The sequence below is a fragment of the Hypanus sabinus genome, chromosome 17 (assembly GCF_030144855.1).
Source record: "Hypanus sabinus isolate sHypSab1 chromosome 17, sHypSab1.hap1, whole genome shotgun sequence".
Classification (NCBI taxonomy): Eukaryota; Metazoa; Chordata; class Chondrichthyes; order Myliobatiformes; family Dasyatidae; genus Hypanus; species Hypanus sabinus.
This window is the reverse complement of record NC_082722.1, coordinates 2,384,537-2,456,625: the sequence shown is the minus strand read 5'-3', so window position 1 is coordinate 2,456,625 and position 72,089 is coordinate 2,384,537. Positions and strand designations below refer to the sequence as shown.

The 72,089-nt window shown below is 44.2% G+C and overlaps 1 protein-coding gene across 1 annotated transcript; it reads right to left on the bottom strand.

Moving 5' to 3' along the window:
* Positions 1 to 32,903: 32,903 nt before the first annotated feature.
* Positions 32,904 to 47,325, bottom strand: LOC132407135 (natural cytotoxicity triggering receptor 3 ligand 1-like). The gene is made up of 4 exons (XM_059993431.1): positions 47,210 to 47,325; positions 46,655 to 46,966; positions 45,493 to 45,798; positions 32,904 to 33,460 (listed from the first exon to the last, which is right to left on the bottom strand). The coding sequence occupies exons 1-4, from the start codon at positions 47,262 to 47,264 to the stop codon at positions 33,357 to 33,359; spliced, it is 777 nt and encodes a 258-aa protein (XP_059849414.1). The 5' UTR covers positions 47,265 to 47,325; the 3' UTR covers positions 32,904 to 33,356.
* Positions 47,326 to 72,089: the final 24,764 nt, after the last annotated feature.

Sequence of the window (72,089 nt, the reverse complement as noted above, 5' to 3'; positions counted from 1 at the left end):
CTATGTGTGGAACCGAAGGAGATGGGAGAGATTTTGAATGATTTCTTCTCTTCGGTATTCACTAAGGAGAAGGATATTGAATTGTCTAAGGTGTGGGAAACAAGTAAGGAAGTTATGGAACCTATGACAATTAAAGAGGTGGAGGTACTGGCGCTTTTAAGAAATTTAAAAGTGGATAAATCTCCGGGTCCTGACAGGATATTCCCCAGGACCTTGAGGGAAGTTTGTGTAGAAATAGCAGGAGCTCTGATGGAGATCTTTAATATGTCATTAGAAACGGGGATTGTGCTGGAGGATTGGTGTATTGCTCATGTGGTTCCATTGTTTAAAAAGGGTTCTAGAAGGAAGCCTAGCAATTATAGACCTGTCAGTTTGAAATCAGTGGTGGGTAAATTAATGGAAGGTATTCTTAGAGATAGTATTTATAATTATCTGGATAGACGGGATCTGATTAGAAGTAGCCAGCATGGATTTGTGCGTGGAAGGTCATGTTTGACAAACCTTATTGAATTTTTTGAAGAAGTTACGAGGAATGTTGACGAGGGTAAGGCAGTGGATGTAGTCTATATGGACTTCAGCAAAGCCTTTGAAAAGTTCCACATGGAAGGTTAGTTAAGAAGGTTCAGTCGTTAGGTATTAATGCTGGAGTAATAAAATGGATTCAACAGTGGCTAGATGGGAGATTCCAGAGAGTAGTGGTGGATAATTGTTTATCGGGATGGAGGCCGGTGACTAGCGGGGTGCCTCAGGGATCTGTTTTGGGCCCAATGTTGTTTGTAATATACATAAATGATCTGGATGATGGGGTGGTAAATTGGATTAGTAAGTATGCCGATGATACTAAGGTAGGAGGTGTTGTGGATAATGAGGTGGGTTTTCAAAGCTTGCAGGGAGATTTATGCCAGTTAGAAGAATGGGCTGAACATTGGCAGATGGAGTTTAATGCTGAGAAGTGTGAGGTTCTACATTTTGGCAGGAATAATCCAAATAGAACATACAGAGTAAATGGTAGGGCATTGAGGAATGCAGAGGAACAGAGAGATCTAGGAATAACTGTGCATAGTTCCCTGAAAGTGGAGTCTCATGCAGATAGGGTGGTGAAGAAGGCTTTTGGAATGCTGGCCTTTATAAATCAAAGCACTGAGTACAGAAGTTGGGATGTAATGCTAAAGTTGTACAAGGCATTGGTAAGGCCAAATTTGGAATATTGTGTGCAGTTCTGGTCACCGAATTATAGAAAAGATATCAATAAATTAGAGAGAGTGCAGAGACGATTTACTAGGATGTTACCTGGGTTTCAGCAATTAAGTTACAGAGAAAGGTTGAACAAGTTAGGTCTCTATTCATTGGAGCGTAGAAGGTTGAGGGGGGATTTGATCGAGGTATTTAAAATTTTGAGAGGGATAGATAGAGTTGACGTGAACAGGCTGTTTCCATTGAGAGTAGGGGAGATTCAAACTAGAGGACATGATTTGAGAGTTAGGGGGCAGAAGTTTAAGGGAAACACGAGGGGGTATTTCTTTACTCAGAGAGTGATAGCTGTGTGGAATGAGCTTCCTGTAGAAGTAGTAGAGGCCAGTTCAGTTGTGTCATTTAAGGTAAAATTGGATAGGTATATGGACAGGAAAGGAGTGGAGGGTTATGGGCTGAGTGCGGGTAGGTGGGACTAGGTGAGATTAAGGGTTCGGCACGGACAAGGAGGGCCGAGATGGCCTGTTTCCGTGCTGTGATTGTTATATGGTTATATGGTTAAAATCTGCAGATACTGGAAGTCCAAGCAACAGCATAGAAGCAGCATTCACATGAAAAGCAAACATATATTAAGCATAAATTATACACAATTTTTGCAAGAAAGAACATAATAAGAATAGAACAACATCCATTTTACTGCAAACCGATCAAAGTGGTCATAGTTTTGCTAAGCTATAATGATTCAGGTTTTCCCTGTTGGTTCACAAAACAAAATAATTGAAGAGAAATAGTTGTTTTTGAAACTGTTGGTGGGGGACCTCCTAGCTGATGGTAGTTGTAGAAGACTGCATGGCTCAGATAGTAGGGATGACAGACATTGCCTTTATTACCTCCCGTAGATACCACCAGTGGTGGGGAGGGATGTTTCTGAAGTCCAACGCTCTCTGCACCTTTCATTCGAATTGCCATGCTTTCAAGAATACATCTGTAATGTTTGGTGACAACATGCATCTCCTTAATCTCGTAAGGAAGCAAAGCTGTGCACTGCAGGATTCCTAGTTTCTGACTTGATCTTGTCATCATTTGAGTATATGGTTCTGCTTCTGGAGTGATTGGGTCATAGAGTCATAGAGCGCTACAGCAGGTCCCTCAGCCTATCTAGTCCATCAATCCAATCACACCTGGACCATAGCCTTCTTTACCACTCCCATCCAAGTACATTCACATTTCTTTTAAACGTGGCGATTGAACTGGTGTCCACCACCTCTGCTGACAGCTTATTCCTCACTCTCACCACCTTCTGAGTGAAGAAGTTCTCCCTCAGGTTCTCCTTAAATATTCTGCTTTAAACATTTATTTGTCTTTCAACTGAGCTTTCACAGTACTGTGCTGTACAACAGCTTTGATATCTGTTTCCAGTTGTGACAGCAAAAGCCTTAAGTGCCCACACAGAACAATGTCCAAGCAGTTTCTGCTTTTTTTTTGAGTATGTGGCTCACTCCACTGAAGCCTCTTTCAGCAAGGTAGGAGGATGAAACTGCAATGAGGAGCAGTCTGGCTCTTCTCCAAAGATCAGGAGAATTCGTACGACACCTACCACAAAAATTGACATTTTTGAAAAGCATTTTCACTGGTTCATCATTCTGAATTTCAATAATTTCTCTCATGTTATTCACACTTATTGGGTATTACATGAGGTGTAGATCAGAAATATTAAAATGACTCTATACCTAATTCTAGAATAGGTGAACATCCAACCCAAGAACAGACATTACAGGTTAAGACTTTATACCTCTCATCGCTGTGAGTTACCAGCATGGAACTTACTGTGCAAGTACCTTGCCCAGTTATAATCCATATCATAAGAGATTCTACAAATGTCTTCAGTAGGAATGGTCCTGCTGAGCCATGCACGAAGGCCAGCAGCTGGACTTGGTTGTCAGAATCCATTGAGAGCATCAAATAGTTAGTGGGAGTTTATCCCCACTACCAATCCCAGCTATAATAACCTTAAAGATCCAACCCCAATTAACCCTGACCTAATCACAAGACAATTTACAATGACCAATTAACCTACTTGGTATGTCTTTGGACTGCAGGAGGAAACCAGAGCACCCAGGGAAAACCCATGTATTCCACAGGGAGGACACACAGAGAATCCTTACAGAATAGTGCTAGAATTGAATTTCAAACTCCACAGTGCCCCATGCTGTAATTGCATTGCACTAACTGCTATGCTACCGTAGTGCCCTTGTCTTGAGCAACTTTCACAAAATACTGGAGGAGCTCATAATGAAGTGCAGCTCAGCCCAAAACATTTCTTTTCTTTCATGTGCCTGACCTGTTCAACTTCTTCAGATTTTATGAGTGTCCCTGCTACCTCCAGCTTATAATGCATAATTTTAGATTACCAGACCTGTAATCTTATACACTCCGAATAATTGCAGCACACTTCAGTGGCAGGTCTGAATGAACATTGGAGCTGCAGTGTGTATTTCATTGAGGAAATGACAGATAACACTCTCTGAGCTCTTTTTAGGAGGAGGTCTTCAGAGTGTAGTGAATCACTGGAGGACAAGCACTTACAGTAAGAGGGGGAATGCTTCACAGAGACATGGAAGGCATGTGTTCCTCATGTAGAATGTTGATGCCTGGAATATACTGTCAGTGGTGGTAGTGGAGGCAGATGTGACTGGGATTTAAGGGATGATAGATAGACACTGAAAATACTTAATTTAATTAAACATCATACTTGAGCAAACTTCATGGGTTGAGTACGGGAGTTGGGAAGTTCTGTTGAAATGAGTATTATGTGCAGTTCTGGTCACCTACATACAGGAAGGATTGAAATGGTACAGAGAATATTAACAAGGTTTTGCTGGGACGTGAGTTATAGGGAAAGGTTGAAAAGGTTGGGAGAATGGTTATCAATGGGCAGTACTGCTCTCCAAGGGTGCAGTTACATGTCCTAAGGAGGAATTAAGGGAAAAAGAAGTCATCAAGATTCTTTAGGGGGGACAGTAAGTGACACCCTACCTTGAGACAATTTAGCAGAGCAGGCACTTCCAAAAACAAAGGATGAGACACAGGAACACAGGAAGAATCACAGCTCTGCAGGTGCTCAGCACTCACCATCACAATGTGTCTGAAACTGGCAATTCTGTGCGACCTTAGCGACCAAACAGACATTATTGGGGATACATAAATTAACAACCAGGGTGCCCAACAGTTCCTCTTGTCTCACGGCATGAAACAAACTCATGCAATTTAACATTTGATATGTTAAGTACACTCTCTCAATTTTATCTACGGATCTATGGAAAACAGGTCGTATAATGATACAGTGCTGGCTGGAAACAAATGGTGAAATAGAGTCTAAAGTGAACCTGAGATTGCTCTTGAGGTGGTCAGAGCGACCATATGTGCAGTCAAGAAACATCTTTGGAGATTATAAGACTTTATGTGCTTAGTCAATTGCACTAACTGGAATATTATAAAGGTAGCTTGCTGAATGCCAGCCTTATCCTGACTAACATATTCCAAACAGAATCTTAGTCAACATAATTTCCGCTGTTGTGAACATCATCTTCGTCTTTGCTTCGCTGTTCTATTGTGTGCTGCTACCATTGTTCCATCCATCAACTTGTTTCTGTCATCAATATCTCATAGGCATTCCCAGTTCGTGTTAATTTTTTTAATCTTAATTTAGCCCCATTAATGATGGATAAATACATAGAGCACAATTTCTATGAGTCTGAAGGTAGTGAAGTCTTGAATTTTAATCCTGCTAAGAAACAGAAACCACAGAAAGTGCATCAATACATGGGTATGGTTTTATTCCACTACCATCAGATCAGCGGCACCCCTTTGTAATACCGTACTGTCTAATGAAGCCATGAAACCATCAAGATTGCAGGAACACCTGTAAAAAAACACCCTGAAAAGGTTACTTACAGTTTTACTCAGTTCCAGAAGATGAAAGGAGCATTTGAAAAGTGTTGCATGCTTGGCACATATGCCAAGGAGCCTAAAAATGACCTTGATAGTGGTCCCAATACTTCTTAAAAACATTCCCAAAGAGTGGAAAATCTCAAGTAAGTGGTGAAAGGTTAATGATGCCTGTTATGTTGGAAGCGCTCATCACTGTCCTCGAAATGGACATCAGTATTTAAAAATCAGTTCCTCTGAGTGACACCTCTGGAGCTCATCTTATTGATGCAATGAGTGAAGAGGAGAGGATTATATGCAATGACATGTGTACATCTGGAAAGATGAGCTTTCATTAGAGGTATTCAGCATGGCTTTGTGCCTGGGAGATTATGTCATATAAACTTCACGGTCAATTTTAGAGAGCTAATGAAGAAAGTTGATGAGGTTAGGGCAGTAGGCAGGATATATATCGACTTCAATACTGCCTTTGATAAGATTCCACACGATTGACTGCCTTGGAAGGAGGGCTGGATAACTGTATACTAAATTAGATTAATGGTAGAAGATTGTTTCTTAGACCTAGGCTTGCAACTAGTGGTGTTCCCCAGGTTGGTGCTGGGTCCACTATTGTCATCTATAACAACAATTTGGATAAGAATGTCCAAACTATGGTTGGTAACTTTTTAGATGATAAGATGGATAATGAAGAAAATAATCAAAAGTTGCATAGGCATCTTGATCAGGTGAGTAAGCAGGCCGTGGAGTGCTAAAATGAATTTATTTTGCTTAAGTGCAAATTGCTACATTTTGGAAAGTCAAATCCAGATAGGAGAGTCTCAGTGAATGTCAGGACCTTGAAGACTTTTGTAGAACATAGGGAGCTTGGAGTACAAGTGCATGATTTACTGAAATTGGAATCACAGCGTATATGAAGAACAGAAGGATAACAAGAATGAAGGTGGGGCCGCTAAAGGATAAAGAGGGCAACATGTGCCTGGAGACGAAGGAGGTTGGGGAGGTCCTAAATGAATACTTTGCTTCAGTATTCACAAGTGAAAAGGACCTTGATCAGGGTGAGATTGAAATAGGACAGGCCTGTGTGCTGAACAATGTGGAGGTTAAGGAAGAAGAAGCAGTGTTGGATCTTCTTAAAAACATCAAGACTGATGTCCATAGAGCCGGACATGTTATACCCCAGGTTGCTGTGAGAAGTGAGAGAAGAGATCGCTGGAGCAGGAGCTATGATCTTTGAATCCTCTTTGGCTACAGGGGAGGTGCCAGAGGATTGGAGAATGGCAAGTACAGTTCCCTTGTTTAAAAAAGATAATAGGGAGAATCCTGGGAACTATAAACCGGTGAGTCTTACGTTGGTGGTCTGCAAACTATTGGAAAGGATTCTTCAGGATAGGATCTACGAGCATTTGGAGAAGTACAGTCTACTCAAGGATAGTCAACATGGCTTTGTTAAGGGAAGATCATGCCTCACGAGCCTAATTGAGTTTTTTGAAGAGGTAACAAAAGAAATTGATGAGGGTAGGGCGGTAGATGTGGTCTACATGGATTTTAGCAAGGCGTTTGACAAGGTCCCCCATGAGAGACTCATCCAGAAAGCCATGAGGCATGGGATCAGTAGAACTTTGGCTGTTTGGATAAAAAATTAGCTTACTTGAAGAAAGCAGAGGGTAGTTGTGGAAGGAAAGTATTCTGCCTGGAGGTCAATGACTAGTGGAGTGCCGCAGGGATCTGTCCTGGGACCCCTGCTATTTGTGATTTTTATAAATGACCTGGATGTTGAGGCGGAAGGATGGGTGAGTAAGTTTGCAGATGACAGGAAGATTGGAGGAGTTGTGGATGAAGCTGCAAGTTGTCAAAGGTTACAAGAGGATATAGACAGGCTGCAGAGTTGGGCAGAAAAATGGCAGATGGAGTTCAAACCGGACAAGTGTGAGGTGATGCATTTTGGAAGGACAAACCAGAAGACTGAGTACAGGGTTAATGGTCAGTTACTTAAGAGTGTGGATGAACAAAGGGTCCTTGGGGTTCAAATCCATACATCCCTCAAAGTCGCTGCACAGGTTGATAGGGTAGTTAAGAAGGCCTATGGGATGCTAGGCTTCATTAACAGGGGGATTGAGTTCAAGAGTAGAGAGGTCATGTTGCAACTCTACAAATCTCTGGTGAGACCGCACAAAGTGTATTGTGTTCAATTCTTGTCACCTCATTATAGGAAGGATGTGGAAACTATGGAGAGGGTGCAGAGGAGATTTACCAGGAAGTTGCCTGGTTTGGAGAACAAGTCATATGAAGCAAGGTTAGCAGAGCTGGGACTTTTCTCTTTGGAGTGTAGAAGAATGAGAGGGGACTTGATAGAGGTCTACAAGATTATGAGAGGCATAGATAGGGTGAATAGTCAGTACCTGTTTCCCAGGGCACGAATAACAAACACCAGAGGGCATATGTACAAAATTAAGGGAGGGAAGTTTAGGGGAGACATCAGGGGTAAGTTTTTTACACAGAGGGTTGTGAGTGCCTGGAATGACTTGCCAGGGATGGTGGTGGAGGCTAAAACATTAGGGGTATTTAAGAGCCTCTTGGACAGGCACATGAATGAAAGAAAAATAGAGAGTTTCATGGCAGTGTACTTTTTTAAGGCATATATGGGTTGGCACAACATCAAGGGCTGAAGGGCCAGTACTGTGCTGTAGTATTCTAGTTACAGTGATGGTGATGGGAAAGACATTTGGCTCACTGACTTTCAAGTATAAAAGTTGGAACATCATGATATGTTGTACGGGACACTTTTCAAAGTTTAAAGATCTGAAGTAACTTTATATATCACCATATATTACCCTGAAATTCATTTTCTGGTGTGCATTCAGAGTAAATACACGATAGAATCAATGAAAAACTGCACCCAACAAACAACCAGAGTATAAAAAACAGCAAACTGCAAAATGCAAAAATGCAAAAAAACCAAAGCAAAATAACATCAATAAATAAATAAGCAGAAAATATTGCGAACTTGAGTTGTAGAGTCCTTGAAAATGAGTCCATAGGTTGTGAATCAATTCAGTGTTGGGGTGTGTGAGGTTGAGTGATGTTACCCCCTTTGATTCAAGAGCCTGATGGATGTAATAACTGTTCCTGAACCTGGAGGCTTGGGACCTAAGGCTCCTGTACCTTCTTCCCAATTACAGCAGCAAGAAGAAAGCATACATGGGTGGAAGGGTCCTTAATGATGGATGTTGCTTTCCTGTGACAGCATTCGTTATAGGTGTGCTGAATGTCGGGAGGGTTTTACCCATGATGAACAGCTGTACCCACTGCTTTTAGTAGGATTGTCCCTTCAAGGGTATTACTGCAACCAGTCAATATACTCTCCACTGCACATTTATAGAAGTATGTCAGAGGTTTAGATGATATACCAAGCCTTCACAAGCTTCTAAGAAAGCAGAAGCCACTGCCATGCTTTCTTGTTATGGAAGTTATGTGCTGGTCCCATGTGTCATAATCAGCAGTGGTCATCTTTTAAAACCTGAGTATTGTTTCCCCATGTTCACTTAATGGGTACACAGTGTTCGTTGGAATATTTACTTTTTATGCCTTTGGATGACCTCTGGTATTCCACTTTGTTTTCCAAGTGTCTCATTCCGTATCCTGTGGGTTGTTTAGCTCACCATGATGGTCAATAGCCAACTCAAATGCAGGATTGACGGAGACTTCTGCAATTCAAACAAAATTAAAGATTTATTATGGAAATTAACCAGAGAAGCTAACTAGAGCTCAGGCAAACTATCACTTTTATTCAATTTGGGGCAATTTAATTAGCATGATGTTTTCGATGCCTTGCATTGTAGTTGTTGACTTTGGCAATTATTACTTTGTCTGGGCACTTATGTTGTTTGATTGGTCCTGACTTTCTTTGTGCTCCAAAATGTGTTTCGGGGGCATGCCAACCCCTCTTAGCTCGGTCATTGTGGTTCCTTGCCTGGTGAAACTCAGACTGAGATCTACGGTGCATCATGAGTGATCTCAGTTCATCAAAATCCTGTATAATTTGCCTGTGCTTGTTTCTCCAGGTTAATTTCTGTAATAAATCTTTAGTTTTGTTCGAATTTCCCAGGCCTGTGTGATTTCTGCATTTGCTATTGTTCACTAGTGACCCTCACACCAAGATAGATCCTCTGAAATGGTAAAATTGAGGAATTTGCTGACATTTTCAGCCTCTGACCTTCTGACGAGGACTGGCTCATGGACCTCTGGTTACCTCCTCCTGTAGTCAATAATCAGCTCTCTGTTGATGTTGAGTGAGATGTTGTGACGCCACTTAGCCAGATTGAAAATGTTAGTTCTTCACCACTTTTGATTCAGCCAACAGTGGTGGTGTTGTCATCAGACCTAGGTATGGCATTGGAGCTGTACTTAGCCTCACAGTCAGAAGGTGGCCCGACACACAGCTTTGTGGTGCACCTGTGCTGATGGAGATTGCAGAGGAGATGTTGTTCTCAATTTCAACTGACTGAGGTCTGATCATGAATAAATTGAGGATCTAGTTGTAGAAGGAGATATTGAGGACAAGATCTTGGAGCCACATTGATTTATTTTGAGAGGGTGATAGCATTGAATGCAGAACTGTAGTCAATAAAGAGCATCTTGATATATATGTTCACTCTCCAGATGTTCCACGGTTGAGTGAAGAGTCAATGAGATGGCATCTGCTGTCGATTCGTTGAGCCTGCACTGAATATTGTGTTCAGGTTTGCTCATCCTGCTATGGAAAAGATGCTTTTAAACTGCAAAAAGTGCAGAAAAGGTTTGTAAGGATGCTGTCAGGACTTAAGAGATTGAGTTATAGAGACAAGTTAAATGGACCAGGACTTCATTCTTTGAGAGTGTAGGCAAGTGGGAGGTGATCTAAAAGAGGTGTATGAAATCATTATGGCAGAGATGCAGTAAATACACTCAGTCTTTTTTCCCCAGAGTTGTATCAAGAACTGGAGCGCGTGTTTAAAGTGAGAGAGAAAGGTTTAAGATGAACTTGAGAGACAATGTTTTCCTACAAGGGTAGTATTGATGTGGAATCAGCTGCTGGAGGAAGTAGTTGAAACACGTACAATAATAACTTTTAAAAATCAGTTGAGAAGTACATAGTTAGGAGAAGTTTAGAAGGTTATGGGCCATACACCGGCAAATAGAACTAGCATGGAGTGAGCATCCTGATTGGCACAGACCGGTTGGGTTGATGGATCCTGGTCTGTACTGCATGATCTATTTATCTTGACAGGTCTGTGCTTGCCTACTCCGGGGTACCCTGTAGGAAACAGGTGCCAGTCTCAAGAGTCCTCTGCTTCTAACAAATACCAGCCATTCTTCTCTTAGTTTCCCATCAAACAGATATCTTTCCCGCTGTTATCTGAGAACTCTATAATTAATTCTGACTGTTAATTTAGATTTCTGGCAGTGAACATTGCAGAGTGTACAGGCAACTTGATAGTGACATTTCAAGAATCGGGAATTACAATTGTTTTCCAAGTGTAAAGGAGAATGTAATAATTGTTACTCTGCTTCATATTGCCGAAGCATATCTCAGTTTATCCTCTCTTTTCTCCTCATTAACTTGGAACTTTATAAAGTAATCACTCACAGATCTGGTGTAGGGTTTGGTTAAATGTTGACCTGTTTCCTTTTTAAATATCACAACACATATCCCCAGATTCTGTTTCCAAACCACACAACATCGTGGGCCCTAATGGCCTGTACTGTGTTCTAACATTCTATGCTCTATATTCTATGTTTTATCACTTGATCACGGTTTCCCAGCATGTTAATTTTTAGTTAACCATCTTGTCAACTTTGGCATTTTCTTATTGTCCTACCTTGGGACTTTCTCCTTCTTACTATTGCTGCTGTTTGTGCTCTAGCTGTTGCCGCAGTCTTTTTTTCTCTTCATGCTCTGTACTAATTCTCCAAACACCTTCTTACCTACAATTTCCATTAATCACAGTTCACTACTTTATGAACTATATCATTGTTCTGCCCTATTTGCACGTGAACCCTTCCCTCACCCGCTGACAGCATCAGCCAACAGACCCATACTGGGAGTTACAGGTCATACCGCAGACTGTGGCAACAGCACATGGGCCTTGTGATGAAAGCAATTTTGTAGGATTCTATTATAACAAAATCATTTTTAAATAAAGGAATAAATACCAAACAAGCATCATAGGTTCATGTTGTGCCATTTATTTGTCAAAAATATACAATCACTGTTTTGCAGGTACTGGTGCTGTTACTTGTCCAACCACCAGGGGGCAGCAGACACCATCGACGGGATAAACTTTAGTCAGTCTCTCTCTCTCTCTCTCTCTCTCTCTCTCTCTCTCTCTCTCTCTCTCTCTCTCTCTCTCTCTCTCTCTCTCTCTCTCTCTCTCTCTCTCTCTCTCTCTCTCTCTCTCTCTCTCTCTCTCTCTCTCCTTTCTCTTCTCTCTTCACCATCTCTCCTCGCTCTTTCCCCTCACTCTCCTTTTCTCTTTCTGTCTCTTTTTCCTCTCCTTTCTTTATCCACTTTTTTTTATTTGTCTTTTCTCCCCTTTCCCTTCCTCTGCCTCTCTCTCTCACTCTCTGGTGAGTGTAGTATTCATTTCCTGAATTAAGATGTTGTCTGTTACGTCTTAACCTGAAAGGAAGGTCGAGTCTGAACTTCCTTACTGAAGAGATTTCATTTATTTTTTCGAGCCTGCAAACACAGACCTTACCGCATCTACTGAACTGGCATCTTCCAAAGATCAAAACAGGATCAAGCCCTGGATGCAGCGTCTGTGAATTTGATACATTTAATTTTTATATATCACCATGCAAATTCTACACTTTAGGGTTCAACGTCCATTTAGGAATCAGATGGCAGAGGGGAAGAAGCTGTTCCTGAATCGCTGAGTGTGTGCCTTTAGGCTTCTGTACCTCCTTCCTGATGGTAACAATGAGAAAAGGGCATGCCCTGGGTGCTGGTGGCTTTTAATGATGTACGCTGCTTCCTGAGGCACCTCTCCTTGTAGATGTTTTGGATACTCTGGAGGCTGGTACCCAAGATGGAGCTGACTAATTTTACAACTTTCTGTAGCTTCTTTCAATCCTGTGCAGACTACCAGACAGTGATGCAGCCTGTCAGAATTTTCTCCATGGTACAACTATAGAAATCTGTGGACATTTTGGGTGACAAACCACACCTCCTCAACCTCCTATTGAAATATAGCCACTGTCTTGCCTTCTTTATAGCTGCATTGATATGTTGGGACCAGGTTAGATCCTCAGAGATCTTGACATCCAGGAACTTAAAATTGCTCACTCTCCCCATTTCTGATCCTTCTATGAGGATTGGTTCGTGTTTCCTCATCTTCCCTTTCCTGAAGTTCACAATCAGCTCTTTTGTCTTACTAATGTTGAGTGAAAGGTTGCCTATGCGACACCAGTCAGTTCCTGCTGCACGGGAACAAAGACCATGCGAGCGGGAGCATTGCAGTTACTGCATGATGTGCACCCGTGCAGCTTCGAGGGAGCAGTGAAAAGGATTTGGTGCAGTGTTGCCACACACACCAAAGTACTGTGAAAATTTGTGTAACATACCATTCACACAGATCAAATCATTACACAGTGCGCTGAGGTAACACAAGGTAAAGTATTAACAGAATAAAGTACAACAGCTCCAGAAAAAGTTCAGTTCAGGTAGTCAACAAGCAGCAAGATCATATCACTGTAGATTTTCATCTTCACGCCATTTTGGCTCAGCGAGAGAATGACTATGAGATGGCCTTTTAGAGCAGCTTGTGGTTGAGCCCAGTACCGAAAAAGGCAATTCTGGATTAGGTGGTGATTTAATTAGGGAGCTGAAGACAAAGGAACCCTTGGAAGGCAGTGATCATAATATGAAAGAGTTTGAGACGAAGAAGGTGATTTATCAGTGATGTAAAGGGAACTACAGAGGCATGAGAGGGAAGTTGGCCAAAGTTGATTTTAAGGGAACACTGGGGACGAAGAAATGGTGGATGTAGTCAGTAATTATTTTGTTTACCTATTTCTGCTCCAATGTCTTATGGTCTTATTGGTAGAACTGGACCAATAGGGATGTGGTCTTCATATGATTTACATGTGCAGCCAGAAGTCACATGTGTTTTAGTTGGATGGACTAAGCACCTGGCTGAATGAGAGTCTGACCAAAGGTAACTTACAGTTTTCTTGAAGGCCTGACTAGGGGAAACAGAGTGAAAATATTCCCAAACTCATGCTAATGGAGGTGAGGGAAGCAATGTGCTTGTCTTGCCTTAGCAGGAAGCCTTGCACAAATTATGGTCAACAGCTACTGTGCTATCTGCCTGTCTCACTGTGAACTGCGACATTTCCGTTTCTGCTACAGTCATATTCCTCACTGCCCAAAACAGATTCCATCATCCTTAGACCCTACAACAGCCGAGTTAGAGCGGCATCATGTCTATTTGAATAAAATTAATAATCTCTTTCTCTTGGATTAATTCTTCTCCATATATCAATCAAATTTAAATATTTCATCAATGATAAAATTAATCTTACTACTTTCGATTTTGTAACAACCTTAGTTGACCTATCTAAAACTGGGTCTAGACAAAAGTTAAAGTCTCCACCTATTAATATTTTATCATGTGCATCACCCAAATTCAAAAAGGCTTCTTGTATAAATTTTGCATCATTTTCATTTGGTGAGTAAATATTCATAAGAGTCCATAATTCAAAAAAGATTTGACAATGTATAATCACACATCTCCCCGCAGAATCAATTAATACATTTTGTATTTTAATTGGTAAGTGTTTATTTACCAAAATTGCAACTCCCCTCGCCTTTGAATTAAGTGAAGCTGCAATAACATTTCTGACCCAATCTCTCTTTAATTTCTGATGTTCTATCTCTGTTAAAGGTGTTTTCCTACAAAAAGGCTATATCTACTTTCATTTTCTTAATGTATATTAAAAATATTTTTCTTTTCACCGGTCCATTAAGCCCATTAACATTAAAACTAAAAATTCAGTAAATTAGTCAGTATTTTTAACAAGGTTACTCCAATCTATAACAGTACATAATATCTGAGCTCTCATAGTACCTTGAGGAATCTCTTTAAAATTCTTCATGTTGCTATGTGTCTCATCATCCAGGCAAAGAAAGAAAGATAGAAGAAAGATAGGTTATAAAGAAAAAAATAACAAAATACCCCCTACTAATACTTAAGATACATACTTAAGTATGGATCATTGGAATAATGAAATTTTTAGCTGCATTCCACTTGAAAAAATTACTTATAATTTAAGGAATAAATATGACACATTTCCGAGAATTTGGTGCCTTATTTACAAAAGATAGGATTATACATATAGGTGCTCCGAAGATAAAGTTATTGATCCTCTGGGGAAAGAAACAAATACATATATTAAAGTTATTTTGAATTCTGTGGAGCATGTGGGGATCTTCCAATATCCAGACAGTCTTTCTCTCTTCTTTCTTTCTTTCTTTCTTTCTTTCTTTTTTTAGATAGGTATGTTAAGGGGGGAGGGGTTAAGAGGAGGGGGGAGGGTTGATATCATATTATTCTATTATTCTATTCATTCTATGTAACTATCTTAAAAACTGAATTAATTTATTTTTTAAAAAAGAGGCATCATGAACATCCTCTCTCTCTCTCTCACATGCTCTGCTTGCACTATGCAATCTCATGTACAAAACGCATACACACATGTACACACGTGTATGCACACATATACACTGCTTGCATTATGCACTCTTATGTACACACATACATGCATCCATGCATTCACACATGTAGAGACGTGTACATACATACACACACTCACACCTGTGCATACACACACTCACATGTGTATGCACACACACATATACTGTTTGCACCATACACTCTCATGTACACATGCACATACCAGCATCCACTCATACATGCATGTACATACGTATACACACAAATGCACCAGCCACACTGATGTCAGTCTCCCATGAGTGTCTCAGCTTACATGGCCATGCTTTTGTTCATTTGTGAACATCAAGATTACATTTCAGATTTGCCAGAAATGTTGCATTCAATAGCTTCCCTGGCTCTTGCATTCTATGTACCTTTCTACACCAGAAGGGAATGTCCGGTACAGAATATTGTTATCAAGTCAGTACTTTGAGATTTATAAAGTACTCATCATATGATGTATGAGTAATCTTAAGAAGGCTGTTAGGAAAGCAAGAAGTGGGGGCATGAAATGCCCCTGGCAAACAGAATTAAAAAGCATTAAAAAACTTCAATACATATTTTAGAAGCAAAGGATAGATAAGGGAAGAGCAGGTCCACTCAGGCACAAAAAGGGAAGTCTTTGAGTAGAAACAGTGCATAATGTGTCATTTCCTGAGCGAATACTTTCTATCCGTATCCACCAGCAAGAAGGATGAGGAGGATAGGGAGTTAGAGAGGTGTACACTGATAGCCTGCTACATGAGGGTCAGCAACAAAGATATGTGAAAGATATTGATGCACATTAACTAGACAAATCCCCATGACCTGATTAAATCTATCCCAGGGTGGTGTGGAGCCAAGGGCGCAAAGGGAGGCTTCTGTCTCATGTTTAGTCATTGATTTGGTACTGGAAGGCTGAAGGATGTGAGGATTAAGTAAGGAAATTACAGGCAGGTGAACCTTACATCAGCCATAGAGAAACTACTGAAAATCACTGGAATAAGATTTATGATCACTTGGAATGCCAGGGACCGATCAAGGGATCAACATGATTTTATGCATGGGAAATCCCGCTAATTTGATAGAGCTTTTAGAGGATGTTGTGAAGAAATTTGATGTTGATAAGGCTGTCTACATGTCTATGTGGGCCTTAGCAAGACTTCAGACAGGTCCAGAAAATTTGCACACATATGATCCCGGGTGTTCTGGCAAACTGGATCCAAAACTGGCTCGGTGACAGCTTGTAAATTGTAGTGAGGTTTGTGCAGTGGAATGCAGGGATTGATAACAGGGCCTCCGTTGCTTGTAGTATACATAAGTGACTTGAACAAGGATGACTCTAGTCTTATAAGAAATTTTTTTCATGTCTTGAAGATTGCTGGAATTGCACATAGTAAAAATGGTTACCAAGGGAGATAGAGAGACCTAGATCAGCTGAAATGCTGGGCAGAGCAGTGGCAGATGGAAAACTGTGAAATAATTAATCTTGGATCACATAATACTGGGTAAATGTATACACTAAATGGCGGTGAGATTAGAAGCTTTGATTTACAGAGGGAGCAGCACTGAACATAATCATCCCTCAGTTCTAATCAATAGGCTCCAAAACCCAGGCCTCAGTACCTCTCTCTGCAAATGGATCCTTGACTTTCTCACTGGGAAATCCACAGTCCATGTGCATCAGAACTAACTTCTCTTCCTCACTGACAATCAACACTGGCCCACGTCAAGGATTTCTGCCCAGCCCACTGCTCCACTCTTTCTTCATCAGCCACCTTCCCTCCATGGGCTCTGTCAATACTTCTGACCAACTTGGTAAAGCAGAAACAAAGACCCCAACCACCTGGACATTTTCTCCTCTCTCCTCTTCCATTACACAGAAGATACAAAACCTTGAAACATGTACCATCAGGCTCAAGGAAAGTTTCTACCCTGCATTTTAAAAACAACACTGGACAACAAAGATTTTGCTTCCTGAATAACTTTAGGTGTATCTTATGAACTTTGGGCTACTGATCACGAAAATCTCCGTGAAATTTCCCAATCACACACCATTTTTTTAATAAACGTATGTTCATTATTTCAATTCATAATTCAAGTCTATTCAAACGTTGCCTACAATGTAAGCTGGTAAGTTTCCTATCTTGTCCAGGCATCCTTGGGTGGCACGGCTACTGCATGGAAGGACAGGTTTTAGTAATAATTATTGGGTTCAGGGCTAAAGAATGGAATTTGCTATCACCAGGCACAAAAATTTCTATGAATGATTTTGATATTTGAGACAGATGCTTCTCAGAGTAACTGAGGTCAAAATTAAGGAAGGCATCTGTCACTAAGGATTCATTTTCTGCATTCCCATTTAGACTTCTTCCCTGCAAATCTTGGTGCTGTTAGTGACGAGCACGGTGAAAGGTTTCACCAGGACAATGTGGTCATGGGGAAAAGATACCAGGGCAACTGGAATCCATCAATGCTGGCAAATTATTGTTGGACACTTAAGCAAGAAGTCTCAGACACTGAGTATGAATGGAAATCATCAACAAAATATTTTTCTTAGTTGAACTATTACAAAGCATCAGCACCATTATGCAATTAAACACATTATATTCAATAAAAGTTAATTTGTTGTTTCTCCAAATTACTACGTGATACAAGTAGTCTGAAATTATATTTATATTCATCTTCAAGCAGTCTATCATAAACACAAAAAAAATTCTGAGGGAGCTACACTTCTGAAAAAATCTGTTGTCCAGTGCAATTAAATAGGTCCCAATACAATGACATGAGGATCAACTTTATTTCCCGTATTCATTTACAAAATTGGTCCTCTGGAAGAGCAGGGTGTTGATTATGATAGTATAGCTATTTCTGACCATGCTCTATTAAAACTTTCTATTAAATTTATGGATACAGTTCCTAATGCTAGACAACGGCGATTTGATTCTACCTTACTGCAAGATCCGGACTTTATTAAATTTATGAATGAACAGATCGACTTCTTCTTTTCAACCAACTCCACGGATGATATTTCTTACGGAACACTTTGGGACACTTTTAAAACATATATACGTGGACAGATTATCTCTTACTCTGTTGGTCTGAGAAAATGCATAAAGAAGGAAGCTGTTTTATTGGTTGATAAAATCAAAGAGATTGACAAGAAATACTCGATTACTCCTCGTAAGGAGCTTTACAAGCAAAGGGTTGAACTTCAAACAGAACATAGTTTATTACTTACATCTTCGATTGAAAATCAACTGATAAAGTCCAGATCTGATCTTTATATACATAGTGATAAATCGGGTAAACTGCTAGCTAGTCAATTGAAGAATGCTTTGGTTAAACATCAAATTACTAAGATCCGTCAGCAAAATGGGGATTTGACAGTTAACCATGATGAGATAAATAAATCATTTCAAGAGTTTTATACTTCCCTGTATCATTCTGAATTTCCTCAGGATTGTGGTACCATGTGTGATTTTCTTGGGAAATTGAATTTCCCAAAATTATCACCAGATGATCTTTCATTATTGGAAACTTCTATGACTGATGCAGAAATCAAAGGTATTATTTCCTCCATGAATTCAAGGAAAGCACCTGGTCCAGATGGGTATACAGCAGAATTTTTTAAATGTTTTTCTGCTACTCTCTCTCCTTGGTTATATAAGGTTTTTGAAGAAGCAATTAGATTGGGCAATTTGCCACAATCTTTTTATAGAGCTTCCATTTCTTTAATATTGAAGAAGGATAAAGACCCTACTGACTGTGCATCCTATAGACCAATATCCTTATTGAATGTACATTCCAAGATTTTTTCCAAGTCACTTGCATCCAGGTTGGAGAAGGTATTACCCCAAATTATTTCGGAAGATCAAACCGGTTTTATTAAAAATCGTTATTCTTTTTTTAATGTTAGGAGTTTATTGAATATTGTGTATACTCCTTCACATAATATTTCAGAATGTGTTATTTCATTAGATGCAGAGAAAGTATTTGACAGAGTTGAATGGCCATACTTATTTAACGTGTTGGAGAAGTTTAATTTTAGTCCGACATTTATTTCCTGGATTAAACTGATTTATCATACTCCAGTAGCCTCGGTGTTTACTAATAATCAAAGATCTCCCTTTTTTCGTTTATTTTGGGGCACTAGACAAGGCTGTCCTCTTAGCCCACTATTATTTGATATTGCTTTAGAACCCTTGGCAATTGCTATCAGAGAATCACAGGATATTCTTGGTATTAATTGTGGGACAGATACTCATAAGTTATCTTTGTATGCAGATGATTTATTATTATTTATTTCTAATCCTGAGAAATCTATTCCTGTAGTTTTATCATTGTTGGCTCAATTTAGTGACTTTTCTGGGTATAAATTAAATCTTAATAAGAGTGAATTGTTTCCTTTAAATAGACAAGTCCCAATCTATGGAAATTTACCTTTTAAATTAGTTAATGACTCTTTTATTTACTTAGGGATTAAAATTACAAAAAACCATAAAGACTTATTTAAGGTTAATTTTGTACCCTTAATTGATCAGATTAAAGGCTTGTTTACTAAGTGGTCACCATTATCTTTATCTCTGATAGGTAGGATTAATGCTATTAAGATGGTTATTTTACCTAAGTTTTTATATATTTTTCAAGCGGTACCATTTTTTATTCCGAAATCTTTTTTTACTAATGTTGATTCAAAAATTTCCCCATATATATGGCAGAATAAAAATCCTAGGTTAGGTAAAATATACTTACAGAAGGCAATGAAGGAAGGTGGATTAGCATTGCCTAATTTTAGATTTTATTTTTGGGCAGTTAATATTAGATATTTGATATGTTGGTTGAAAGATTGGGATGGATCTTTTAGCCCTCATTGGGTGAGCCTGGAAATTAAATCGATACCAGGTTTTGCACTGGGTTCTATTTTGGGGACTTCTCTCCTTTTAGCTCTTTCTAAATTGCCGAAACGAATTGACAACCCGATAGTTAAACATACTTTACGTATATGGTTTCAATTTCGGAAATTCTTTGGGTTGACTCAGTTTGTTTTAAATATTCCTATTGTATCCAATTGTTTTTTCCACCCTTCAATTATAGACCAAGCTTATTTGGCTTGGAAGACTAAGGGATTACTACGATTTTCTGATTTATTTTTGGATAGTTGTTTTATGTCTTTTGAGCAATTATCTAACATATAATTTGCCTAGATTTCATTTTTTTAGATACTTACAGATTAGGAATTTTTTAAATACTGTACTTCCTATTTTTCCAAATTTTGTGTCTTCAGGTACTTTGGAGAGTTTGTTTGAATTAAACCCCTTTCAAAAAGGGCTTATATCAAAACTTTATAATATAATTATGAAGATACGTTCAGAGCCCCTTTATAAGACAAAAAATGATTGGGAAAGAGAGCTTAACCTTATTATTCCTATTGAGAATTGGGATAGAATTCTTCAATTAGTTAATACATCATCTATATGTGCCAAACATTCATTAATACAGTTTAAGGTCGTACATAGGGTCCATATGTCCAAGGATAAATTGGCTCATTTTTTTCCCTATATAAATCCTATTTGTGATAGATGTCAATCTGAAATAGCGTCTTTAACTCATATGTTTTGGTCGTGTCCGCTTTTGAAAACATATTTTTGATATTATTTCTGTGGTATTGAACATTGATTTACAACCTCATCCTATTACCGCAATTTTTGGTTTACCAATGATGGACTCACTTCATTTATCTTCTTCCGCCTGTCGAATGATTGTGTTTCTTACACTAATTGCTAGAAGATCTATTTTGTTGAACTGGAAGGAAATTAATCCTCCTACTGTATTTCATTGGTTTTCTCAAACTATGTTATGTTTAAATTTAGAAAAAATTATAAGTGGTGTATTTGATACCTATTAAATTTGAAAAGATATAGAGACCATTTATTCAATATTTTTGTATGATGTAATATGACCCTGTTATATTTGATTTTCCAGTTTTGATTTTAAGTATGTTGAGAGGATCGGAGCGACGACACTGATGATTCTGTATTTTTGTGAGACATTATAAACAGCCTTTTTTTTCTCTTTTTTCAGTTTTTCTTTTTTCCTTTTTTTTCTCCTTATTAGCTATTAGATTATTAGATTAGTTTTTTTGGCATTTTTTTTTTCTTTTTCTTTTTTCTGTTTTTTTAATTACTTATTATGATATACCTAGATTTGCCTTGTTTATTTATATATTGTATCGTTCATGATTTGGGAATACTCATTTATACTGTAATCATTGTTTATGTATTCTTTCATGTGCAGTTGAAATGTGTATGTTTGTAATCCCATTATCTATGTATCAATTGTATTTTGTTGATATTAATAACAATAATAAAAAGATTGAAAAAGGAAGAGCAGGGTGGTATTTGTGTGAGCCAAACGAGATGGGGGAGATCTCAAATGGATGTGATGTAAAGTTGTACATCACAGAGTCAGGCTCTTCAGGGGCACAGGGTCATATGCTTCAAAAAGTACATTTATACCATTTGTCCCCATTCGATGCCTTGGTAACTCAAGTACTTATTGACATGCTTTTTAAATGCTCTTTGCATTCCTTTTTTTTCCACTCAATTGCCTTCAACTTTCGTTAAGATGTCTATTTGAAACATCTTGCAATTTTATGATCCCAACATGACAACTGATAGCTGCACCAATTTCTTATATTAAGCTGGTACAGTCTGTTTCACGTGTAATGTTCAAAAATCCTAGTCATCATGATATCCCCGCTATTTGGAGCCAGAGTGACCCCCTGAAAGGAAAGTTTAGCCCATGAGGATGGTTTCATATGGCTCGGAACATACTAGAAAGAAGTGAGGGGAGTTCAATGAAACCTAATGGATTTGGAAAAGCCTGGATAGATTGGATGTATGGAGGATGTTTCCATCAGAGGTAATGCCAGTAAGGGAAGAATGGGACCAGAAGATAAATGTCAGGATAAGTAATGAATGGCAAAATTGAAATAACAGGTATAATTGGAAGTAAAAGAGGGGATGGAGATGAACATAATCACGGACAATATCACAGCTGCACTTAGTGGAGACATAACGGAAGGGTCAGAAACTGAGTCTATTGGTGTGGAACTCAGGAATAGAAAGGGTGCAATCACACTGATGGGATTGTACTACAGACCCCCAAATAACCACCCGGGCATTGAGGAACAGATATTTAATTATATTAAGGAAATGTGTAAACATAATAAGGCTGCTGTCATGGGGAATTTCAACTTCTCTAATATAAATCTCCTAGTGTAAGAGATTTAGATGGGCTGAATTTGTTAAGTCTATCCAGGAAGGTTTATCTGGACAGTCCAACAAGAGGAAATGCCATTCTGGACCTGGTGTTGGGTAATGAGCCTGGCCAGGTGACTGACCTTTCAGTGGGTGAACAGTCAGGGAACAGGGATCAGAACTTCATAACTTTCAGGATAGCTATCGATAAGGATAGATATGGTCCTTCTGGAGGGTTTTAAATTGGAGAAGGGCAAATTACAAAGGCATTAGGGAGGAACTAAGAAGCATTAATTGGGAATACCTTTTCTCTGCCAAGTCTATATCAGATATATGGAGGGTGTTTAAAGATCAATTGCACAGAGTACAGGAAAGGTATATTCCTGTTAGAAGGAGGGATGGAGAAGGAAAGAGAAGAGAACTTTAAATGTTCAGAGAGATAAAGAACTTAGTCAAGAAGAAAAAAGAAAAGTATGCAACATTTCAGAAGTTAGGATCAAATGAATCACAGAGAAGTATGAAGAAGCAAGAAATGAATTAAAGAAGGGAATTAGGAAAACCAGGAGGAGCCATGATGTCTTTGGCACAAAGGTTAAGATGCGAATCCCGGTGTATTCTATGCATACATCAAGAGCCCGAGGATAACTAGGGAGGGGGAAAAGGGGATAAAGGGGAATTATTTTCAGAGTGTATAAACATGTCAGGGCATTAGAGGTCAAGGAAGAGGAAGAGTTAGACCACCTAATGATTTTTAAGGTGGATATCTCCAGAGCCTTCTGGGATTTATCCCAGGCTATTGAAAGAGGCAAGAGATAAGATTGCTGTAAAAGGGAACAAAGGAAATCGTGGGATCTATAGACCAGCTAGACTCACGTCATTTTCACGGTAATTGCTGGATAGGTTGTGTGAGCATTTGGAAATCCATGGTTTTGTGTGTTGCAGGCCATTCCTTACCAACGTGGTTGAGTTTTCTTACATAGTGACGAGAAAGATTGATGAGAGTAGGGTAGTTGATGTTGTCTACATGGATTTTAGTAAGGTGTTTGACAAAGTCCCTGATGGGAACCAGATCCAGAAGATTAAAATGCATGGTGAATTGCCTGTTTGGATTCAGAACTGGATTGCGTATAGAAGACAGAGGGGTGGGTGTTGAAGGGATTTATTTGAGCTGGAAGGTTGCAATTAGTGGAGTTACACAGGCATCTGTGCTGGAGCCTCTGCTGTTTGTGACGTACATAAATGACCTGAATGAAAATGTAGATGGGTGGGTCAGTAACTTTGGTAATGACACCAAGATTGGTGGCATTATTGATAGCACAGAAGACTGGCAAAGGATACAACGTGATGTAGATCAGTTTCAGATATGGACTGAGAAATGGCAGATGGAATTTAACACAGATAAATGTGAGGTGTTGCACCTTAGTTGGGCAAATGCCAGGGGCCAGTACACTGTTAAGGGCAAGATCCTTCACAGTGTTGCTGAGCAGAGAGATCTTGGGATCCAAATTCATAGCTCCTTGAAAGTGGCTACACAGGTCAATAGATGGTTAAGGCTTATGGAATGGTTACTTCTATTAGTCGAGGCATTGAGTTCAAATCTCAGGAGGTTATCAAGCAGCTTTATAAAACTTCTGTTCATCCACAACTGGAGTATTGTGTACAGTTCTGTCACCCCTCTATAGGAAGGATGTTGAGGTTTTGGAGAGGATGAAGAAGATGTTCACCAGGACGCTGCCTGCTTTAGAGGGCATGAGCTTCATGAGACGTGGATAAATTTGGGTTGTTTTCTCTGGAGCAATGGAGGCTGAGGGGAGACCTGATAGAGGTTTGCAAGATTATAAGAAGCATAGATAGCATGGATGGAGAGTATCTGTTTCCCAGGGCTGAAATGTCTAATATCAGAGGGCATGCATTGAAGGTGAGAAGGAATAGGTTCAAGGGGGCTATGAGGCATAAGTTTTTTTTTAATTAAAGAGTGGTGCATGCCTGGAATTTGATGCCTGGTCTGGTGGCAGAGAAAAATGCATTAGATGCTTTTAAGAGATGTTTGGTTAAGCACATGGATGTAGGGAGGATGGAGGGATATGGACGTGGTGTAGGTAAGAGGGATTAGTTTGAGTGTTATTGATCAGCTGGTTCAGCATAACACTGTGGGCCCATTGACCTGTTCCTGTGCTGTACGGTTGCATGTTCTTTAAGAGGGTCAAAAATCAAGAGCACCACCTCAGAATAAAGGGGTGTCCCATAACAACTATCATGAGATAGTTTCTCTTTTTTTCAGTCAGAACGTAATGAGCCTATGCAATTATTTGCCTCAGAAAGCTTTGGAGGCTAAGTCCTTTGGGTGTATCAAGGCAAAGATTGATAGGTCCCTGAATGAAGTGGAGTTAAACGTTATGGGGCGAAGGATGGAGAATGTCTTTGAAGAAATTATCTGCGGGGATTGAATGGTGCAGCAGACTTGATGGACCGAATGGCTGTATTAAGCTCTTCTATCCTATGGTCTTCTGGTCTCGGAAATAACACATAGTACACTAAAGTTGATTTTCATATTCTCATGGCTGCGTGAACTCAGATCCAGCCCCCTCTGCCTTTCTTTTTTTTGTGATTTATTTTTTTATTGAAGTTTATCATCAAACATTTCCATAAGATGTATTTCAGACATTGTACATATATATCATATAATCATATATGTCACAAATCTCCACGTAGTATTTATCTGGGGTATACACTTATAGAAAAGGGTGGAAAGAAAAAACAAGCAAAAGGAAGGAACTATGTACAAGTAGGGAGTGACCTTTTTTTTTACAACAGATTCATTGATTTGTGAGAATAAAATCAGGCCTATGAGGCATTCTCAAGTTAAACCATTTATCCCAGTATGAATCAAATTGTTACAGTTTATGATTAACAGATGCTGTTATCTTCTCCATTTTGTAAATGTCCATTGTAATTTCCATCCATGTATTTAAAGTTGGGCTCTCCTGTGGTAACCATTTCCTAGTAAGAGTCTTTTTACCAGCCACCAACAGTATATTCATTAAATATTTATCTCTTTTCAACCACTCGAGGTATATACCCAAAATATATGGTCTCACTCTCTAAGGGTATTTCACATTTAAAGATGTCTTGTAGGGCATTGTGTATCCCCCTCCAATAGTTTTTGATAACAGGGCAGTCCCAAAAAAATATGATAAAGATTTGCATTTTGATTTCCACAATTTCCCCAGCAAACAGGGAGGTTACTATCGTAATGGGATTTCTGAGAGGGTGTAATAAAATATTAAGTTTTTCCATCCAAGCTCCCTCTATTTCTGGTAACTGGTACACTTCCATTGATACCTCCATATTGTTGTCCATTCTTCCTCAGATATAATTATCCCTCCTTCCTTCTCCCATTTTGTTTTAATGTATGAAGTTGAATGTGTTTTAAGATTTGACAACCGCTCACACATGCTCGAAATGGAGGAGTCCGCCGACATCCGTAGTCTGCGCCCCTGTTTCGTGTTCCCAGTTTCGGTGAGGGGACGCTCACGAAATGTCCTCCGCACGAAGGCGAATGCGGAACAGTTCGAGGAAATGGAGGGAGTGGCTGATGGAAGGCACAGCTAAAAGTTGTTAAGGGATGGAAGCTCGACTTCAGACAACCTAAAAAAGAAATCACAGTTCTAGAGAAGGTGAAGTAACAGTGGCTACATATTCATAGTCGTTTAAAGTAGAACGTGGTTAAAATATACGAAGTTCAAGGCCTTATAGAGAGCAATGCAGAGTACAAAAACAATAAAAAGATACTGCATGGCTTTATAATCTCACTTATTGGTGACTCCCAGAACTGCGGCCACCTCAAATGTGGTAGAGTCAGTTTGATACAAAGCCAGGCAGTATCTTTTTCACTCTGTAGTGCTATCTATGAGGCCTTGAGCTTATTATCTTTTTTAACCGCACTCCATTTTCAATGAACTATGCAAATATAGCCACTGACACAAAACGCTGGAGGAACGCAGCAGGCCACTGTTCTCATGCGTGCTCCTGACCGCAATGTGTTACATACCACCCGTGGCCGACTATAATGAAGCGTTTGCGATACAGCATGTTGCCGTCTCCAAATAGGAACACTTCGTCCCGACGCATTTCAAACCATAGTCGAACACTTCAACCAGACACTTGAAGAGAATCCGGCCCAATTACTATCAGCATACCGCTTTTAGCAACCGAGGACCCAGAATACTTAACCACTGTTATCCTAAGATCGGGCTGCCCCATGCCAGAACGGCATTTCGAGAAACCTGATCACATGGCTGTCATTCGCCTACCTGCATACAGGCAGAGGCTAAAGAGTGAAGCTTCAGAGATTGGGAAAACACATCTCTGGAGATTGCTTCGAGTCAGTGGACTGCGCCGTATTCAAGAACCCATCTAGAGATCTGAATGAATACACCAACGGTTGTAACAGACGTTATTAGTGGCAGGACTTGAATACTATCACCTCTTAAAAAGCTGAATCACGCGACATGGGAGAGAGCAGAGCTTCACTTCCCGATTATCTCAATGCCTTGGATGCTCGCTTTCACCGTCAGAACCTGGAAGAAACATCCCCGGATGATCCTGTGATTTCAGTCGTGTGAGCAGCCTTCAGGAGGGTGAACCCACGAAAAGCATTCGGCCCACATGGGGTACCTTCCACGGGCTGGGGCGTTCATTGAGTCGCTTCAGCAGTGTGTGGTACAGCCCCACCCACCCCCCACCGCTCCAAGCAGACTTAAATTACACCGGTGCCTAAGAAGGGTGTGGTGACCGACCCTAATGGCTATCGCCCGGTGGCACTTGCACCAACAGTGATGAAGTGTTTTGAGAGATTGGTGATGAAATATAGCAACTCCTGCCTGAAAAGAGCCTTAGCTGGGCTTCAATATGTCTACCGGAGCAATAGTTCTAAAGCAGATGCCATCTCATTGGCTCTTCACTCAACCCTGGAACATCTGGACAGCAAGGATGCATACATTAGGATGCTCGTTATCAAGTATAGCTCAGCATTTAATACTATCATCCCCACAATACTAATCAATTAGCTCCAAGACTTGGGCCTCAATACCTCCTTGTGCAATTAGATCCTGAATTTCCTCCCTTGTAGACCCCAGTCAGTTCGCATTAGCGACAACATTTCCTCCGCAATCTCCATCAGCACGGGTGCACCACAAGGCCATGGGCTTAGTCCCCTGCTGCACTCACTTTACACTCGTGGCTGTGTGGCTAAGTACAGCTCCAGTGACATATTCAAGCTTGCTGATGTCACCACTGTTGTAGGACAAATCCAAGGTAGAAGATTGAACATCTGGCTGAGTGCTGTCTTAACAACAACCTCTCAGCCAGATCAAGGAGCTGATTATAGACTTTTACAGAAGGAAACCAGAAGTCCATGAGCCTGCCCTCATCGATGGATCAGAGGCAGAGAGGGTCAGCAGCTTTAAATTCCTAGATATTATTATTTCTGAGGACCTGCCCTGGGGCCCAAAATTAGGTGCACTTACGACAAAAGCATGATAGCGCCTCTACTTCTTTGGAGATTGCGGAGATTTGGCATGACATCTGGAACTCTGACACACTTCTATAAGTGTGTAGTGACGAGTATATTGACTGGCTGTATCACAGCCTGGTATGGAAGCACCAAAGCCCTTGAGTGAACAATCCGAGAAAAAGTAATGGACATGGCTCAGTCCATCATGGATAAAGCCATTCCAACCATTCAGCATATCTACATGTCGCAGGAAGGCCCAGCCACAGTCAGTGATCCCCACAACCCAGGACATGCTCTCTTCTTGCTACTATCATTAGGAAAAAGGTACAAAAGCCTCACATTATCAGGTTAAGAAACAATTACTGTCCCTCAACTATCAGGCTGTTGAACCAAAGGGTATGAATTCACTTGCCTCATCATTGAAACGTTCCCATACGCAATTGATTCACTTTCAAGGACTCTTTATCTCATGTTCTCGATATTTATTTGCTATCTATGTATCATTATTGTTTCTTCCTTTGCCTTTGCAGTTTGCTGTCGTCTGCACATTGGTTGAATGCCCTAGTTTGGTGATCTTTCATTGATTCTGTTAGTTATTATTCTGTAACTTTGTTGAGTATGCCCACAAGAAAATGAATCTCTGGGTTGTTTGCGGTAACCTATATACTTCAAATAGGCATGTAAATGAAAGTTGCAGTCAACTTATAGTCAACTGTAAGGAAACAAAGGCAATTAAATGAATAAACAAAAGGAATAAATGTAAGTAACACTTTTATTATTGACCTGCAGCACCGAGTAGGTCCTCAGGGCTCTTTGAGCACGGCAACAAACTGATTAACCACAGCCCAATCACGGGGCCTTCTCCGGACTCTGTGAGGACACTGGCACACCTGAAGGAAACCCATGTGGTTACCGGGAGATCAAAGAAACTCCTGACAGGCAGCAGCAGAAATCGAATCGGGGTCACTGGTACAGTGTAAACCATTAGGCTTCTGTGTGGCCAATTTTGAGAAGTAGTTGAATTGTCAAGGCAGGGAAATTGCATTGATGTACTCAGTTTGAGCTGAATGGCCCATCTCTGTGATGTACTGTCCGACAACTATCAGGCTTCATGTGAATCGATGAGATGGAATTTAAGAACATTTGTTTGTTAACATTGAAGCCTCAGTTTTATACAACATCGCCAAACACAAGACAATATACGAAGGACACTTCACATTATGGATCATATACAAAAAAATAAAATCGAAGCAATAGTGATAAGCGTGGATGCTGAAAAGGCATTTGATTCGGTTAATTGGAATTTTCTTTATGGGGTTTTACATAGATTTAGTTTCCATGGCACAATTATTAAAACTATACAGACACTCTATGACAACCCTATGGCTACGATTAAAATCAATGGATATTTATCCAGTTGTTTTACCATAGAAAGGGGCACAAGTCAGGGTTGTGCATGGTAACTGCTACTCTTCGCATTATATCTCAAGCCATTATCTCAATACATCAGACAAAATGAAGATATCAGGGGAATTACTATTAAAGGGACAGAACATAAATTGGCTTGTTACGTGGATAACATTTTGATCTATCTAGGGCAACCAACATACTCTTTACCTAAATTGATGCAACTCTTTGAACAATATGGTCAATTATCATATACAAGATCAACATAGAAAAAAACACAGTTACTTTCATATAACTATAGCCCACCAAGAGAAATTGAAAGTAGATATTTCTGGCCATGGCACACAGAATCTTTCAAATATTTGGACATCTTATGCCAAAAGATTTGGCAAAATTATCAGAACGTAATTATCAGCCTTTATATAAAAAATTAAGCAAGATGTGGCAAGATGGAGCCTGATTCAATTTTTGGTCTCAGTCCAAGGATTGAGTCTATTAAAATGAATATTCTGCCCAGACTGTTATATCTCTTTCAGACCCTACCAATAGGGATGAATCAAAATCAATTCAATGAATGGAACAAAATGTTATCAAGATATATCTGGCAAGGTAAAAGGCCTGGAGTTTGTCTCAAAGCTTTGCAATTAGCCAGGAAAAGGGAGAATGGGGCCTACCTTCTCTTGAGATTATTATTTTGCAGCACAGTTGAGAGCTGTGATATGTTGGTGCAACCCATCATATGACGCTCAATGGAAAAACATTGAGGAGCAGGTACTTCCCATCCCCATACAAGCAATTTTGGCTGATAACAACCTGCAAAGGTACATTATTACTATTGATAACCCATGGGTGAAATGGACTCTTAAAATGTTGAAAAACATAGAACATAGAATAATACAGCACATTACAGGCCCTTCGGCCCACAATGTTGTACCAACCCTCAAACCCCATTATGATAGTAACCTCCCTGTTTGCTGGAGAATTTGTGGAAATCAAAATGCAAATCATTATCATATTTTCTGGGAATGCCCCATTACAAAGACTATTGGAATGGGATACACAATTCCCTACAAGACATCTTTAAATGTGAAATACTCTTAGAGAATAAGACCATATATTTTGGATATGTACCTCAAGAATGGTTGAAAAGAGATAAATGTTTAATGAATATACTGTCGGTGGCTGGTAAAAAGACTCTTACTAGGAAATGGTTATCACAGGAGAGCCCAACTTTAAATGCTTGGATGGAAATTACAATGGACATTTACAAAATGGAGAAGATAACAGTATTCATTAATCATAAGGTGGAACAATTTGATTCATACTGGGAAAATGGTTTAACTACATAACACCTCATAGGCCTGATTTTACCCTCATAAATCAATGAATATGTTGTAAAAAAGTCACTCCCTACTTGTACATAGTTTTCCCCTTTCACTTGTTCTTTCTTTCCTCTCTTTTCTGTAAGTGTATACCTCAGATAAATATTACGTGGAGATCTGTGACATATATGATTATATGATATATATGTACAATGTCTGAAATACATCTTATGGAAATGTTTGTTTGATGATGAACTTTAATAAAAATAAATTACAAAAAAAACAATGTAGCCTCGTTAAAGACCCTTTGTGCCAACAGTTATAATATCCAAGAGAGAGCGGGGAGTGAATGACAAGATAGCCTGAGAAAGATAATGTGGAGAGGGAAAGATTGAGAAGGATTCCTGCAGATCAGTGAAACAAGTTGCAGGTGCTGGAAATCTGAAATAAAATCGGAATATATTGCAAATGCTCAGCAACTCTGAAAAGGCTTAATTCACGCAACCTATTCTCATAAAACATGTTCCCCAATCCAGGCAACATCCTTGTAAATCTCCTTTGCACCCTTTCTGTGTTTTCCACATCCTTCCTGTAGTGAGGCAACCAGAATTGAGCACAGTACTCCACGTGGGGTCTGACCAGGGCTCCATTTAGCTGCAAAATTACCTGTCAGCTCAAACTCAGTCCCACGATTGATGATGGCCAATGCACCGTATGCCTTCTTAACCACAGATTCAACCTGCGTAGCATCTTTGAGTGTCCGATGGACTCAGACCCCAAGATCCTGCTGATGCTCCACACTGCCAAGAGTCTGACCGTTAATGCTATATTCTGCCATCTTATTTGACCTAACAAAATGAAACACCTCACTCTTATCTGGGTTGAACTCCATGTGCCACTTCTCAGCCTAGTTTTGCATCCTATCAATGTCCCACTGTAACCTCTGACAGCCTCCACACTATCCACAACACCCCCAACATTTGTGTCATCAGCAAATTTACTAAACCATCCCTCCACTTCCTCATCCAGGTCATTTATAAAAACTCAAAGAGTAGGGATCCCAGAACAGATCCCTGAGTCCCACTGGGTCACCGACCTCCATGCAGAATATGACCGGACTACAACCACTCTTTGCCTTCTGTGGGCAAGCCAGTTCTGGATCCACAAAGCAATGTCCCCTTGGATCCCATGCCCCGTTACTTTCTCAATAAACGTTGCATGGGGTGCCTTATCAAATGCCTTATTTAAATCCATATCCAATATATCTACAGCTCTACCTTCATCAATGTGTTTAGTCACATCCTCAAAAAATTCAATGAGACTCATAAGGCATGACCTGCCTTTGACACATATCATATTATGCCTCTCCAAAAGTTCATAAATCCCGCCTCTCAGGATCTTCTCCATCAACCTACCAAACACTGAGGTAAGATTCACTGGTCTATTATTTCCTGGGCTACCTCTACTCCCTTTCTTGAATAAGAGTACAACATCTGCAACTCTCTAATCCTCCGGAACCTCTCCCGTCCTGATTGATGATGCAAAAATCATCGCTAGGTACTTGGCAATCTCCTCCCTTGCTTCCCACTGTAGCCTGGGGTACATCCCGTCCAGTCCTGGTGACCTATCCAACTTGATGCTTTCCAAAAGCTCCAGCATATCCTCTTATCTACATGCTGAAGCTTTTCAGTCCACCGCAGGTCATCCCTACAATCATCAAGATCCTTTTCCGTAGTGAACACTGAAGCAATGTATTCATTAACTTCCTCTTAATTTCATCAGAACAATTGAACATGGACAGGAGTTTCTGCTAAACCTGAGGCCATTCTCAGATATTCTCTGGCTGTTTATTGTGTGAAGTGGCAGGTGGGTTCATCCGGGTCAGTGTATGGGTGACCGATTTGACTGCTTTGAACTTGTCAGAGTTGGGTATAACAATAGAAGCCACCTGAAGGAGGAAGTTGAATGCAAAGGGCATAAAACAATACTGCTTGGCAGCCCTGGGCTCCAACCAATGAGTCAGCCAGAAGACGTTGAGCGAACAAAAATAAAACGTCAGATATTGATCTCATATGGGAAGGAATAAGAATGGATGGTTTTGGGAGCACAGGCAGAGGAAGTCTCCAGAGACGAACCTGTGGAGGACCCCAGGGCGGACGTGTGAAGGTTAGACCTGGACCACGAGGAACATCTGGCTGGAGTAGACCTTTTCTCCAGGGTACCGTTTCTATTCTGTGAGGGATGGTGAAGGGTCAGGGAAATGTGGTGTGTGTGCACACTGTAGTTAGTTAGTGAACACACCTGCTTTTGGTTGAAGCAATAAACGTTCTTGTCAGTAAATACAGATCCTCTCGATGTCCAACAAAGGGGTAAGACCTCGAGCTCTGCACCGCCACGCTCCCTTTATAACCAGCTCTTTTATAAATCTGGACATATTGAAAGCGCGTTATTTCTCCGTAAGAAGAAAGGAACCAAAGTGAGTCCCTCTTATCCGCATTTATTGGAGATGGTTTGCCAATGCGTGAAATCATCAGAGAATTAAACAGTGTGAATAAAAGCACTTACAGTCCTCACCAGAGCAACAACCTCGTCCGCTCCACGTTATAAGTACAGTAATGCCGACATCTTTACGAATGTTAAACCCGTGTACCATAGCTCTCTGAAGACAAACAACATAGCATCTGTGAAATTCTCAGTCTGGAACCGTATCTTCGTCCACGCGTCAATATACTTCAGCTGCAAGGCGGCTGAATTCATGTGCTTTTCCATCTGAATTTAAACGAGAAACAGATGTTTGAACACATTGTCATTTGAATGGTATATGAAGCCGCTCTGCTCCAGTAAGATGTTGTCTGTCACCATCCTTTTATCACTTTGACACCTCGGGAGCTTCCTGCCGTGTGGCCGATACTTTCTTTCACTTGAAATTGTTTGTTCGGATGAACCGTTAAAAAGCGATTGATCTGGAACTTCGGATATGTCAGACCTTGTAAGCAAAATAAATAAGAGTAGCCCATACTTGAAATACGAGCGCAGCCAGGGAACCACGCACGATCCAATCAACGGCAAGAACGGAGACCACGGCTGGAAATGAACAGGAGATCGGCATTAGGAAGAGTGACACCGAGAACGAACAAACACGCGAGATCTGTTCCGATAAAGCAGGACCCGGCACAACCCTCCGCCCCGATCTATTTTTTTATTCCTTTCTTTCACGATTTGGCGATCGTCCGAAAGACCAGCATTTAATTGCCTCCCCTCCAGCTGCTCCTGAAATAAAATACAGAGGAATGGAAAGCAGGGTCACTGGGAATGTACAACGGTACCAACGAACGACTGAAGTACGTTTTATAAATGGTGTACACTGTGACCCAGTGCGGTGCTGGAGGGCACCGTGTTTTACTTTACTTTAGAAAATAAATTGCCGCATCACCAAAGTCGCCTTTGGAATGTAGCAAGATTCAGAACCGCGCACACACACACACAGAACAAAGAGAGTGTGTGTGTGTGAGGGAAAGAGACAGACAGACAGAGAGAGAACAAGAGAGAAAGAGAGTGAGTGTGTGTGTGAGAGAGAGAGAGAGAGTGAGTGTGTGTGTGTGTGTGTGTGTGTGTGAGAGAGAGAGAGAGAGAGAGAGAGAGAGAGAGAGAGAGAGAGAGAGAGAGAGAGAGAGAGACTAGGCATGATATTTGAACTAGAACATTGAATGGTAAGTTTGAACCACCAGTGGCTGCATGCCTGATATGGAATGTCAAGAATAGCTGATTTCTCTTTTGTCATTGAATGACATATTTATAGCGCAAGTCCTTTATCACACCAGCCCCGTTTAGTTCCAGCTGACTAAACTGACAAGATGCTGAGGAAGTGTAAATAGAATTGAGTATAATTTTAACTTCTTCAGTATGTCCACTTCATATCATGTGATGGAAGTGTAATCATTGGTTGCTGGGACAGTGATGCGACTCCTAGTCTGCCCTGAAGAACTTCCTCTCTGATGTCATGGGGCTGGGATGACTGAGCTCCAAAGCCCTCAAGGGAGGTTAAAATTAAGATACATGGGGTCCACGGCAAATTGGTTGTTTGGATTCTGAACTAGCTTGCGCATTAAAAATAGAGGGCAGTGGTTGAAGGGATTTTTTTCGAGCTGGAGGTCTGTAATAGTGGTGCTCCACAGGGATCTGTGCGAGTTCTTCTACGGTTTGTGATGTGTAGAAATGACGTGAATAAAAGTGTGGATGGGTGGATTAATAAGTTTACAATGATACCAAGATTGGTCGGGTTGTGGAGAGCGTAGGGGAGTGGCCAAGAAAGAGTCTGTTGCAGTTATAGGTAGATAAATGGCACTTTGGTAGAGCAATCGCAACCAGACAGTACATTGTAAAGGGAAAGATCCGTACCAGTGTGGCTGAGCAGAACGATCTTGGTGATCCAATTATCTAGCTCCGTGAAAGTGGCTACACAGGGCGATAGGGTGGTTAAGAAGGCATATGGAATGCCTCCTTTTATTAGGAGAGGTATTGAATTCAAAATTCAAGAGATTATGTTGCAATTTTATAAAACTCTGGCGAGGCCACATCTGGAGTATTTCACGCAGTTCTGGTCGGCCCACTATAGGAAGAATGTTGAGGCTTTGGCCAGGGAGCAGAAGAGGCTTTCAGGATGCTGTCTGGTTTAGAGGGCAGTGCTATCACGGGAGGCTGGACAAACCTGGTTTGTCTTTTATTGAACGGCGGAGGCTGAGGGGCGGTCTGATAGGGGTTTGGAAGACTATGGGAAGCATAGTGAGAGTAGACAGTAAGTATCTTTCGCAAGGTAGGAACGTCTAATATCAGAGGTCATCCATTGAAGGTGAGACAGGGTGGATTCAAAGTGAATGTAAGGTGTAACATTTTTACTCAGAGAGTGGTGGATTCCTGGAATGCCTGCCAAGTATGGTGGTTGAGTCAACTACATTAGAGGCTTTTAAGGACGTTTAGAAAGGCATATGAAGGTGGACGGATATAGCATTGTGCAGGTAGGAGGAATTAGCTTGTGGGGTTTTTGATTTACTCTTTAGGGAATTCGACACAATGCTGTGGGCCAAAGGGCCAGATTCTGTGCTGTACTACGTTCTATATACCTTGCCTAGTGCAACCAGCTATTCTAACCACTGGAGAACCTTCATCACTAGTCACTCACACCCACCTCACCTTTGCAATTCGACATTTTGACCAAAGTTTGTACAAATGTTACATTAAGATCTGAATCAGAGAGTTCCTGGCAAAACTAGGCACAAACGAGCAGGTCATTAGAGTGCAAGGACCATTTGGTAACTGTGTTAATGATACCTTTCATCACGCTGAGTAGCAGGATTTGGCTAAATTGTATTTGCAACATTTTATGTAAACGGGATAATCAAGATATTCCACTTGCCAGGTGGCATAAATGGACCATTTGACCAGGGGCACTCTTTCATATTCATCACAGCACACAAGTATTCCTAAGAGATTCAACTGTTCACTTACATAAATATTTTCAGCAATGAGAAATTTAAGGAGAACTTGAGAGGAAACGTTCATTCACAGGGTCGTGAGAGTGTGGAAGGAGCTGCCAGCACAGGTGGTGCATGCCAGCTACATCTCAACGCTTGAGAAAAGTTTGAATAAGTACATAGACAGACTTGGGCCCCAAGGTCCCTCTGATCCTCCACACTGCCAAGAGTCTTACCATTAATACTATATTCTGCCATTGTATTTGACCTACCAAAATGAACCACTTCATACTTACCTGGGGCGAACACATGTTCAAATCCATCTGCAATTTCTCAGCAAATAACTTGAACGGCAGACACTGCTGGGTAAATGCCAGTGTTGTCACTGCACCAGAATGGCTTGACTAATGATGCACCTAGTTTTGCAGCACAGTTCTTCGGTGTTACAGCTGTGATGTTATCTGACCTGAAGGTCTCTGTTTTACCCAGTAAATTTCTTGACATTATGCAGAATGGATAGGATCAGCTAAAGACTGCAGCATCTGTCGAGGCAGAAGGGTTGGTCGACATTTTAGATCAGTTTTCAATGTTGGAATCTCTTGTGTCTCTGGCTGCTGATGAGCTTCAGTTATTGTAGAAATCTTGGGATGTAGCCTCACCCATCACTTATGACTGAAGTTGAGACCAAATGCCTCAGTGCTATTCTTAACACTCGGGGCCCTGCTTCCTATTCCTAACTTACACTCAGAGAGACTTCATAGACAACCCCCCCACCCCCCCAGGACTTCCTCCTTTTCTGCAGCCATGATGCTATCTGCAGTTCAAATTATTTGCTGAGAATTTGCAGATGGAGTTGAACATGACTTATTGATTTGCCACACAGAGAGGACGTAGGTTTCAGACAAGAGGAAAGACATTTAAAAGGAATTTCAGGGACACCTTCCTCATCCAGAGAATGGCAGACAGAGAGAATTCTTAAAGCTGGATTAGAACCATAGAAACATAGAAAAGTACAGAATAGAAACAGGCCCTTCAGCCTATCTAGTCCATACCAAAACATTTAAACCACCTACTCCCATCAACCTGCTCTAGGACCATAAACCTCTCTGCCCGTATGTCTTCTTAACCATAGAGTCAACCTGCATAGCAGCTTTGAGTTAGATGGATTTGGACCCCAAGATCATACGGTGCATTGGCCTTCATCAATTGTAGGATTGAATTTAAGAACCGAGAGGTAATGTTGCAGCTATATAGGACCCTGGTCAGAGCCCACTTGGAGTACTGTGCTCAGTTCTGGTTGCTTCACTATCGGAAGGACGTGGAAACCATTAAAAGGGTGCAGAGGAGATTTACGAGGATGTTGCCTGGATTAGGGAGCATGCCTTATGAGAATAGGTTGAGTGAACTCAGCCTTTTCTCCTTGGACTGGCAGGAGCTGAGAAGCAACCTGATGGAGGTGTACAAGATGATGAGTGGCATTGATTGTGTGGATAGTCAGAAACTTTTTCCCAGGGCTGAAATGGCTAGCATGAGAGGGCATAGATTTAAGGTGCTTGGAAGTAGCCACAGAGGAGATGTCAGGGGTAAGTGTTTTTTATTTTACGCAGAGTTTTTTTTATGGTGAGTGCATGGAGTGGGTTGCCAGCAGCGGTGGCAAAGGTGGAAAAGATAGAGTGTTTTAAGAGACTCCTGGAAGGATATCTGGAGCTTAGGAAAATACAGGGCTAAGGGTAAGCCTAGGTAGTTCGATGGTACGGACATGCTCAGCACCGCTTTGTGGGCTGAAGGGCCTGTATTGTGCTGTAGGTTTTCTGTGTTTCCATGTTTCATACTTCTGGATTTCAGTGAGTACAGTTCCAGATCCATTAAATGCTGCTTGTATGATAAGCCTTTCAATCCAGAATCGTCTGGAAACTTGACAATAAAGCCATCAATTCCTTCATCAAACTTATTGACATGTAATGTAAAAGGAAGAGGTCCCAATTCAGACTCCTATGGAACACATTAGTCACCAGCAGCTGACCAAAAAATGTTCCCTTTATAAGACCAGAAGACATAGTAGCAGAATTAGGCCATTCAGGCCATCGAGTCTGCTCTGCCATTCCATTATGGCTGATCCCAGATCCCACTCAACCCATACACATGCCTTATCATCATACCCTTTTTTGGCCCACTCGATCAAGAAACGGTTAACTTCTGCCTTAAATATATGCACGGACATGGCCTCCACCACAGTTTGTGGCATAGAATTCCAGAAACTTACTACTCTCTGGCAAAAAAAATCTGACCTCTGTTCCAAAGGGTCGCCACTCAATTCTGAGGTTGTGCCCTCTAGTTCTGGATACCCCCACCACAGGAAACATCCTCGCCACATCCACCCTATCTCATCCTTTCAACATTCGATAGGTTTCAATGAGATTCCGTGCCCCCGCCCCCTCCAACATTCTTCTAAATTCCAGTGAAGCTGCCAAACTCTTTTCATGTGTTACCCTCTTCATTCCTGGTATCATCCTCGTTAACCTCCTCAGGACTCTCTCCAATGACAGCACATCTTTTTCTGAGATATGGGGCCCAACACTATTGACAGTATTCTAAGTGCAGCCTGACTAGTGTCTTCTAAAGGCACAGTATTATCTCCTTGTTTTTATATTCTATCCCCTTGAATCAATGCTAACATTGCATTTGCCTTCTTCACCAAAGACTCAACCTGTAAATTAACCTTCTGGGAGTCTTGCACAAGGACTCCTAAGTCCCCCTGCACTTCTGATGTTTGAAACTTCTCCCCATTTAGATAACAGTCTGCTCTGTTGTTCCTTTTACCAAAATGCAGTATCATACATTTCCAATACTGTATTCCATCTGACTCTTTTTTGTCCATTCTTCCAATTTGTCTAAGCCCTATTGCAAATGCATTCTTCCTCAGAACTTCCTATCCCTCCACATATCTTCATATCATCCGGAAATTTGCCACAAAGCCAACAATTCCAATATGCAAATCATTGACAAACAATGTGAAAAGTAGTGGTCCCAATACTGACCCCTGAGGAACACCACTAGTCACCAACAGCCAACCAGAAAAGCCCCTTTTTATTCCCACTCGCTGCCTCCTGCCCATCGGCCATTCCAGTATCCACGCCAGTATCTTCCCTGTAACACCAGAAGATTTTATCTTGTCAAGCAGCCTCATGAGTGGCACCTTATCCACTGCCTCCCCTCTGTCCACCCTGCTTGTTACTTCCTTGAAGAACTCTAATAGATTTTTCAGGCAAGATTTCCTTTGACAGAAACCATGCTGATTTTGACTTGTTTTGTCATCAGTCTCCAAGTACCTTGAAACCTCATCCTTAACAACAGACACCAATACTTTCCCAACCACCGAGGTTAGGCTAACTGGTCTCTCTTTTTAAAGAGTAGAGTGACATCTGCAATTAAGTCCTCCGGAACCATCCCAGAATCAAATAATTCTTGAAAAAGCATGACCAATATATCCGTTATCTCTGTAGCAACCTCTCTCAGGACTCTGGGATGTAGTCTATCTGGCCCAGGTGACCCAGCAACCTTAAGATCTTTAAGTTTGCCTAGCACTTGTTCCTCTGTAATAACAATGGCACTCACAGACCTCCTGGCATACTGCTAGTGTTTTCACAGTGAAGACAGATACAAAGTACCCAGTAAGTTCATCTGCCATTTCTTTGTTCCCCATTACTACTTCACCAGCATGATTCTCCAGTCTTCCAATATCAACTCTCACCTCCTTTGTACTCTTCATATAACTGAAAAACATCTTTGGTATCCTTCTTCATATTACTGGCTAGTCTGCCTTCATATTTCATTTCTTTCTATTCTTATAGCATTTATCCTTGACATTTGTTGGATTTTAAAAGAATCCCAATCATTCACTGACTTTTGTTACATTATATGCCCTTTTCTTGGCTTTTACGCAGTACTTAATTTCCTTTGTCAGTTACGAATGCCTACCCCTGATATTTGAGAACTTTTTCCTTTGTGCGACATATCTATCCTGGGACGTGTGAACTATTCCCAGGAACTTCAGCCATCTCTGCTCTGCTGTCATCCCCGCCAGTATCCGCCTCCAATCCACCTGGGCAAGCTCCTCTCTCATGCCTCTGTAATTTTCTTTATTCCACTGCGATACAGATACTTAAAAGTTATCTTTCTCCCTCTCCAGTTGCAGTATGAAATCAAACATATTACGATCGCTGCCTCCTAAGGGTTTGTTTACATTAAGCTCCCTCACAAGATCTAGGTTATTCCATAACACCCAATCTCAGATAGCCTTTCTGGGAATAGACTCAAAGAGAAGCTGCCCTAAAAATCCATCTGGTAAACATTCAAGTATTTCCCGCTCTTGCGATCTGAGACCTACCTGATTTTCCCAATCCCCTTGTATATTGAAATCCCCTATTACAATTGCGCTATTACCCTTGTTTCATGCCTTTTTCAGCTCCCTTTACAATCTCAGCCCCACACCTTTACTACTATTCTGAGGCTATATATGATTCCCATAACGATTTTTACCCTTGCAATTTCGTAACTACACCCACAAAGATCCAATATTCACTGACCCTATGTCACCCCTTTCTAAAGATATAATTCCATATCTTACCAACAGATCCACATCACTGTCTATGCCTTCCTGCCTGTCATTTTGATGCAAAATATATCTTTAGATGCTAAGCTCCCAACGATGGCCTTCCTTCAGCCACGACTCAGTAATGTCCACAACGTTATACTGACCAATCTCTAATAACGCCACAGACTCATCCACTTTGATTCCCACTCTTTGCTTCCTGACAATCAGTCAATGCTTTATCCATTCTAGTGTCTTCCCTGTAATTTGTTAATCAGCCTCATGTGTGGCACCGTGACAAAGGCCTTCTGAAAATCCAAGTACACAACATGCAGATTCGCCTTTGTCTATTCTGCTTGTTATTTCTTTAAGGAATACCCGATAGATGTGTCATGCAAGATTTTCCCTTGAGGGAACCATGCTGACTGTGGCTAATGTTATCATGTGTCTCCATTTACCCTAGAAGCACACCCTTAAAAATCAATTCCAGCATCGTCTCAGCCACTGAGGTCAGACTAACTGGCCTACAATTTCCTTTCTTCTGCCTCTTTCCCTTATTGAAGTGTGGAGTGGCATTTGCAATTTTCCAGTCCTCCGGAATTATTGTAGAATCTATTGATTCTTGAAATATCATTAGCAAAGCCTCTACGATCTTCTTGGGCTCTTCTTTCTGAGAGCAGGGGTGTATATCAGCTGGTCCAGGTAACTTATCTAACTTCCGACCTTTCAGTTACACAAACACCTTCTCACTTCACTCACGTCTGCCCCTAACAAACTTCCAGCACACTGCTGGTGTCTTTCCCAGAGAATACTGATGCAAAATATTTATCTAGATCGTCCATGATTTTCTTGACCCCATTACTACCTCTCCAAGGTTATTTTCCAGTGTTCCAATATCTACTCTCACCGCTCATTTACATACTTATGTCTGGGGAAACCTTTGTATCTGCTTTCCTATTGTTGGCTAGCTTACATTCATATACCATCCTTTCTTTCTTTATTACTTCTGTGGTTGCATTCTATTGGTATTTAAAAGCTTTCCAATCCTCTAACATTCTACTAAATTTTGCTGTATTATATGCCCTCTCTTTGGCATTTATGTTGGCTTTGATTTCTCTTATCAGTCTCAATTGTGTCATCCTGCCTTTAGAATACTTCTTTGATGGGATGGAGCTGTCCTGCCTCTTATAAATTGCTCCTAAATACTCCAGCAGTTGCTGCTCTGCTGTCATCTCTGCTTCTGTTCCCTTCCAGTCAGACAATATGGAGGATGATGTGCTGGACACTGAGTGTAGGTACGGACAATGAGAATATCCCTAGTATCCAGACAAGGTAATTGGACATGAGCTGATGTGCGGTTAGTGGTGCAGATGTTCCCTGTCCATTCATTTCTCCCATGACACCATTCCCGCAAGCATTACAAGTGCTATACCTGCCACTTACACGCCCAAATCAGACCTTCCAGGTGAGGCAACACTTAACCTGTGGTGAGACCCAACACAGGTTGGGAGACCAATTGTTGAGCACCTTCAATATGTCCAATACAAAAAGTAGGATCTCCTGCTGACTTCTTATTTCAATTGGACTTCTGGTTTATATTCTGACATCTCTGAACCTCCTTTACTGCAATGATGAAGGCATGTCACATTGGAGGAGCAACACCTCATATTTCATCTAGATAGCCTCCAACTTGATGGTATGAACATCGATTTTTCGAACCAGCTAATTTCTCCCCCTTCTTTCCCTCTGTCCTCATCTATTCCACATTTTGGTTTCCCTCTCATCCCTTCGCCTTACCTGCCCGCCATCTCCCTCTAGCACCCCCTTCCCTTTTTCCAAGGTTCACTGTCCACTGCTGTTAGATTCTATCTTCTTCAACCCTTTGCTTCTTCCAGCGATCACATCCCAGGTTCTTACACACCCACCTGCGCTCTCATTTAGTCTCAACTATCACCTGCCAGCTTACAACAGGCCCTCACCACCCGCCCGTCAATTTTCATAAGTTGGCTTATGCCCTCTTCCCGTTGAGTCCCGATGAAAGGTCTCTGTTTATTCGAAGTGTCGTCTTTATAAACCTCTGTATAGAACATAGAACAGCACAACACAGGACAGGCCAATCGGCGCACAATGTTGTACCGAGCCAGATAAAAAGCTAATCCAAAACAACTTATCACTTATCCCTCCTAGCTAATCAACGTCCTTATCCATTCATCTTCCTTATATCCACGTGCCTATCCACTTCTTAAAAACCTCTAATTTATTTGCCTCTACCACCACACCAGGCGGTGCATTCCAGGAACCAACCACTCTCAGAGTAAATAAAGATACCTTCAAGCCCCTTGAATCTACCCACTCTCACGTTCAATGCATACCCTCTGGTATTAGACTTCTGATCACTGGAAAACAGATACACTCTGTCCACTCTATCTTTGCCTCTCATAATCTTGTAAACCTCTGGCAGATTTCCCTTCAGCCTCTGATGCTCTAGAGAAAAAAAACCCCAAGTTTATCCAGCCTCTCGTGATGGCACTTGCCCTCTAAACGAGGCTGCATTCTGGCAAACCTCTAACACGTCGTCTCCAAAGTATCGACATCCTTCCCATGGTTGGACTGTATGAAATACAGGCCTAACCAGAGTTCTATAAAGTTGCAATGTAACCTCCTGATTTTTGAACACAATGCTTCAACTAATAAAAGCAAACATGCTGGTGGAAGACAGCAGGATGTTGTACCTCCAGGTTGGAGGCCACCCTACCTAATGGCATGAACATTGACTTCTCTAATTTCTGTTAATGCCCTTCCTCCCCTTCTTACCCCATCCCTGACATATTTAGTTGTTTGCCTGTTCTCCATCTCCCTCTGGTGCTCCCCCCCCCGCCTTCTTTCTCCTGAGGCCTCCCGTCCCATGATCCTTTCCCATCTCCAGCTCTGTATCACTTTCGCCAATCACCTTTCCAGCTCTTAGCTTCACCCCACCCCCTCCGGTCTTCTCCTATCATTTCGCCTTTCCCCCTCCCCCCACTACTTTCAAATCTCTTAGTATCTCTCCTTTCAGTTAGCCCTGACAAAGGGTCTCGGCCCGAAACGTCGACAGTGCTTCTCCGTATAGATGCTGCCTGTCCTGCTGTGTTCCACCAGCATTTTGTGTGGTTTGTTTGAATTTCCAGCATCTGCAGATTTCCTCGTGTTTGCTCATTCCATAAGCCATCCTAACTACCTTATTGATCCTAAGATCTCTCTGCTCAGCAGCACTTTTAAGGATCTTGCCCTTAACAGTGTGCTGTTTCCTTGCATTTGCCCTATGGAGGTACAACACCTCACATGTATCTGGGTTAAACGCCATCTTCCAGTTATCTGCCCATATCTGCCACTGATAAAAATCGTACTGAATTCTTTGCCAGTTTTCCACACTATCTACAGCTCCAGCAACCTTGGTATCATCAACAAATTTACTAACCCACCCATGTACATGTTCATCCATATACAGGTTATTATATACAGTACATCACAAACATCAGTGGTCCCAGTACAGATTTCTGTGGAATTTCTCTAAATGTAGACCTTCAGATCGAATAAGTCCCTTCACCCACCATCCTCTGTCTTTTGTGCACAAAGCTTGTTCTGAATCCAAACAACCAATATGCTGTGAACTCCATATATCTTAATCTTTGGGTTTAGACTCCCATCTGGAACTGTTAAATATCTTAACAAAATCCATCAACATCAACTGTCCTATCCTCACTAATCTCTCTCATCACCTTGTCAAGAAAATCAGTGAAGTTGGTAAGGCACGACCTGACACACACAGAGCCATGCTGCCTCTCCCTAATTAGGTCATGGGTTTCCAAGTGCTCATAGCCTAACCGTAAGAATTTTCTCCAGCAATTTCCCTACATCTGATGCGAAACTCAGTCTATAGTTTCCATGATTTTTCCTTGTTCCCTTCTTCAGAAGAAGTACAACATTAGCCATTCACCAGTCATCTGGAACCCCTCTTGTGGCTGGAGAGGACACAAAGATGCCGGTCAAGGGCCCAGTAGTCTTGTCTCTTGCCCCCTTCCATATCCTTGGGACAAATCCCATTATGCCCGGGAGACTTTAATGCTCATAAGGAGGCCCAACACTCCCTCTTCCTTGACCACCAAACACCCAAACTTATCAGTCAGCTAACTGATCTCCTGGTCCTGCATATCCTTTTCCTTGGTAAACGCTGAAACAAAGTACTTATTAAGTACCTCACACACCCTGCATCTAAGCAAGTGTTCCCTGTTTTATCGTAGAGTGGTCCAACCTTCTCTCTAATCATCCTCTTGGGCTTGATGTATGCATAGAATGACTTGGGCTTCATCTTAATTGTACTTGCCACAACCTTTCATGGCTTATCTAGGCTTTCTTAATTCTGTTCTTTAGTTCTTTTCTAGTTTCTTTATACAGCTCGTGTTCATTGTTTAATTCTAACTTGCGAAGACTTACATATTTTTCCATTTTCCTATTGGCTAAAATCACCACCTCTTTGAACATCCAAGTTTCTCAGATCATTCCATCCCTATCCTTCCTTTTAAAAGGAACATCCCTTTCCTGTACTCTGTCACAATTGATCTTTAAACTCCATCTGTGTCTGATGTGGACTTAACAGAGAAAAGGTGTTTCCAATTAATGATTTTTAGTTCCTGCCTAATGCCCTCACAATTTTCCCTACTCCAATTTAAAATTCTCCCAAAAGGACCATAGCTATACTTATCTGTAGCTATCCTGAAAGTTAAGGAGTTGAGGTCACTGTTTCCTGACTGTTCACCCACTGAAAGGTCAGTCACCTGACCAGGCTCATTACCCAACACCAAGTTCAGTTGTTCCCCTTCCCTCGTCCACATACTGATTAAAGAAATCTTCCTAGATACATTTTACAAATTCAGCCTCATCTAAGCCCACTGCACTCAGAAGGTTCCAGCTTATATTAGGGAAGTTGACAAGAACCTATTATTTTTGCACATTTCCTTATCGGATTTCATATTTGTCCTGATGGTTATTATTTTCATCAATTAGTAAGTCATTACCTGCTTTAGAAACAGTGTAGTTGGCAGTTGCTGGAACTGGTGTCGAAATATGGTGAACTTGACATGTGTAAACTGTGTTTTCCCTGACTGACTGTGACTCTTCCAACGAGCTGATCACTTCGTATAAACCCCCTGCAGTTAGGTACTGTTCGTGTTTGATTCCATGTTGGACCTCGGTACCATTTTTATGCCAGGTGAGGTTAAATTCTTTTGGATAAAAAGCAGCCGTTCTGCATTGGAGTGTCAGGAAAGCAGATGAAGATTTTGCCGATCGCATAGATACAATCTTCAGAGGAGAGGGGACAGCTGAAAGAAGGGGAAATTAAAATAAAACAAACCCTTTTCGTTTTGAAATTTTCCAATCAATTGACAATTGGTTGGATGCATAACAGTTCTATAATAAATTGTAAATTGCGAACCAATTTAAAGCTGTTTTTCATTATAACGATGGATTTCCCTCGGTATATTTAGTCGCGGACTGTTTCTGCTATTCCTAAAGCGTCTGAATCACAGTTTTCAGCAATTTTCGAGCACAGAACTGGCTTTACGTCAAGAATATCTTTCCGTCCCAACACCATCGTTTTCCAAATATTGACTGACAACGGACAACACACACACAATGCTGGGGGAACTCAGCAGGCCAGGCAGCATCTATGGAAAAGAGGACAGTCGACGTTTCGTGCCGAGACCGTTCATCTCTTTTCCATAGATGCTGTCTGGCCTGCTGAGATCCTTCACCATTTTGTGTGCTGCTTTGGTTTCTAGTATTGCAGATTTTCTCTTGTTTGTGCCTGACAATGGCGGTGGTTTTGTCTTTTTCGCCAGTTATAGAGTTTTAATTTGTTTCAGAGAATTAATCTAATGTGGATTAGGTATAAATATTTAAAATACAGGGTTTATCGACCCGTGTCCTATCCTCGTTGTTCAGTTTTCAAATTGAAGGCGCGGTTTAATTGGCAGCTATCCGTTACACATATCACATTAAATGTCGTTGCTGATTTTACCTTCTGACAGCATGTTTTAATCTCCTGCATCTTCGAGTAAATGCTCTTCGCAATCAAATTGCAATGTGTTACACAACTCTACTCTGCATTCTTTGTGAAACAACTTTCGAATCTGGATCACAACTAAAGACCTGGTTTATAATTGTAACTCCGCTCACCGTATACCACAACCTTCTCTCCATATCCCTTTTCGATCGTTCGTCCCGCTTGTTTTATGGCACAATAATATGTTCCAGCGTCCGAGACGGTGACATTCAGGAGGTGAAGGTAGGCGCCTCCTGCCTTAATACTGAACAATTTTCTGCTATCTTCCTTTAGAAAAGTCGCATTTCCATCTCTCCACCAGTAAACTTTGATAGTTGACTGATCAAGGTCGAAGCGGAAGGAGCATCGGCAAGTGAAGTTGGTGCCGCTGAGCACGATATTCCGATCAGCATTCGGAGCCGCCTTGCCCGGCACGTCCATGGCAGCTGTCAAGAAAGGATGCACACTCTGATTTAGTCATTGGTAGGAATTGCTTTTTAACGACTGACCGAAATACTCAAAATTCGAATAGCTCAAATATTATGCTGTGGCCGTTTTACCATCCTCACTGAGGTTTGGTAAATCTACGATAAAAAACAATCTCATCAACACTATATCGTGAGCGGTACAAGTATCACTTGTGGGCTTGTAAAGAACCTTAAATAAGGAATAATAAAATGACTGTATACCCGCTTTCACAATGGCAAGTAAATACATGGTCCAAAATGACCGCTTCAGAAACATATCAGCGTCGACAACAGAGCAGAAAGTGAGGGTCCGGTGGGCAGGCGTCAATGCATTTCGATAATCTTATCACACTAACATTTAATCGCGTCAATTGCCCGCAGGACATTGCCGAGAAATGCATACGCTTGAATCTAGGGTTTGACCGATTAGCTGTGGTCAGAAGCAAGGACAGGAAATGAAGGGCTGCATTGTGTCAAGAGACAAGAAGGTCAAAATCCACAACTTCTCAGGTTTTGTCGGCGAGACAGGAAATAACAAGTAAGATCAGAACAAGTGGAAAAGGTTTCGGTGAATGGGCTTCCTGAGATTTTACAAGATCATTGGCCTCTACTCTTTTTTTATTTTCCCGGAAATCTTGTTTGTTTGCTATTCTCCACTTTTTATATATCTGTTGACTACACGCCATTGCCTCGAAGCGGCACGTCACTTTTTAAACGGGCAGTTTGAGAAGGCAGCTTTGACATCGAAGTTCAATTGCGGCTCTTGGTGGAGGACCGACCGCTTCGCCGAGGATGCCGAGCAAAATCAAGCAAGGCGGGGGAAAGGACACATTTTCCTTTTTCTTTCTCTCGTGTCACGTTCCTGGCAGTCAACATTTTGGGGGAAGCAAATTAACACAATCACCAAAATGTCTCTGCTTCGTTTGAAGTTTGATGAGATTTGGTATATCAGATTTGCGCGGTGGAGATCATTCTGACAGGTTGCATTACACACCTGCATGGATATTCCGAAGCATTGAGACTGCAGAGGACTGTGCACAAAGACAGCACCATCACACTCACGGGCTGCCCCATCACCGAGGGTATCTTTAAGAGACAGTGTCTCAAGAAAGTGGCATTAATTACTTACGACCCCCCCATCCAGAACAAAATGCCTTCTCAGGAAATGAAGATCCGGAAACAGCTTTTTCCCAGTTTTTGAATGGACCATTAAACGATAAATACTAAACTATTGTTCAACTTGCGCCATTTATTTACTTTATGATTTATAGTAACCTTACGTCTTTGCACTGTACTGCTGCCCCAGGGCAACCAATTTCACACCATAAAAGTCAGCTCTAATAAACCTGATTGTAACCATATAACTATTACAGCACGGAAACAGGTCATCTCGGCCCTTCTAGACCGTGCCGAACGCTTACTCTCACCTCGTCCCACCGACCTGCACTTAGCCCATAACCCTCCATTCCTTCCCGTCCATATACCTATCGATTTTTAAAAAATGACAATATCGAACATGCCTCTACCACTTCTACTGGAAGCCCGTTCCACACAGCTACCACTCTCTGAGTAAAGAAGTTCCCCCTCGTGTTACCCCTAAATTTTTGGCCACGAACTCTCAACTCATGTCCTCTTGTTTGAATCTCACCTACTCTCAATGAAAAAAGCCTATCCACATCGACTCTATCTATGCCCCTCATAATTTTAAATACCTCTATCAAGTCCCCCTTCAACGTTCTATGCTCCAAAGAATAAAGACATAACTTGTTCAACCTTTCTCTGTAATTTAGGTGCTGAAGCCCAGGTAACATTCTCATAAATCTCCTCTGTACTTTCTCTATTTTGTTGACATCTTTCCTAAAATCCGGTGACCAGAACTGTACACAATACTCCAAATTTGGCCTCACCAATGCCTTGTACAACTTTTACATTACATTCCAACTCCTATACTCAATGCTCTGATTTATAAAGCCCAGCATACCAAAAGCTTTCTTCACCACCCTATCCACATGAGATTCCACCTTCAGGGAACAATGCATCATTTGCCTAGATCACTCTGTTCTACTGCATTCCTCAATGAACTCCATTTACCATGTATGTCCTATTTTGATTATTCCTACCAAAATGTAGCACCTCACACTTATTAGCATTAAACTCCATCTTCCATTGCTCAGCCTACTCTTCTAACTGGCCTAAATCTTTCTGCAAACTTTGAAAACCTACTTCATTATCCACAACGCCACCTATCTTAGTATTATCTGTATACTTACTAATCCAATTTGCCACCCCAACATCCAGATCATTAATGTATATGACAAACAACATTGGACCCAGTGCAGATCCCTGAGGCACACCACTAGTCACCGGCCTCCAAGCTGACAAACAGTTATTCACCATTACTCTCTGGCATCTCCCATCCATCCACTGTTGAATCCATTTTTCTAGATCAATATTAACCTTCCGTGTGGAACCTTGTCAAAGGCCTTACTGAAGTCCATATAGACAACATCCACTGCTTTAACCTTGTCAACTTTCTTAGTAACCTCTTCAAAAAATTCGTCAAACATTTTGTCAAACATGACCTTCCACGCACAAATCCATGTTGACTGTTCTTAATCAGATCCCGTCTATCCAGATAATTATATACACCATCTCTAAGAATACTTTCCATTAATTTACCCACCACTGATGTCAAACTTACAGGCCGATAATTGCTAGGTTTACTCTTAGAACCCTTTTTAAGCAATGGAACCACAGGAGCAATACACCAATCCTCTGGCACCATCCCTATTTTAAATGACATTTGAAATATTTCTGCAGAGCCCCTGCTGTTTCTACACTAACTTCCCTCAAGGTCCTAGGGAATATCCTGTCAGGATCTGGAGACTTATCCACTTTTATATTCTTTTAAAGTGACAGTACTTCCTCTTCTTTAATCATCATAGTTTACATAAATACCCTACTTGTTTCCCTTACCTTACACAATTCAATATCCTTCTCCTTAGTGAATACCGAAGAAATTGTTCAAAATCTCCCCCATCTCTTCTGGCTCCATACATGGCTGTCCACTCTGATTCTCTAAGGGACCAATTTTATCCCTCACTATCCTTTTGCTATTAATATAACTGTAGAAACCCTTTGGATTTATTTTCACCTCACTTACCATAACAACCTCATATTTTCTTTTAGCTTTTCTAATATCTTTCTTAAGATTCTTTTTAAATTCTTTATATTCCTCAAGCACCTCATTTACTCCATGCTGCCTATATTTATTGTAGATCTCTCTCTTTTTCCGAACCAAGTTTCCAATAACCCTTGAAAACCATGGCTCTCTCAAACTTTTAAACTTTCCTTTCAACCTAACAGGAACATAAGGATTCTGTACCCTCAAAATTTCACCTTTAAATGACCTCCATTTCTCTATTACATCCTTCCCATACAACAAATTGTCCCAATCCACTCTTTCTAAATCCTTTCATATCTCCTCAAAGTTAGCCTTTCTCCAATCAAAAATCTCAACCCTGGGTCCAGACCTATCCTTCTCCATAATTATATTGAAATTAATGGCATTGTGATCACTGGACCTGAAGTGCTCCCCAACACATACCTCAGTCACCTGACCTATCTCATTCCAGGGACAGGCGATCCAACACTGCCCCTTCTGTAGTCGGTACCTCTATGTATTGCTGCAAAAAATCTATCCTGCACCCATTTTACAAACTCCAAACCATCCAGCCCTTTTACAGAATTGGCTTCCCAGTCAATGTTTGGAGAATTAAAATCTCCCACAATCACAACCTTGTGCTTACTGCAAATATCTGCTATCTCCTTACAAATTTGCTCCTCCAATACTGGCTCTCCATTAGCTGGTCTTTAATACACCCCTATAAGTATTTCTACACCTTTCCCATTCCTCAATTCCAACCAAATAGCCTCTCTAGAAGAGCCCTCTAATCTATCCTGCCAAAGCACCCCTGTAATATTTTCTCTGACAAGCAATGCAACACCTCACCCTCTTGCTCCTCCAATTCTATCACACCTGAAGCAATGAAATCCAGGAATAATTAGTTGCCAATCATACCCCTCCTGCAAACATGTTTCACTAATAGCTACAACATAATATTTCCAGGTATCAATCCATGCTTTAAGCTCATCCACCTTTCTTACAATGCTCCTAGCACTAAAATAAATGCATTTAAGAAATTCTCCACCTCTTACTCTCTGTTTATCCCTAACAGTGCAAACAACTTTACTATCTTCTTTTTCTTCCTCCTCCCCTACATCTTTGGTCTGAGTGCTCCCCTTTTCTATCACCTACCTATTCTCCCTCACACACTGTCTACAAGCTTTCTCTATTTGTGAAGTAACCTCCTCTCTTCTAGTCTCTTCAATTTGATTCCCGCTGTCCAACCATTCTCGTTTAAAGTCTCTTCAGTAGCCTTAGCAAATCTCCCCGTCAGGATATTGGTCCTGCTAGGATTCACCCGCCCTTTATGTACAGGCCACACCTGCCCTAAAAGAGGTCCCAGTGATCCAGAAACTTGAATCCCTGCCTCTTGCTCCAAGCCCTCAGCCATGCATTTATCCTTCACCTCATTCCATTTCTACTCTCACTGTCACGTGGCACAGGCAATAATCTCTAGATTACTATCTTTGCGGTCCTTCTTCTCAACTCCCTTTCTAACTCCCTGTATTCTCCTTTCAGGACCTCTTCCCTTTTCCGATCTTGGTCATTGGTACCTATATGTACCATGACCTCCGGCTCCTCACCCTCCCAATTCAGGATATCTTGGATGCGATCAGAAACATCCCGGACCCTGGCTCCAGGGAGGCAGACTACCATCCGGGTCATCTGCCTGCATCCACAGAATCGCCTGTCTGACCCCTTAACTATTGAGTCCCCTATCACTACTGCCTTCTTCTTCCTTTCCCTACCCTTCTGAGCTACAGGGGCAGACTCTGTGCTGGAGGCACGGCAACTGTTGCTTCCCCCAGTTAGGTTGTCTCCCCCCACCCCCAACAGTACTCAAACAGGAGTACTTATTGTCAAGGGGTACAGCCACGGGGGTACTCTCTCGTACCTGACTCTTCCCCTTCCCTCTCCTAAACATGACCTACTTGTCTGCTCCTGTGGCCCTGGTGTGTCCGCCTGCCTTTGACTCTTCCTTGTCAACTCCTCACTCTCCCTGACCAGCCGAAGTTCATCGAGCTGCATCCCCAGTTTCCTAACATGGTCCCTTAGGAGCTGCGGCTCAGCACACCTGGCGCAGATATGGGCGTCCGGGAGGCTAGGAGACTCCAGGATCTCTCACATCCGACTCTGAGAGCAACAAGCTGCCCTCACACTCATAATTCCCCCTTTCCTCAAATAACAGGAAAAACTGAAAGCTAAACCTACCTTGCCTCGCCCATTTCTGCCGAAGCTTGTTGAGCCAAAGCCCTTAAGTCTTCACTCTCCTCCCGGCTCACTGCGCTGCCCGTAAACGATGCTGCCCGCTGTATAAAGCTGTGTTCCTTTTAAATCTTCCATGCTTCACTGCCCGATGTCACATGCCTGCACTGTCCTGCCTCTCTTAACCCCAATGAGAAGAAAAAATCAAAATGGCTCCCGCAGCACTCCTGTTCTAATCTACAGACTTCCTTCTCCAAATGTAAGGCTACTTGTAGTTAAAAGGGTTAATGATGGTTGTCAGCAGAGTGGTTTACTACTCCTGCAGGATGGGGGAGATGAGGAAGCGTTCAACTGTCCATGATAACTACGTGTGCCTGAAGTGAGGCATGCTGCTCTTCTTCTCCGACCCTTTCGATTGGTTGTAGTGGTAGATGGCGTCATTTAGGACCAGACAGAAAACAGAGAGTGTTATTGAAAACAGTTTCAATGACGTGCCTACACCAAAGGTCAAGTCAGACAGATAATTGCCCACCAACTGGGGCAGGCAGGTAGTGTCTGAATCTTCTGTAGCTGGTCAACCTCAAATAAGTACACTGTTTTGGATACATTTGCAGCTATAGAGCTTCTCAGGCAAAAAGATCAACAGCAGCCAGACCAGTGATACCACAAGTGAGTGAGTTCTACAGCAGGGCAGATTGAGAACTAGGTGTCCAATTGATACAAGGTTCTTTCATTAGGGACATAAATTAATATTTCTTTGGCTGTGAGAAGATATCAGGAAGGTTGCTTGACATGGGCATTCCTGAATGCAGAAAGCAGAATTTGTGAGGTGTATTCAGCCATGTTTCTTGACACATCATGCAGATAACTAAAAGGAAGGGGCCAAACTAGACATTAAATGGGTCTTTTTCTTGGAGTTGCGATTTGAGAATATTTTTGGAATGGTGATCATAACTCTGAAGGTTAACCTACAGCTATGAAATAAGGATATGACTGGACTTGGGGTTAAAGTGTGAAATTGGGGCAGGCTAATTTTTAGATTCAGGTTTAACTCACCTACAGCGGGCAGAGGGTTGTAGTTGGAAGGCTGTTATTCTGTCTGGATGTCCTTGACTATTAGTGTTCCACAGTGTTGGAGTCACTATTATGTTTGAGATATGCACATGATTTGGATGAAAAAGTAGATGCATAGGTTAGTATGTTTGCAGACAACGCAAGAGTTGATATAACTTGTAGGGCCATTAAATGACATAGTAGAATATAGCTAATTTACAGGTAAAATCAGAGAAATGATAGATGAACATTAATTTGAGCAGGTGTAAGGCATTGCATTTTTCGAGTTCAGTGTAAGGGAAAAGGATACAGCTATTGACAGGACAGCTAACAGCGTTGGGCTCCAAGTCCATAGCTCACTAAATTAGGTAAGGTCGGTAAAGTAAGTATTAATCAAGTTTACCATCACTGGTCGGGAACTAATTTTAAACAACTGGAAGTTATATTGCAGCTAAGTTTATTAGAGAGAAACAAGAATAATAAAGAAATGGAGGAATATAGATCACATGCAGACAAAAGAGATTCAGTTCAATTCAGCATCACCATCAGTACACTCATCGTGTCTGCTCTGCCTTTCCATCATGGCTGATATATTTTCCTCTCTTCGCCAATCACGTTCTCCCTGTAATATTTGATGCCTTCAATCATCAAAAACTTATCAACATCTACATTAAATATACCTGTAGGGTTCTAAGCAATATTAACTGTAAGGCTAACAAAATGGCTTCTCCTTAGTGTTATAATGAAATGGCTTCTCTGTAATGTTAACTGGTGATGTAATGGTTCTTTGCAGCTGCATTGTTTGAGTTATAATTACAGATAATGGGGAACTAACCAATGGATGACTGTTACGCTATCTTGTATGGTGGGAAGTGAGAAAGGGTTTGCAGTGCTTTTGAGGAGGTGAGTGGCGACGGAGAGCGAGTGCCAGAGCATTTGGCGGTCCCAGGGCAGCGGATACCGCTATTCGACAGTTCAGAGGTTGTCGAAGGTTTGGAGGTCATTTGGGGATGTACCCAGAAGGAGTGAGCTCCAACGAATTAAGTTAGTGCACAAAACTGATAAATTTACTGAGTGGCACCATTGTTTATTTGTTTCTACTAACAACACCACCAAAAGGAGTATAAGGTGTAATCATTTAATTGTACCTAGTGTGTTGTCTGATATTTTACATCCTGGGCTTGTATCGGGGCGTCTATAACTACGGGAGCACACTGTTTGGCAGGGCCTACAGCAGTTCCCCTAGAAGGACATGAGTTGATCGAGCTGACTGTTACGAACCAAATAAGCCGACTGTGGCAATGAATTCCAGTTTCCGAAAATTCTGGCGAAGTAAGTTCCTCCTCATATCTGTTCTAAAGGAACATTCCTGTACTCTGAGACTTGCCATTTGGTCCTGTACTCTGAGACTGTGCCATCTGGTCCTATACTCAGAGACTGTGCCATCTGGTCCTGTACTCTGAGATGGTGCCATCTGGTCCTGTACACTGAGACGGTGCCATCTAGTCCAGTACTCTGAGACGGTGCCATCTGGTCCTGTACTCTGAGACGGTGCCATCTGGTCCTGTACTCTGAGACTGTACCATCTGGTCCTGTACTCTGAGACGGTGCGATCTGGTCCTGTACTCTGAGACTTGCCATTTGGTCCTGTACTCTGAGACTGTGCCATCTGGTCCTATACTCAGAGACTGTGCCATCTGGTCCTGTACTCTCAGATGGTGCCATCTGGTCCTGTACTCTCAGATGGTGCCATCTGGTCCTGTACTCTGAGACTGTGCCATCTGGTCCTCTACTCAGAGACTGTGCCATCTGGTCCTGTACTCTCAGATGGTGCCATCTGGTCCTGTACACTGAGACGGTGCGATCTGGTCCTGTACTCTGAGACGGTGCGATCTGGTCCTGTACTCTGAGACTGTACCATCTGGTCCTGCACTCTGAGACTGTACCATCTGGTCCTGTACTCTGAGACGGTGCCATCTGGTCCTGCACTCTGAGACTGTAGCATCTGGTCCTGTACTCTGAGACGGTGCCATCTGGTCCTGTACTCTGAGACGGTACCATCTGGACCTGTACTCTGACTCGGTGCCATCTGGTCCTGTACTCTGAGACTGTGCCATCTGGTCCTGTACTCTGAGACGGTACCATCTGGTCCTGTACTCTGAGACGGTACCATCTGGTCCTGTACTCTGAGACTGTGCCATCTGGTTCTGTACTCTGAGACTGTGCCATCTGGTCCTGTACTCTGAGACGTTGCCAACAGGTCCTGTACTCTGAGACTGTGCCATCTGGTCCTTGACTCTGAGATGGTGCCATCTGGTCCTGTACTCTGAGACGGTGCCATCTGGTCCTGTACTCTGAGACGTTACCAACTGGTCCTCTACTCTGAGACCTGCCAACTGGTCTTGTACTCTGGGACTGTGCCATCTGGTCCTGTAATCTGAGACGGTGCCATCTGGTCCTTGACTCTGAGACGGTGCCATCTGGTCCTGTACACTGAGACGGTGCCATCTGGTCCTGTACTCTGAGGCGGTGCCATCTGGTCCAGTACTCTGAGATGGTGCCATCTGGTCCTGTATTCTGAGACTGTGCCATCTGGTACTGTACTCTGAGACTGTACCATTTGGTCCTGTACTCTGAGACGGTGCCATCTGGTCCTGTACACTGAGACGGTGCCATCTGGTCCTTGTCTCTGAGACGGTGCCATCTGGTCCTCTACTCAGAGACTGTGCCATCTGGTCCTGTACTCTCAGATGGTGCCATCTGGTCCTGTACTCTCAGATGGTGCCATCTGGTCCTGTACTCTGAGACTGTGCCATCTGGTCCTCTACTCAGAGACTGTGCCATCTGGTCCTGTACTCTCAGATGGTGCCATCTGGTCCTGTACACTGAGACGGTGCCATCTGGTCCTGTACTCTGAGACGGTGCCATCTGGTCCTGTACTCTGAGACGTTGCCAACAGGTCCTGTACTCTGAGACTGTGCCATCTGGTACTCTACTCAGAGACTGTGCCATCTGCTCCTGTACTCTGAGACGGTGCGATCTAGTCCTGTACTCTGAGACGGTGCGATCTGGTCCTGTACTCTGAGACTGTACCATCTGGTCCTGTACTCTGAGACTGTACCATCTGGTCCTGTACTCTGAGACGCTGCAATCTGGTCGAGTACTCTGAGTGTGCCATCTGGTCCTGTATTCTGAGACTGTGCCATCTGTTCCTGTATTCTGAGACGGTGCAATCTGGTCCTGTACTCTGAGACTGTGCCATCTGTTCCTGTTCTCTGAGACGGTGCGAACTGGTCCTGTACTCTGAGAATGTGCCATCTGGTCCTGTACTCTGAGACTGAGCCAACTGGTCCTGGACTCTGAGACTGAGCCATCTGGTCCTGGACTCTGAGAATGTGCCATCTGGTCCTGTACTCTGAGACGGTGCCATCTGGTCCTGTTCTCTGAGACCTGCCAACTGGTCCTGTACTCTGGGACTGTGCCATCTGGTCCTGTAATCTGAGGTGGTGCCATCTGGTCCTTGACTCTGAGACGGTGCCATCTGGTCCTGTACACTGAGACGGTGCCATCTGGTCCTGTATTCTGAGACTGTGCCATCTGGTACTGTACTCTGAGACTGTACCATTTGGTCCTGTACACTGAGGCGGTGCCATCTGGTCCTGTACTCTGAGATGGTGCCATCTGAGACTGTGCCATCTAGTCCTGTACACTGAGACTGTGCCATCTAGTCCTGAAATCTGAGACGGTGCCATCTGGTCCTGTACTCTGAGACTGTACCATCTGGTCCTGTACTCTGAGACGGTGCGATCTGGTCCTGTACTCTGAGACTGTGCCATCTAGTCCTGAAATCTGAGACGGTGCCATCTGGTCCTGTACTCTGAGACTGTACCATCTGGTCCTGTACACTGGACGGTGCCATCTGGTCCTGTACTCTGAGGCGGTGCCATCTGGTCCTGTACTCTGAGACTGTGCCATCTAGTCCTGTACTCTCAGATGGTGCCATCTGGTCCTGTACACTGAGACGGTGCCATCTGGTCCTTGTCTCTGAGACGGTGCCATCTGGTCCTCTACTCAGAGACTGTGCCATCTGGTCCTGTACTCTCAGATGGTGCCATCTGGTCCTGTACTCTCAGATGGTGCCATCTGGTCCTGTACTCTGAGACTGTGCCATCTGGTCCTCTACTCAGAGACTGTGCCATCTGGTCCTGTACTCTCAGATGGTGCCATCTGGTCCTGTACACTGAGACGGTGCGATCTGGTCCTGTACTCTGAGACGGTGCGATCTGGTCCTGTACTCTGAGACTGTACCATCTGGTCCTGCACTCTGAGACTGTACCATCTGGTCCTGTACTCTGAGACGGTGCCATCTGGTCCTGCACTCTGAGACTGTAGCATCTGGTCCTGTACTCTGAGACGGTGCCATCTGGTCCTGTACTCTGAGACGGTACCATCTGGTCCTGTACTCTGACTCGGTGCCATCTGGTCCTGTACTCTGAGACTGTGCCATCTGGTCCTGTACTCTGAGACGGTACCATCTGGTCCTGTACTCTGAGACTGTGCCATCTGGTTCTGTACTCTGAGACTGTGCCATCTGGTCCTGTACTCTGAGACGTTGCCAACAGGTCCTGTACTCTGAGACTGTGCCATCTGGTCCTTGACTCTGAGATGGTGCCATCTGGTCCTGTACTCTGAGACGGTGCCATCTGGTCCTGTACTCTGAGACGTTACCAACTGGTCCTCTACTCTGAGACCTGCCAACTGGTCTTGTACTCTGGGACTGTGCCATCTGGTCCTGTAATCTGAGACGGTGCCATCTGGTCCTTGACTCTGAGACGGTGCCATCTGGTCCTGTACACTGAGACGGTGCCATCTGGTCCTGTACTCTGAGGCGGTGCCATCTGGTCCAGTACTCTGAGATGGTGCCATCTGGTCCTGTATTCTGAGACTGTGCCATCTGGTACTGTACTCTGAGACTGTACCATTTGGTCCTGTACTCTGAGACGGTGCCATCTGGTCCTGTACACTGAGACGGTGCCATCTGGTCCTTGTCTCTGAGACGGTGCCATCTGGTCCTCTACTCAGAGACTGTGCCATCTGGTCCTGTACTCTCAGATGGTGCCATCTGGTCCTGTACTCTCAGATGGTGCCATCTGGTCCTGTACTCTGAGACTGTGCCATCTGGTCCTCTACTCAGAGACTGTGCCATCTGGTCCTGTACTCTCAGATGGTGCCATCTGGTCCTGTACACTGAGACGGTGCCATCTGGTCCTGTACTCTGAGACGGTGCCATCTGGTCCTGTACTCTGAGACGTTGCCAACAGGTCCTGTACTCTGAGACTGTGCCATCTGGTACTCTACTCAGAGACTGTGCCATCTGCTCCTGTACTCTGAGACGGTGCGATCTAGTCCTGTACTCTGAGACGGTGCGATCTGGTCCTGTACTCTGAGACTGTACCATCTGGTCCTGTACTCTGAGACTGTACCATCTGGTCCTGTACTCTGAGACGGTGCAATCTGGTCGAGTACTCTGAGTGTGCCATCTGGTCCTGTATTCTGAGACTGTGCCATCTGTTCCTGTATTCTGAGACGGTGCAATCTGGTCCTGTACTCTGAGACTGTGCCATCTGTTCCTGTTCTCTGAGACGGTGCGAACTGGTCCTGTACTCTGAGAATGTGCCATCTGGTCCTGTACTCTGAGACTGAGCCAACTGGTCCTGGACTCTGAGACTGAGCCATCTGGTCCTGGACTCTGAGAATGTGCCATCTGGTCCTGTACTCTGAGACGGTGCCATCTGGTCCTGTTCTCTGAGACCTGCCAACTGGTCCTGTACTCTGGGACTGTGCCATCTGGTCCTGTAATCTGAGGTGGTGCCATCTGGTCCTTGACTCAAAGACGGTGCCATCTGGTCCTGTACACTGAGACGGTGCCATCTGGTCCTGTATTCTGAGACTGTGCCATCTGGTACTGTACTCTGAGACTGTACCATTTGGTCCTGTACACTGAGGCGGTGCCATCTGGTCCTGTACTCTGAGATGGTGCCATCTGAGACTGTGCCATCTAGTCCTGTACACTGAGACTGTGCCATCTAGTCCTGAAATCTGAGACGGTGCCATCTGGTCCTGTACTCTGAGACTGTACCATCTGGTCCTGTACTCTGAGACGGTGCGATCTGGTCCTGTACTCTGAGACTGTGCCATCTAGTCCTGAAATCTGAGACGGTGCCATCTGGTCCTGTACTCTGAGACTGTACCATCTGGTCCTGTACACTGGACGGTGCCATCTGGTCCTGTACTCTGAGGCGGTGCCATCTGGTCCTGTACTCTGAGACTGTGCCATCTAGTCCTGTACTCTCAGATGGTGCCATCTGGTCCTGTACACTGAGACGGTGCCATCTGGTCCTTGTCTCTGAGACGGTGCCATCTGGTCCTCTACTCAGAGACTGTGCCATCTGGTCCTGTACTCTCAGATGGTGCCATCTGGTCCTGTACTCTCAGATGGTGCCATCTGGTCCTGTACTCTGAGACTGTGCCATCTGGTCCTCTACTCAGAGACTGTGCCATCTGGTCCTGTACTCTCAGATGGTGCCATCTGGTCCTGTACACTGAGACGGTGCGATCTGGTCCTGTACTCTGAGACGGTGCGATCTGGTCCTGTACTCTGAGACTGTACCATCTGGTCCTGCACTCTGAGACTGTACCATCTGGTCCTGTACTCTGAGACGGTGCCATCTGGTCCTGCACTCTGAGACTGTAGCATCTGGTCCTGTACTCTGAGACGGTGCCATCTGGTCCTGTACTCTGAGACGGTACCATCTGGTCCTGTACTCTGACTCGGTGCCATCTGGTCCTGTACTCTGAGACTGTGCCATCTGGTCCTGTACTCTGAGACGGTACCATCTGGTCCTGTACTCTGAGACGGTACCATCTGGTCCTGTACTCTGAGACTGTGCCATCTGGTTCTGTACTCTGAGACTGTGCCATCTGGTCCTGTACTCTGAGACGTTGCCAACAGGTCCTGTACTCTGAGACTGTGCCATCTGGTCCTTGACTCTGAGATGGTGCCATCTGGTCCTGTACTCTGAGACGGTGCCATCTGGTCCTGTACTCTGAGACGTTACCAACTGGTCCTCTACTCTGAGACCTGCCAACTGGTCTTGTACTCTGGGACTGTGCCATCTGGTCCTGTAATCTGAGACGGTGCCATCTGGTCCTTGACTCTGAGACGGTGCCATCTGGTCCTGTACTCTGAGACGGTGCCATCTGGTCCTGTACTCTGAGGCGGTGCCATCTGGTCCAGTACTCTGAGATGGTGCCATCTGGTCCTGTATTCTGAGACTGTGCCATCTGGTACTGTACTCTGAGACTGTACCATTTGGTCCTGTACTCTGAGACGGTGCCATCTGGTCCTGTACACTGAGACGGTGCCATCTGGTCCTTGTCTCTGAGACGGTGCCATCTGGTCCTCTACTCAGAGACTGTGCCATCTGGTCCTGTACTCTCAGATGGTGCCATCTGGTCCTGTACTCTCAGATGGTGCCATCTGGTCCTGTACTCTGAGACTGTGCCATCTGGTCCTCTACTCAGAGACTGTGCCATCTGGTCCTGTACTCTCAGATGGTGCCATCTGGTCCTGTACACTGAGACGGTGCCATCTGGTCCTGTACTCTGAGACGGTGCCATCTGGTCCTGTACTCTGAGACGTTGCCAACAGGTCCTGTACTCTGAGACTGTGCCATCTGGTACTCTACTCAGAGACTGTGCCATCTGCTCCTGTACTCTGAGACGGTGCGATCTAGTCCTGTACTCTGAGACGGTGCGATCTGGTCCTGTACTCTGAGACTGTACCATCTGGTCCTGTACTCTGAGACTGTACCATCTGGTCCTGTACTCTGAGACGGTGCAATCTGGTCGAGTACTCTGAGTGTGCCATCTGGTCCTGTATTCTGAGACTGTGCCATCTGTTCCTGTATTCTGAGACGGTGCAATCTGGTCCTGTACTCTGAGACTGTGCCATCTGTTCCTGTTCTCTGAGACGGTGCGAACTGGTCCTGTACTCTGAGAATGTGCCATCTGGTCCTGTACTCTGAGACTGAGCCAACTGGTCCTGGACTCTGAGACTGAGCCATCTGGTCCTGTACTCTGAGAATGTGCCATCTGGTCCTGTACTCTGAGACGGTGCCATCTGGTCCTGTTCTCTGAGACCTGCCAACTGGTCCTGTACTCTGGGACTGTGCCATCTGGTCCTGTAATCTGAGGTGGTGCCATCTGGTCCTTGACACTGAGACGGTGCCATCTGGTCCTGTACACTGAGACGGTGCCATCTGGTCCTGTATTCTGAGACTGTGCCATCTGGTACTGTACTCTGAGACTGTACCATTTGGTCCTGTACACTGAGGCGGTGCCATCTGGTCCTGTACTCTGAGATGGTGCCATCTGAGACTGTGCCATTTAGTCCTGTACACTGAGACTGTGCCATCTAGTCCTGAAATCTGAGACGGTGCCATCTGGTCCTGTACTCTGAGACTGTACCATCTGGTCCTGTACTCTGAGACGGTGCGATCTGGTCCTGTACTCTGAGACTGTGCCATCTAGTCCTGAAATCTGAGACGGTGCCATCTGGTCCTGTACTCTGAGACTGTACCATCTGGTCCTGTACACTGGACGGTGCCATCTGGTCCTGTACTCTGAGGCGGTGCCATCTGGTCCTGTACTCTGAGACTGTGCCATCTAGTCCTGTACTCTCAGATGGTGCCATCTGGTCCTGTACACTGAGACGGTGCCATCTGGTCCTTGTTTCTGAGACGGTGCCATCTGGTCCTCTACTCAGAGACTGTGCCATCTGGTCCTGTACTCTCAGATGGTGCCATCTGGTCCTGTACTCTCAGATGGTGCCATCTGGTCCTGTACTCTGAGACTGTGCCATCTGGTCCTCTACTCAGAGACTGTGCCATCTGGTCCTGTACTCTCAGATGGTGCCATCTGGTCCTGTACACTGAGACGGTGCCATCTGGTCCTGTACTCTGAGACGGTGCCATCTGGTCCTGTACTCTGAGACGTTGCCAACAGGTCCTGTACTCTGAGACTGTGCCATCTGGTCCTTGACTGAGACGGTGCCATCTGGTCCTGTACTCTGAGACTGAGCCATCTGGTCCTGGACTCTGAGACTTGCCATCTGGTCCGGTACTCTAAGAATGTGCCATATGGTCCAGTACTCTGAGACGGTGCCATCTGGTCCTGTTATCTGAGACCTGCCAACTGGTCCTGTACTCTGGAACTGTGCCATCTGGTCCTGTAATCTGAGGCGGTGCCATCTAGTCCAGTACTCTGGGACGGTGCCATCTGGTCCTGTACTCTGCGACGGTGTCATCTGGTCCTGAACTCTGAGACAGTGCCATCTGGTCCTTTACTCTGAGACAGTGCCATCTGGTCCTGTACTCTGAGACTGTGCCATCTGTTCCTGTTCTCTGAGACGGTGCGAACTGGTCCTGTATTCTGAGAATGTGCCATCTGGTCCTGTACTCTGAGACTGAGCCAACTGGTCCTGGACTCTGAGACTGAGCCATCTGGTCCTGTTCTCTGAGAATGTGCCATCTGGTCCTGTACTCTGAGACTGTGCCATCTGGTCCTGTTCTCTGAGACCTGACAACTGGTCCTGTACTCTGGGACTGTGCCATCTGGTCCTGTAATCTGAGGTGGTGCCATCTGGTCCTTGACTCTGAGATGGTGCCATCTGGTCCTGTACACTGAGACGGTGCCATCTGGTCCTGTACTCTGAGACGGTGCCATCTGGTCCTGTATTCTGAGACGTTGCCAACAGGTCCTGTACTCTGAGACTGTGCCATCTGGTCCTTGACTGAGACGGTGCCATCTGGTCCTGTACTCTGAGACTGAGCCATCTGGTCCTGGACTCTGAGACGGTGCCATCTGGTCCTGTTATCTGAGACCTGCCAACTGGTCCTGTACTCTGGAACTGTGCCATCTGGTCCTGTAATCTGAGGCGGTGCCATCTAGTCCAGTACTCTGGGACGGTGCCATCTGGTCCTGTACTCTGCGACGGTGTCATCTGGTCCTGAACTCTGAGACAGTGCCATCTGGTCCTTTACTCTGAGACAGTGCCATCTGGTCCTGTACTCTGAGACTGTGCCATCTGTTCCTGTTCTCTGAGACGGTGCGAACTGGTCCTGTATTCTGAGAATGTGCCATCTGGTCCTGTACTCTGAGACTGAGCCAACTGGTCCTGGACTCTGAGACTGTGCCATCTGTTCCTGTTCTCTGAGACGGTGCGAACTGGTCCTGTATTCTGAGAATGTGCCATCTGGTCCTGTACTCTGAGACTGAGCCAACTGGTCCTGGACTCTGAGACTGAGCCATCTGGTCCTGTTCTCTGAGACAGTGCCATCTGCTCCTGTAATCTGAGACGGTGCGATCTGGTCCTGTACTCTGAGACCTGACAACTGGTCCTGTACTCTGAGACTGTACCATCTGGTCCTGTACTCTGAGACTGTACCATCTGGTCCTGTACTCTGAGACTGTACCATCTGGTCCTTTACTCTGAGACGGTGCCATCTGGTCCTGTTCTCTGAGACTTGCCAACTGGTCCTGTACTCTGGGACTGTGCCATCTGGTCCTGTAATCTGAGGTGGTGCAATCTGGTCCAGTACTCTGAGTGTGCCATCTGGTCCTGTATTCTGAGACGGTGCAATCTGGTCCAGTACTCTGAGTGTGCCATCTGGTCCTGTATTCTGAGACTGTGCCATCTGGTCCTGTATTCTGAGACGGTGCAATCTGGTCCTGTACTCTGAGACTGTGCCATCTGTTCCTGTTCTCTGAGACGGTGCGAACTGGTCCTGTATTCTGAGAATGTGCCATCTGGTCCTGTACTCTGAGAATGTGCCATCTGGTCCTGTACTCTGAGACTGTGCCATCTGGTCCTGTTCTCTGAGACCTGCCAACTGGTCCTGTACTCTGGGACTGTGCCATCTGGTCCTGTAATCTGAGGTGGTGCCATCTGGTCCTTGACTCTGAGACGGTGCCATCTGGTCCTGTACACTGAGACGGTGCCATCTGGTCCTGTATTCTGAGACTGTGCCATCTGGTACTGTACTCTGAGACTGTACCATTTGGTCCTGTACACTGAGGCGGTGCCATCTGGTCCTGTACTCTGAGATGGTGCCATCTGAGACTGTGCCATCTAGTCCTGTACACTGAGACTGTGCCATCTAGTCCTGAAATCTGAGACGGTGCCATCTGGTCCTGTACTCTGAGACTGTACCATCTGGTCCTGTACTCTGAGACGGTGCGATCTGGTCCTGTACTCTGAGACGGTACCATCTGGTCCTGTACACTGAGACGGTGCCATCTGGTCCTGTACTCTGAGGCGGTGCCATCTGGTCCTGTACTCTGAGACTGTGCCATCTAGTCCTGTACTCTCAGATGGTGCCATCTGGTCCTGTACACTGAGACGGTGCCATCTGGTCCTTTTCTCTGAGACGGTGCCATCTGGTCCTCTACTCAGAGACTGTGCCATCTGGTCCTGTACTCTCAGATGGTGCCATCTGGTCCTGTACTCTCAGATGGTGCCATCTGGTCCTGTACTCTGAGACTGTGCCATCTGGTCCTCTACTCAGAGACTGTGCCATCTCGTCCTGTACTCTCAGATGGTGCCATCTGGTCCTGTACACTGAGACGGTGCCATCTGGTCCTGTACTCTGAGACGGTGCCATCTGGTCCTGTACTCTGAGACGTTGCCAGGTCCTGTACTCTGAGACTGTGCCATCTGGTCCTTGACTGAGACGGTGCCATCTGGTCCTGTACTCTGAGACTGAGCCATCTGGTCCTGGACTCTGAGACTTGCCATCTGGTCCGGTACTCTAAGAATGTGCCATATGGTCCAGTACTCTGAGACGGTGCCATCTGGTCCTGTTATCTGAGACCTGTCAACTGGTCCTGTACTCTGGAACTGTGCCATCTGGTCCTGTAATCTGAGGCGGTGCCATCTAGTCCAGTACTCTGGGACGGTGCCATCTAGTCCTGTACTCTCAGATGGTGCCATCTGGTCCTGTACACTGAGACGGTGCCATCTGGTCCTTGTCTCTGAGACGGTGCCATCTGGTCCTCTACTCAGAGACTGTGCCATCTGGTCCTGTACTCTCAGATGGTGCCATCTGGTCCTGTACTCTCAGATGGTGCCATCTGGTCCTGTACTCTGAGACTGTGCCATCTGGTCCTCTACTCAGAGACTGTGCCATCTGGTCCTGTACTCTCAGATGGTGCCATCTGGTCCTGTACACTGAGACGGTGCCATCTGGTCCTGTACTCTGAGACGGTGCCATCTGGTCCTGTACTCTGAGACGTTGCCAACAGGTCCTGTACTCTGAGACTGTGCCATCTGGTCCTTGACTGAGACGGTGCCATCTGGTCCTGTACTCTGAGACTGAGCCATCTGGTCCTGGACTCTGAGACTTGCCATCTTGTCCGGTACTCTAAGAATGTGCCATATGGTCCAGTACTCTGAGACGGTGCCATCTGGTCCTGTTATCTGAGACCTGCCAACTGGTCCTGTACTCTGGAACTGTGCCATCTGGTCCTGTAATCTGAGGCGGTGCCATCTAGTCCAGTACTCTGAGACAGTGCCATCTGGTCCTTTACTCTGAGACAGTGCCATCTGGTCCTGTACTCTGAGACTGTGCCATCTGTTCCTGTTCTCTGAGACGGTGCGAACTGGGCCTGTATTCTGAGAATGTGCCATCTGGTCCTGTACTCTGAGACTGAGCCAACTGGTCCTGGACTCTGAGACTGAGCCATCTGGTCCTGTTCTCTGAGAATGTGCCATCTAGTCCTGTACTCTGAGACTGTGCCATCTGGTCCTGTTCTCTGAGACCTGACAACTGGTCCTGTACTCTGGGACTGTGCCATCTGGTCCTGTAATCTGAGGTGGTGCCATCTGGTCCTTGACTCTGAGATGGTGCCATCTGGTCCTGTATTCTGAGACTGTGCCATCTAGTCCTGAAATCTGAGACGGTGCCATCTGGTCCTGTACTCTGAGACTGTACCATCTGGTCCTGTACTCTGAGACGGTGCGATCTGGTCCTGTACTCTGAGACTGTGCCATCTAGTCCAGAAATATGAGACGGTGCCATCTGGTCCTGTACTCTGAGACGGTGCCATCTAGTCCAGTACTCTGAGACGGTGCCATCTGGTCCTGTACTCTGAGACGGTGTCATCTGGTCCTGTACTCTGAGACAGTGCCATCTGCTCCTGTACTCTGAGACAGTGCCATCTGCTCCTGTACTCTGAGACGGTGCGATCTAGTCCTGTACTCTGAGACGGTGCGATCTGGTCCTGTACTCTGAGACTGTAGCATCTGGTCCTGTACTCTGAGACTGTACCATCTGGTCCTGTACTCTGAGACTGTACCATCTGGTCCTGTACTCTGAGACTGTACCATCTGGTCCTTTACGCTGAGACGGTGCCATCTGGTCCTGTTCTCTGAGACCTGCCAACTGGTCCTGTACTCTGGGACTGTGCCATCTGGTCCTGTAATCTGAGGTGGTGCAATCTGGTCCAGTACTCTGAGTGTGCCATCTGGTCCTGTATTCTGAGACTGTGCCATCTGGTCCTGTATTCTGAGACGGTGCAATCTGGTCCAGTACTCTGAGTGTGCCATCTGGTCCTGTATTCTGAGACTGTGCCATCTGGTCCTGTATTCTGAGACTGTGCCATCTGGTCCTGTACTCTCAGATGGTGCCATCTGGTCCTGTACTCTCAGATGGTGCCATCTGGTCCTGTACTCTGAGACTGTGCCATCTGGTCCTCTACTCAGAGACTGTGCCATCTCGTCCTGTACTCTCAGATGGTGCCATCTGGTCCTGTACACTGAGACGGTGTCATCTGGTCCTGTACTCTGAGACGGTGCCATCTGGTCCTGTACTCTGAGACGTTGCCAGGTCCTGTACTCTGAGACTGTGCCATCTGGTCCTTGACTGAGACGGTGCCATCTGGTCCTGTACTCTGAGACTGAGCCATCTGGTCCTGGACTCTGAGACTTGCCATCTGGTCCGGTACTCTAAGAATGTGCCATATGGTCCAGTACTCTGAGACGGTGCCATCTGGTCCTGTTATCTGAGACCTGTCAACTGGTCCTGTACTCTGGAACTGTGCCATCTGGTCCTGTAATCTGAGGCGGTGCCATCTAGTCCAGTACTCTGGGACGGTGCCATCTAGTCCTGTACTCTCAGATGGTGCCATCTGGTCCTGTACACTGAGACGGTGCCATCTGGTCCTTGTCTCTGAGACGGTGCCATCTGGTCCTCTACTCAGAGACTGTGCCATCTGGTCCTGTACTCTCAGATGGTGCCATCTGGTCCTGTACTCTCAGATGGTGCCATCTGGTCCTGTACTCTGAGACTGTGCCATCTGGTCCTCTACTCAGAGACTGTGCCATCTGGTCCTGTACTCTCAGATGGTGCCATCTGGTCCTGTACACTGAGACGGTGCCATCTGGTCCTGTACTCTGAGACGGTGCCATCTGGTCCTGTACTCTGAGACGTTGCCAACAGGTCCTGTACTCTGAGACTGTGCCATCTGGTCCTTGACTGAGACGGTGCCATCTGGTCCTGTACTCTGAGACTGAGCCATCTGGTCCTGGACTCTGAGACTTGCCATCTGGTCCGGTACTCTAAGAATGTGCCATATGGTCCAGTACTCTGAGACGGTGCCATCTGGTCCTGTTATCTGAGACCTGCCAACTGGTCCTGTACTCTGGAACTGTGCCATCTGGTCCTGTAATCTGAGGCGGTGCCATCTAGTCCAGTACTCTGAGACAGTGCCATCTGGTCCTTTACTCTGAGACAGTGCCATCTGGTCCTGTACTCTGAGACTGTGCCATCTGTTCCTGTTCTCTGAGACGGTGCGAACTGGTCCTGTATTCTGAGAATGTGCCATCTGGTCCTGTACTCTGAGACTGAGCCAACTGGTCCTGGACTCTGTGACTGAGCCATCTGGTCCTGTTCTCTGAGAATGTGCCATCTGGTCCTGTACTCTGAGACTGTGCCATCTGGTCCTGTTCTCTGAGACCTGACAACTGGTCCTGTACTCTGGGACTGTGCCATCTGGTCCTGTAATCTGAGGTGGTGCCATCTGGTCCTTGACTCTGAGATGGTGCCATCTGGTCCTGTATTCTGAGACTGTGCCATCTAGTCCTGAAATCTGAGACGGTGCCATCTGGTCCTGTACTCTGAGACTGTACCATCTGGTCCTGTACTCTGAGACGGTGCGATCTGGTCCTGTACTCTGAGACTGTGCCATCTAGTCCTGAAATATGAGACGGTGCCATCTGGTCCTGTACTCTGAGACGGTGCCATCTAGTCCAGTACTCTGAGACGGTGCCATCTGGTCCTGTACTCTGAGACGGTGTCATCTGGTCCTGTACTCTGAGACAGTGCCATCTGCTCCTGTACTCTGAGACAGTGCCATCTGCTCCTGTACTCTGAGACGGTGCGATCTAGTCCTGTACTCTGAGACGGTGCGATCTGGTCCTGTACTCTGAGACTGTAGCATCTGGTCCTGTACTCTGAGACTGTACCATCTGGTCCTGTACTCTGAGACTGTACCATCTGGTCCTTTACTCTGAGACGGTGCCATCTGGTCCTGTTCTCTGAGACCTGCCAACTGGTCCTGTACTCTGGGACTGTGCCATCTGGTCCTGTAATCTGAGGTGGTGCAATCTGGTCCAGTACTCTGAGTGTGCCATCTGGTCCTGTATTCTGAGACTGTGCCATCTGGTCCTGTATTCTGAGACGGTGCAATCTGGTCCAGTACTCTGAGTGTGCCATCTGGTCCTGTATTCTGAGACTGTGCCATCTGGTCCTGTATTCTGAGACGGTGCAATCTGGTCCTGTACTCTGAGACTGTGCCATCTGTTCCTGTTCTCTGAGACGGTGCGAACTGGTCCTGTATTCTGAGAATGTGCCATCTGGTCCTGTACTCTGAGACTGAGCCAACTGGTCCTGGACTCTGAGACTGAGCCATCTGGTCCTGTTCTCTGAGAATGTGCCATCTGGTCCTGTACTCTGAGACTGTGCCATCTGGTCCTGTTCTCTGAGACCTGCCAACTGGTCCTGTACTCTGGGACTGTGCCATCTGGTCCTGTAATCTGAGGTGGTGCCATCTGGTCCTTGACTCTGAGACGGTGCCATCTGGTCCTGTACACTGAGACGGTGCCATCTGGTCCTGTATTCTGAGACTGTGCCATCTGGTACTGTACTCTGAGACTGTACCATTTGGTCCTGTACACTGAGGCGGTGCCATCTGGTCCTGTACTCTGAGATGGTGCCATCTGAGACTGTGCCATCTAGTCCTGTACACTGAGACTGTGCCATCTAGTCCTGAAATCTGAGACGGTGCCATCTGGTCCTGTACTCTGAGACTGTACCATCTGGTCCTGTACTCTGAGACGGTGCGATCTGGTCCTGTACTCTGAGACTGTGCCATCTAGTCCTGAAATCTGAGACGGTGCCATCTGGTCCTGTACTCTGAGACTGTACCATCTGGTCCTGTACACTGAGACGGTGCCATCTGGTCCTGTACTCTGAGGCGGTGCCATCTGGTCCTGTACTCTGAGACTGTGCCATCTAGTCCTGTACTCTCAGATGGTGCCATCTGGTCCTGTACACTGAGACGGTGCCATCTGGTCCTTGTCTCTGAGACGGTGCCATCTGGTCCTCTACTCAGAGACTGTGCCATCTGGTCCTGTACTCTCAGATGGTGCCATCTGGTCCTGTACTCTCAGATGGTGCCATCTGGTCCTGTACTCTGAGACTGTGCCATCTGGTCCTCTACTCAGAGACTGTGCCATCTGGTCCTGTACTCTCAGATGGTGCCATCTGGTCCTGTACACTGAGACGGTGCCATCTGGTCCTGTACTCTGAGACGGTGCCATCTGGTCCTGTACTCTGAGACGTTGCCAACAGGTCCTGTACTCTGAGACTGTGCCATCTGGTCCTTGACTGAGACGGTGCCATCTGGTCCTGTACTCTGAGACTGAGCCATCTGGTCCTGGACTCTGAGACTTGCCATCTGGTCCGGTACTCTAAGAATGTGCCATATGGTCCAGTACTCTGAGACGGTGCCATCTGGTCCTGTTATCTGAGACCTGCCAACTGGTCCTGTACTCTGGAACTGTGCCATCTGGTCCTGTAATCTGAGGCGGTGCCATCTAGTCCAGTACTCTGGGACGGTGCCATCTGGTCCTGTACTCTGCGACGGTGTCATCTGGTCCTGAACTCTGAGACAGTGCCATCTGGTCCTTTACTCTGAGACAGTGCCATCTGGTCCTGTACTCTGAGACGGTGCGATCTAGTCCTATACTCTGAGACGGTGCGATCTGGTCCTGTACTCTGAGACTGTACCATCTGGTCCTGTACTCTGAGACTGTACCATCTGGTCCTGTACTCTGAGACGGTGCAATCTGGTCCAGTACTCTGAGTGTGCCATCTGGTCCTGTATTCTGAGACTGTGCCATCTGGTCCTGTATTCTGAGACGGTGCAATCTGGTCCTGTACTCTGAGACTGTGCCATCTGTTCCTTTTCTCTGAGACGGTGCGAACTGGTCCTGTATTCTGAGAATGTGCCATCTGGTCCTGTACTCTGAGACTGAGCCAACTGGTCCTGGACTCTGAGACTGAGCCATCTGGTCCTGTTCTCTGAGAATGTGCCATCTGGTCCTGTACTCTGAGACTGTGCCATCTGGTCCTGTAATCTGAGGTGGTGCCATCTGGTCCTTGACTCTGAGACGGTGCCATCTGGTCCTGTACACTGAGACGGTGCCATCTGGTCCTGTATTCTGAGACTGTGCCATCTGGTACTGTACTCTGAGACTGTACCATTTGGTCCTGTACACTGAGGCGGTGCCATCTGGTCCTGTACTCTGAGATGGTGCCATCTGAGACTGTGCCATCTAGTCCTGTACACTGAGACTGTGCCATCTAGTCCTGAAATCTGAGACGGTGCCATCTGGTCCTGTACTCTGAGACTGTACCATCTGGTCCTGTACTCTGAGACGGTGCGATCTGGTCCTGTACTCTGAGACTGTGCCATCTAGTCCTGAAATCTGAGACGGTGCCATCTGGTCCTGTACTCTGAGACTGTACCATCTGGTCCTGTACACTGAGACGGTGCCATCTGGTCCTGTACTCTGAGGCGGTGCCATCTGGTCCTGTACTCTGAGACTGTGCCATCTAGTCCTGTACTCTCAGATGGTGCCATCTGGTCCTGTACACTGAGACGGTGCCATCTGGTCCTTGTCTCTGAGACGGTGCCATCTGGTCCTCTACTCAGAGACTGTGCCATCTGGTCCTGTACTCTCAGATGGTGCCATCTGGTCCTGTACTCTCAGATGGTGCCATCTGGTCCTGTACTCTGAGACTGTGCCATCTGGTCCTCTACTCAGAGACTGTGCCATCTGGTCCTGTACTCTCAGATGGTGCCATCTGGTCCTGTACACTGAGACGGTGCCATCTGGTCCTGTACTCTGAGACGGTGCCATCTGGTCCTGTACTCTGAGACGTTGCCAACAGGTCCTGTACTCTGAGACTGTGCCATCTGGTCCTTGACTGAGACGGTGCCATCTGGTCCTGTACTCTGAGACTGAGCCATCTG

Excerpts from the sequence above, each read along its gene's own strand:
- LOC132407135 (XM_059993431.1), bottom strand. The coding sequence starts at position 47,264 with ATGTTTCTGAAGCGGTCATTTTGGACCATGTATTTACTTGCCATTGTG. Across the intron at positions 46,967-47,209 it reads ACTTGCCATTGTGAAAGCGG|CTGCCATGGACGTGCCGGGC; the intron begins GTATACAGTCAT and ends CTTTCTTGACAG. Across the intron at positions 33,461-45,492 it reads CTACACTGTTTCTAAAGCAG|CCGTGGTCTCCGTTCTTGCC; the intron begins GTAATGACTTAC and ends GTTCATTTCCAG.